Source organism: Melampsora larici-populina (genome assembly GCF_000204055.1).
Source record: "Melampsora larici-populina 98AG31 unplaced genomic scaffold MELLAscaffold_7, whole genome shotgun sequence".
NCBI classification, from domain to species: Eukaryota; Fungi; Basidiomycota; class Pucciniomycetes; order Pucciniales; family Melampsoraceae; genus Melampsora; species Melampsora laricis-populina.
This window is the reverse complement of record NW_006768771.1, coordinates 123011-193816: the sequence shown is the minus strand read 5'-3', so window position 1 is coordinate 193816 and position 70806 is coordinate 123011. Positions and strand designations below refer to the sequence as shown.

Here is a 70806-nt window from a genome sequence, read left to right as displayed (position 1 = left end):
GAGGTGAAGGGCATCATAGGCAAAGGTTATGGGCATTCGAGGCACAAGAAGTACAAGAGTTGATTCATAAAGCATATGCATTTCAACGCCACGATTATCGAACAAGGATACCTATCATGATTACAGTAGAAGTCGAGTTTGTCAGGGGAGTACATGCAGGATGTTAAGAGAGCCAGCGACATACCATCGAAGCGAGATCGGAACCAGGTCATAGTGTCTTCCTTTTTGACTTTGTGTTTGTATCCAACACGGGCTGTGGCATGCTTGCGTCGAGCCACTCGGAAGCCAGGTCGACCCATGACAACGTAGAAGTCCATACCAAAGATACTATTGAAGCAATACAACCTTGAGCTAAGAACGCGATCAGATCCAATCAAAATCAACCCACCCAATTCCAGGGTCGTATTTGATACCCAAATCAATGTGTTCAGTGATACCGAAGCCAAAGTTTCCGGTCTCAGAGAAGTTTCGCTTCCGTAGTTCATACTCCTTCACTTTGAGTCCACGTTCCAAGATTTCCTCAGCTTTAGGGCCTCGGATAGTGACATGGCAGGCGATCTTTTCATTTCTTCGAATACCAAATGAACGAACAGTGTAACGAGCTTTGGAAGTCACAGGGGTTTGACCGGTAAGTTGTTCCAAAACCTAGTAGAAAACGCGGATGACTTGATTAGTCTTTAGCTAAATAGACTAATGACGCAAAGGGATGTACTTTTGATGCTCGGGTCAATCGATCTCCAGATTCACCGACCGAGATATCTGTGTGATTTATGAATATGAGTGATAAGATAATTTTGTTGTGAGTTTGGTACTTTGGTACTGACTGATGACGAGCTTTTCGATTTTGAGCTCTCGCATGGGGTTGGTCTTCGTGTCGGCCTGAAAGTGTTGAGCATTGTTAGGAGGGCACGTAGGTGAGATAGGACGTTTTGCAGGGAGAGGGGACATGAACTGACCATTGTGTTTGCTGGCGAAGGCCCGGATAGTCGTGTTACAGTCGATAAAGGGGAAATTGCAATAGCAGGTGCTCAGTGAGCGCCCATACCGATACTTTTCATGAGTCTCATCAGGTTATGGTTAGGGTTAGATCACACGTACCTGATCAATGGGCTTCGGTATCGCGCCGCGTACCCGAGTCGATACCGGGGACTTGGATACCCGGACCCTTCCTTGCTTCAATTCTGATGTCGTTGATTCGAGGCCAAATCGTCATCAAAAAAAAGCAGCTCAAAATCTCTCGCGAAGAACATCACAGGAAAGACAAACCTCTTATCTTAAGCATGTTGAATTGCACCGTCATGGTCGCTTTCCTTCGGCCTTTCTTTAGAATTTCTCCTTGAAGACCGTTGGTGTACCCGAGGCAAATTGAGTTGCATTTTCATCATCAGGCCATGAGCGTGAAAGTACAATTCAGAATATCGACCCTCTACAGCGAACTGGGCAGTGAAAAGTACATTCAAGCACCATAACTCAACCAGGGATATATGTCGGATATGTATACCTTGTTGAGTCGAAGCGAAAAATACCGAGGTGCATCATTGCTGTGAGGCAGGTGTGTCCACCGTAGTCCCAAGCTCACAGAGTTGGAGCCATTTCCCAAATGGTTTAACAATATCCCCTCAAAACGTAGTAAGGTTGTATGGTAATATTTCTTGACTTGAAGTGAAGGAAGATGAAACGACAGACTCAAGCGTTGGCACTTGTTGAAATCATTCATCAAAACACAAAACAGGTCAAGAGTTACGTCTCGCAGCTTACCCATGTACAACATAATAAACTTCAGATTACTCAATCTCCACTTGCGCGTCGATAAAAACCCCTTAGCAAAAAGCAGCATTGGAGTAAAAAAGTGACAAGTGGACAAACAAAGCAAACAACACATCAGAACTTCAGTGACCTAATTCAGCAACCAGTTGAATTTCATTAATGACCATATCCACCGCTATCTATCATACCTTAATAATTTGTTAATATATATATATATATATATATATGTCACATTTCTTTTGTCTTCAGAAAACATGTTATTCAATAATAAAAATCTACTTAACAAGTTAAAGAAACTAATCATGATTGATTCCAGCAAACACTTTCACTTCTGTATTCTAAACAAAATGAAAATCAATCAAATCAAATCTCCTTCACCTTCTATTCTTCCTTCATTCACTAGATATATATATGTGAGAAGTCTGAGACCAACAAAAAAACGACTCATAAAAAAGAGTGATAAGAAAAACTATAATACATCAATGACAAACAAAAAATCAATATTCTTCAAAAAAGAAGCATGCCAAAAAAAGTCAAATTGAAACTTGGATAGTGAAGTCCTCTTCATCAATCACCTCCCAAAATCAATTTCCAAACCCTCTGTTCATCTTCCTCATCTTCCACTACTGTCTTACGACGTCCTCCGTCATGTACAACATTCACCTTAGATGGCTTTCTAGAACGATATGGACCTGGGATTGCTGGAAATAAACCTGATGCAGTCGATGCCCTGTTAGAAGTCACATCCTTCCGGAATTTGTTCATAATCATCATCACATCATCATCACTTCTTCCTTCCGAAACCCCAATCGCTCCGTTATCGCTACCACTGCTACTGCTACTAGCCATACTGCTCCGACAATGCCCCTGATCGCTAGGGCATCCAGTGATGTCCAAGAAAGACTGATCCAGCGCTTTTGACTTGGTGGGGGCGGCACAACTACGACGGTTCATCTTTTCGCCATGGGATAAGGAATTAGTTTCAGAAGGTTGTTCCCAGATTGAAGACTCAGGGCGATCATAAAGATCAAATATAGAGGCTGCGTAATCACTTCTCGTGTCATCGTGATTCTGGGCAGTTACCATCAAGTTGCTTGGATCCGCAACGCCTACTCCATCAAGATCTTGGGGTAATATTGGGAAGGAGGCATGCAAGCGAGCAGGATTTGATGGATTACAAGGCACTGCGTTCGGTGGGAGCGTGTCCTGCGCAGGCGAATCATCGACGAAAGCTGACTGCTTGCTGGGTTTGGAGATTGATCGTGTGAATATCTCAGAATCCTGTGTCTGAGGAAACAGAGAAGAATTGTCGCCGGCTGAACAAGATCTGTCGAATGGCGCCTCATGATCCAAAATGGCACGTCCTTTGCCTTTGGCCGCGGCCGAATGGTAAACCCACCTCTCCTCCCCATCCAGAGTCGTCTCCAGAATAGATCCAGCTCTCTCCTTCGTCACGCCTAAATCGGCACCTTGTTGTAATGGCAAACCCAAATCACTGAGTAGACGCTGTACGGAGTCTGTTGACGGTCGTTTTTCGCTAACGGAACCACCTAAGACCTGCGGAGGTTTCAGTGTTCCCTCCGCTTGAGAAGAGTCAGCAGTCATATGCTCGGAGCTGTCATTGGTCCACCTGGCCCTCAGTTTCCCACCCTTAGTGTTATCTCTGATGGATCCGGGTACTTTCATGATCTTTAAGGGCGCAACAGCTTCAATTGCTTCAGATCGGACATCCACCCAATCTGAGCCAAAGGGATCCTTGGCAATATCTTGAGACTCCTGTTTGACTTCAGCTGTCGCGCCTTCCCATATCGGATGCCGGGAACCCAGGTCAATACCCTGCAAAGATGGAACGCGAGGAAGAGCCGGTAAAGAAGGTGTCGCAGGTTTAGACTGAGCGCGAGAAGTCAAAAGCCGGCGGAGTGATTGCTTCAATGTGCCGTCTGAGTGACCGAGAGAATTGCTTTGGGTTTTGCTAAACCTTTCAACTCCGTGGACTTCATCTATATCTCTTGAACTAGGCCGTTGGGGAGAGCTGATGTTGGGCGATAGAGTAGTGGGAATGGCTGGACTGGCCGTCGCTGAAGCGTTATGATCATATTCTGAGGTGATAGAAGGCCACCCGGTGCTAACCTGAGCCTGCACGGTTGAATGGCCCGATGGGTCCTCAAGCGGTGTGCTGACCCCATCACTCGGCTTCTTCTTCCTTAACCTAAGCTTAAAACTGGCTCTAGTAGATCCGCGTTTTCGATCGTCCGTCTCCGGAGAATTTGCTTGCGCATTCGCCCGAAGGACCAAAGCGGCTTGGTCAAGTTCCAAGCTGGCCAAATTAGCCGATGCGGAAACCAACTGAGGTGCCCCGATCTGTGCCCTGCTGATGGACTTTTTCTTCTTGATATCTTTCTTCAACTTGGGTCCAGATTCCTTTTTGACCGTGCCGTCACTCCCCGGAAGCTCGCGTGGCAAAGTAGCAGCACATCTCAAGGCGGCATTTGCAGCGACGGCTTGAGCCTCGACATCGCGAAACAAAAGCGTGGTGGGTACCGGCCTGTTTGCACGCCCCGGTTGAGCCCTTTTAGGCCACACTACCGTCGGCACGGCATCTTCTGCTTCTGACTTCATCGGCGGGTCAGCGTCAACGTCATCGACCGAAGGGTATGTAGGATCGGTAACAAGCGGTTGGGCTTCTTCTTTGACATCTGGAAGAGGGCAGACTTGATGGATTCCGAGGTGCTTATCCACGTCTGTGAGTGCATAAAATCGACGTCAGAGAAGTAGAGATCACAAGGGGCACAATGAGGACATACCATTGGAAGAAAAACTGTCATAGACTAGCAGATTCTGATGGCGAGGATTGGGATCCGACTCCTGCGACAGGACCGGCGTGATTGGAAAGGAATGTGATTCGGGAGTGAGTGCTGGAGACACGCTGGATGATACCAACGGTGGCACGCCGTTAGAGCGATGGCGCATACTGGAAGAGGAAGACACTGATGAGACCCTGATGAAGGGGTCTGATGAAGGTGAAGAGCTTTCGGCTGATTGGCTCGCTGATCTCATTCGATGGCATGATCCGATCCCGCGCGAGAGTTTAGTGGTCGAAACTTGCTTTCGGAATGAACTAGAACGAGTAGGTCGCGCGATATTGGTGGAGTGGGATGCAATACGAGGACTACCGCGAGAGGCGGTCGATTGTGACTTGCTTCGACCAAGAGAATTCTTAGGCGGCAACGAAGGCTCGTTAGCACAAGGAATCCGAGAGGATACATTGGTAGAGGAGGCTGGAGCGGATGCTACCAGAGTTTCTTGTATCGCAATTAGGTCGGAATATCGGATGTTCGAGTCGGTAAACAGCTGATCACGATTGATACTTTCACAGGAGAGAACAGCGTCGGGGAAAATGCCCGCGTCAAGAGAGGTCTTGAGGTCTTTTGCCTGTGCTCCTTCACCAAAGGTAGTGAAATCGAAACACATCAAAGTATTACGTTCATGTTCGTCATATGAGCCATGAAAACACGAAGATATAGCAGTTGATGACCTAGTCGATGTGAGGGATGATTGACTGGATTGACGCTCGCGAGATGAGGCACAAGAGTATACTGGATCAGAATCAATGGACGATGTCGGATCCGGTCTGAAGTCGTCGGAACATCGTAAAGACGAGTCTGTCGTCATGAGACTTGGTGAGGCCGAAGCCGAAGTGGGCGTCGTTGAAAGTGCTTTTAAAAGTTCATCGTGTACCCTTGATTCGGCTGAATTGCTGCCATGAGCGTTCTGCTCGAGATAAATTGATGGTGAGTGGGTGAGGTTTCGAGGAGATTCGTTGGATTGACCTGACGCTGAGCCAGAACAGATGTATTCGCTAGTGGATGAAGAAGTAGGGCGCATGTTGGGAGCAGATATAGGGGATGCCAAATGATCACCCAAAATGCGGTCCAGTGCCATAGAGATACGCTGAAGCCGAACGGGACTAAGAACGAGCTCCTCTTCGTCGTCGTCTTCTGAGGTATGATTTGTAGATTGCTCTTCAGGCTGCTGAGTGACAGAGGTAGAGGTAGGTTCAATAGAGGGGTAGTCAGAAAATCCGGGTTCCTCTGAGATGATTGGCTCCTTCGGGAGTCGAGTCACGCCTCTAATGAACTTCTCTTTCGAGGCAGAAGATGTCTTGAATTCTTTTTGTAAATAAGCAATATCACGTTCTGAAGATGAGCCGAAGAAAGGGCGGCTGCCCGAGCTAGTTTTTATTGGGGAGGCGCTGGGCGGGAGGTGATCAGTTGACTTTGACACTGCGGTATGTGAGTCTGAAGGTTCTTCTTCGTATGTTGTAGTATGTTTTGTCAATTCTTGCAAAATCAAGTTCTCTTCCGAGCGAGTGAGTTGACCCCTCTCACGTTGATATCTACGCGGAGCACAAGGGTAATAGAAAGAAAGATTTAGAACTTCATCCACTAGACTATGGAATCAAGGAAACGAGAACAAGGCTATATTTAATGTGAAAGTGAGATGATTTAGACAAACTCAAGGTGTTGTTGAACGGTTCCAATCGGTAAAAACCCGCCAGCGTTGTTACGAAGTAATGTGAACCGACGCGAGAGATCGGGCTACAATTGGGATGATTAGGAATGCAGTCCAAAAACAAATACCAGAGGAAGTTTGTCAGCAAGGGCGTATCCAGAATTACCGAAAGGAGACAAAGGGGGTGATATGGGAGAAATATTTTAAAATGGCTCAACGGAGGCAGGGAGAAAGTATAAGAAAAGGGGATTGAGAGTGAATGTGGAGACGATGACAAAGTATTGAGGGGAGCGCAATCGATAGTAGAGTAGATAAACAGCACGCAGTGTGGATGGTGCAGTCAGTGGCTATCGTTGCTTGTTGAGTACGAAGGCGAGGGTGAGGCGCTGTCTGGTGTAGGATTGATGATGAGCAATGGATAGAAGTGGTAAATCATCAACCCGATTGACTGCGCCAGACTGAAGGTTGAGAATATGTACACGCTGAATTCAAAATTAAGAGTATATCACTCTAGATTGATATGATACGATCAAATAAAAATAAGTTTAACCGTGACCGTACTCGAGAGTTGCCCAAACAATCAAAAGACTAGGGAAGTGGGATAGGAATATGTCAAAGCTTTCGATCAAGACTAAAATGAACTGTACCAATCATAATATGAATCACAAGATCAAATGAAACGAAACACTAGATCACAGAGATCATGGATCAGCTGAAGGTGAGAAAAGCAGTAAACCGACTTGATAGAAGTTGAGAATGCTATAGACCAAGTGAGAGATTCAGAAAGATAGATACCCAGCGAGAAAGACAGAGTCGAAGCAAGTCGGAGCGATGGGTGGGGTGTAAAACAAATTCAAACCGAAAGAAGGTAAAGTAAAGCAACTGACCATGATTCGAAAGTTATCATTGAAAGATAATTCCAAGACTGGTAAAGGAGATTTGACTTCATGCTCGATGGATTGTTGACTACCTTTTGACTTGTGCTTTGATGATAATAAATACTTCATTCTGATCAAATTGGCTTGAAATCGATGTAAAATTAATTAAAAAGATATGTAAAGGATAACGATGAGGAATGCTCAAGTTAAAAAGATATCATCACAAAACTAAAAGATCGAATTTGATGAAGACTATAAGGGATCCTGAGTTCATGAACGATGATAATGATAAAGAATTAATGTCGGTATGTATGTGTCAATCCCTCGCGTCCTGGTTCAGGTTGGTGTTCTTTCAGATGGTATTTTTGTGATTAATTTGCTGACAGCTGAATGAAATTGAATCGAGTTTGATGGGTATTGAAATTTGAAAGGCTGTACTTTTTCAAAGTGTAATTTAAGAATCTTAAAAATTCAATCCATAATTCAATTCCTTCAATTCACCAAGGCTAGCGAATTCAAACCAACCAAAAAAACAATGACAGGCTGAGATTGAGAAATTCCAGACGACAACTTGTACGTAAGCATGCATCCCACACTTTTTTCAAATTTCAATCAATATCAAATCACTTTTCACTTTTCACAATCAGCTTTTTGAGAACTTTTGATTTCACTTTTTGTACCTACAGGTTACAGCTGTTTCAACAAAGATTGTTTTTTTTTGAAAATCTCGCCAATGTGCAAAAGCCGGGTTTTGTCCTGTTTTGTCCCTCACTCAATTTTGTCTCTCCGCTAATTGGAAGAATACAGAAAAGAATAAACCTGTAAATCAAGTTTTGTCTCTGGTTTTACCCGCTGCGGAGACAACTTTCTCCAAAAAAAGTTGTCAACCTTTCTTGAAACGGCTGTATATTAGGGCGGTTCAAGAAGAGAACCGCGAGCAACGTGGTTGCCGAGTCGCGATCAGTCTTTTTAAGGTTGCTCAATCCTTAAAAAGCTTGATCGCAAAGCGGCGAATGCTGTAAACTTACGTTTTACAGCTTTGTAAATTCAGGAACACAGTCCCAACCGGTCTTTTTTTGGCTTTGTTTTCTTTTTTGTTTTCTTGTGTTTTTGTACAGAATTTTTGTTAATGAAAGAGGAAGCCATCAAGAAAAAAAATACGAGAAAACGAGGTCCTTTCTTGACCAAAAATTGTCAGAATCCAGGAACAAAAAAAAGAAAGAATGTAAGTAATTCTTTTTTTCGGCTCAATTGTCCCTGTCTTTTGGAAATTCAGGGACAGAATTTAAAAATTTTAAAGGCCGATTACGAGATCGCCAAACCGTGAACCACCTCTAAAGGTGGTTCACGACCTTAAAATTTTACTTAAAATTTACAGACCCCGAACAAGATGTAAAATATAAAAAAGGGCTGTAAAAGCCCTTCTTGAACCGCCCTCTAGTGCTTTTACTTTCACAATTTTAAGTCTGTCTGGGTTTTGATCATGGTTAAAACCAATCTTAAGCTATACAACAGATAAGTCTAAGGGCACATGGGATGACTTAGGGGCAAGATCGGACGAGTAGCCGAGTTGAGTCTTTCCAGGTCAGTCTTTCCTCCACTTCTCCTCTGATTCCGTGAAACGGCAGGAACTAGCACGAACTACATACTTTCTACGTACAATTCAAAAGCATTTGATGAATTAAATTGGTGACAATCCCGAAGGTTCCGTATATTGAAATCTCACAAAGCAACATAAGCTGCAATAAGGTCAAGGTCAACTGATCATAAATATTACACATTGATGAAATGACGGAAATATATGTCACCGCCAGCGGCTCCATTTTATTTTCTGTGAAGAAATGTATCCAAATACATAGGCGGTAGGAGTCTATTGATTGAAATGAATGGGAGATACCTTTCCAAGGTAGGTTGATGAAGGTCAATGTGGAGGCCTGCGGGTCACGTAGTGCTAAAGCATACCTTGCCTTGCAATTATACGTCCAAAGGTCACAATACCACTTGCAAGAGACGCCCATGTCCATGATACTTAGTGGCAAAGGTTACAAGGTTGTTTCTAAGTGAAAAACTTAATACTATTGTGATCCTTTGTAACCACAGCCTTAGAAATAAATTATTAACAAAGGTAGGTTAAGCTACATGTGGTGGTGTGGGGCAAGCCCCATAGAGTTCTGGAGATGGAAAAGGGACTAAGTCTTTCTTCCAGCTCTCTGTCTTCAAGGGGCAAGAACAAAAGATAACAAAAGGTGGGCTTCTCTTGTCAAACACTTGCGGGGGAGAAGAGCCATGAGCCTATGGAAGACCCACCACTTGATACTCCACAATATTATCAGTGGAAGAAAAAGGGTTCTCAATTCTTGTAAATAGCACCCATCACCATTTTGCAAGCTAGAGCCCATCAAAACCTTAGCTGCATTGGCCCCAATTTCCTGCATGTGTATATTTGGCATACAACACCGGCTTTTGCAATGCAACAAGGGCTCTGGGTTTGCAACATCTGTCAATTGCACCACTCTGTACCAAATCCAGCACCCGCTGTCATTTGCTATCTGTACCCTTCAGGCTTTTTTCTCAGTTCTCTATGCAAGGAATCACTCATCTGGCTGATCCTGGCTGATCCTCCCTTCTCTTTTTTTCACACACTGTGGAACTTGAAGCTCAACAACATATTTACAGAGCTCAAAGAGAGATAATCTAATAGTATAACCAACCAATAAAAGTTTCCCAAGAATTCCTCTTTGAAGCACTCAACATAGAAGATCTTGCCAAGTCTTTAGGGATAGAAGAAAAAAAGATAAAACAGGAAACAAAGAAGTATTTTCCCATGGGAAGACTGATTACACTTAATGTAGTTTCAGAGCCAGAGCATAGAAAAAGCACAGATATAATGCCAAAATGATACATTTTGGCTCATTAACTGAGTTAAATACAATTGGTTTTCCCAATCTCTTGTTTCCTATGTAAAGCACCAAAGAAATCATATCAATACTTGCTATATCTACTTCTTCTTGATTTCACGCTCTCAGAGTAGGGTGGGTTGAGGTGCCTATGCTCAATACCTCCACCATTTTCCAGTGGACTACTCTTGCATAGTCTTGGGTTTGGGTGGTTTGGGGGGTCCCTCAGGCTTTGGGGCATTGAGTCTACTGACACTAGGAGCTCAGGCATACTGGCCTCTAACAAGTTCTAGTTAGTAGATGACATCCTGAAGGGGTGATGACCAACGTAGGAAGAGGACAGGTGTGTCAGACCCCGGGATGGAGGGTGGGTTTTTTGAAGAAAGTTACATGAACTTGTGAGGAAGACTGTAGGAAGGTGAATGGTGCAAATAGAAGAACTTGTTGAATTCTTCTGTACAAATTTCAAAGTTCTTCATTTGGGCTACCTAAACCTTAGGGCTCAGGTACCTAGACTCTTTTCACGCTTCCACTCTGGGTCGTAGACCAGTCTCAACCTATGTCCCTTGGTGAACCCATAACAAGTATTATTCCATTCAATCTAATAATCTTAACACAATTAAAGTGTTGTTCCAGTAGAGTCAAAATACAGCAAAACAAGCTCAATACTCTCTCAGAATGTTATTACAGAATGGCAGTGTCATATAAATCACATAAAACAAATTTCTTGTCTGATAGAAGGGCTGGTTTGACTGACTTAGCACTGTTAAAATAAGTTTATACTGATCAGAATAATTAAAGATCCACAAGAGAGTAAGAATAAAGGGAATTTTTCTTTGCTAAAATGCACACAAGTATATATACAAATCAATGAAAGTGGCAAATAGCTCCTAAAAACCCTCTTCACTATCTCAAAAATAATAAAATAAAATAAAATGATAATCTGAGTACAATTTAAGTAAGCAATCCATATATTAACCCTCTTCAATTTTGTCTTCAACTGATTTCTAACACACTACTAATAATCATTGCTCTTCTTATGATGATGATTCATATAGATTGGCTGACATAAACACTTTCTCAATAATAACAGGAATTTCTTGATTAATAATTGATTCAAAATGGACAATGCTTTTTATCTTTGAACAAGTGTTGTGTGATTGATCTTCAAGGATTTATTCATTCATCCTTTTATTCAACTTTAATGATGGATTCAATTGTTATTAACAATATGTGATCTTGTTGATGTGTGATCTTGTTGGCCAAATGTAAAAATCAAAGATATAAACCACTCATAAACCATAACTCATACCAATACAGTTACTACATAACCCATAATTTTACTCTTCAAATCCTCTTTACCCTTTCCACTCGCTCTTTTGTTTGAATCACCTCCAATCACTATGCATATTTAACTGAACTTTTCTTTTTGAATTGTTTTTCTTTGATTTTTCTTTCCACTGAATTAATTAAAACTAAAAACAAACACTTGAGCTATGACTTTGACTTTTGATTGGTACTACCACCATCCTCTGATTGTCACAATGCTTGAGCCAGACCTGACTAGACTAGCCCCTGAACGTTGGAGAGTTCAATGGTCATCTACCATTCTACAAGATCCTGAACAAACACTGAGCAAAATCAACCCACCTTTCTGTTACCAGGAAACATGGGATAACAGGCTGGATTGGGAATGACATGTGTATTACCTGATCAAATTTATTAAAACATGGCCATGACAGGTATAAAGAGAGCCATAGTTTGGCACCAAAGGTGTTTCATCCCACATTCTCTCCCAATTCCATTATTCTTTTACTATGTCACATCACATAGTTCCCAATTTATAAAGCTTTGATTTAACTCCATCCAGTGCTTTTTTTATCATGCAAACCCAAGAACAGCAGCCTACACAGCCTGAAGATATGGAAGCTGAATACAAGATTTGAAACACCCAAGATGCTGCTGCACCCGTCACCAATGTGGTTGTAGTAATCCTTGTTGCCAATAGCCTGAAGCAACAAGTCAGCCAGTTTTGAAGCCATCATAAATGGCCTTTGAAGCCAACTCAATGATTTCAAAGATCTTGGCAACCAATCTGTGAGTAAAAAGAATCCCACCCCCAACACAACTCCAGGCACGTCATCCACTCAAAACCGCATGAAGCCAACACCTTTGTCATCTCAGCATTCTTACTTAACAACTTGGCTGTCTGAGGAGGAAAATGTCTTCAAGAGAATGATGAAGATTTTTTGGATGGTGGTTTACCACCTCTAGATGGTCTGTCTTAGACTTGGACAGCAAACCTGTTGACAGGAGACGCTTGAAAGATGTGAAATGAGTTCCTGTTTGCGTGAAAGTTGAGTGATGCAAAAATAAAAATGAACATAGGTATCTACAAATGGCCAGAGGAAAATATATACGCAGGAAGAAAATTTGTTGATGTGTATGCCTGCAAAACCTTGAGGGTCAGAAGATATATACTCAACTCGCGTACGCAAACAGAAATTAAAAGTGCTCACCTGCCATTTATCTGTTTTGACGCTAGGTGACAAGTTCTTACATCCCATCATTTATCATCGCCTGAATCATTCTACAATGACTGTCTGCATTTTTCTGACTGAACTCATTATCGTAGTTCAAACCGTATGGCCAAAAATGTCCTCCACCGCATGTGATCTGAGAGTCTGGTTTATCTATTTTTCGAAGAAGGCTTGTGGCAGTGTACCACGTTTTTTGTTTACAATTCCTATTGAATCCAGGCGATAGACCGACACCTAAAGTATGCGAAATCTCGTGTAAGGCAGTCCTTTCGTTTTGAAAAGCTGCGTTGGAGCCGAACCTGATTGTCCCTGTGCCTTGACTACCATCTGCTGTACGGACGCTTGGAACATACATGACCTTCAAACTTTTTTCAGCCATCACGAACTTGTTGTATCGCTTCACTGCTGCGTTCATTGAATTTTCGATTGCTACATAGGCAGTGGACTCGTCGGGTGTTGGGTTAGGTTTTTTTTCAAGTGTGAACTTTATGGCGGCAGAGACGAAGCAGCCATGGAAGGCTGTGATAGTCAGGAAATATATGTTCATGTTTGTAGAGTGCTTGATAGAATAACCGGAGCCCTCGACAACGCAGCTTCGAGTTGTAGAGATATCGCGAGTGTGATGATAGAAGTGTGTTCTCTGATCTTTGCCTTGCAGCGCCAGATTGCGGAAAAAGATGACCCTGTTTATGACGAGCAAAAATGATTGTTATCGGGATGAAATCTTAGACTCAACTTCGACCATTACCTCCAAGACCTGATTTGCTTTACGCAATGTCCGCGTGTCGTAACTTCGAAGATTGCTTTGATGCAGGTGCTCCGACCAGGCGAGATTACTCGTCGCGTTGACCATAGCCGGGTTCATTGACGATGAGCTGATGGTGTTTACCAGCGTGTCATCCATCGTCCAGCAGCCGGCTTGAAAATGGTGTAATATGTATGTCCAGGGATTGAACTCATTTTTCATCTCGTTTCATCTGCCTATATCGCGGAGAGGATCATTTGATGTCCGCGAGGCGAAATTGATCGCCTCGGCCAGGAAATTTGACATTCCTTGCCTCAGATCAAAGTCTAGCAATCTTACGGCTCATTGGCACCGTTGAGTGAGCTCAGTCAGTTCTCAGCAGGCCAAGCCATCGTTCCAGCGCACGCTTCACCCCTTATTGAGACGTTCCTCGGCGTCCATCCCGCTATCCCACCCACCAACTATGCCTCGCTTGAATTGAATGCTTTCCATTCCGACGACATGATAAAGTCACCAAAGTTATTTTTGAGGATACGTACGAGTCCATTTTACAAGGAAAACATCCAAACCAAATCAATCTTATCAAATCTGAGAGTTTTACCCTGCATCATTGTAGCCTTGTGGTGTAGTCAAATCATCTAACACTGATCCCTGCTACTCTCCTGTTTGCCGATAATCATCTACCAATCATGTACAACCTCATTTGGGTTCAAGAACAGCGATTTGAAGACTTATGTATGCTTTTTTGAGGTAATACATCAACACATGTGTGTGGACGATATATCAGTATGCTATGACTCAAATTACCTGAACTCAGGTATGTTGAAGCTTGTGTATAAAATGCAAAAGACACAAACACAACTTCAAACTCAGCATGAATTCAGAAACAGACCCTACCTTTCAATGCTTTCAAAGAGAGGAATTTGCGCTCCACACAACTGTGAAAAATTTATGAGCTACTCAGTTTGACGCTCATGTATGTGTGAACTCAACACACCACAGTAGAGCATGCCACGCGCGTAGATGTTGTACAATCCTCATGTAGCAATCTAAATATCATAAGTCGTTCATAGTCTCTCTTGCCTCTTCACAAAATCATCTCTTGTTCTATCAGAAAATATGAAGGGATATCCACCACTTGGAGAAAATAAAACAACCTTGAGTGAGCACTAATATATATAGAACAATCCACTGCATTTACTTCACTCCTGTTTGACAGCTGAGCCATCAACACCCATCACTATGCCTGCATGTGTTTTAAATCTGCAGAAAAAAACATCATCCACAGCCTGATCCTTTTGAGGCTTCTTTCACCCAAATTTTTCCTCTTTTGTTGATCCGCAAATTTTGTGATCCATGTCCGAATCAAAAATATTGACTTTGCACCTTCTTTTCATCCTGAAGGCAGTGGAACTTTATGTACCTAGGATTCAACAGGTCTTTCACATTGAAAGCACTAATCAAACTTGATCACCTCCACAAATTTCAGTCATGTCCTCATTCCAGCGCCACCACCTTCATCTGGCCTAAGTAAGGTTATAGGATATGGATTTGGACTCGATGTTTAACTCGTGCAAGTAGATTGAGATACCGAACACAGATTTCAAGACACAGACGAACACACATACAAAATACAGAGATAAGTGAGACTTTACAAAAAAACAGAAGAAATGAGCTCAGAAGAAAACATTTCGCAAGTTTACTACCGAGTCCTTCTCAAGATAATGATGTATGAAATGGGTGAAACGACAAGAACAAGATAATTCAAAAAGTGAAAAACATGGAAACTGACAGTCAATAGAGCTGCAAAGGTTTAGGATCAAGGACTACATGTACAACCTTCACAGGTTTAAGTCTAGGATCATGGACAATAAAACCTGAGAAACTATGTTTTGACCATTGAATTTGATTAGCTGTCATTGATGACTAAATAAAAAGGAACTCGAAACAAAATTAGACATCCAGTTCTTCAACGCAAACTGATTGTCAAAGAGCATTCAATTTCCAAAAGTGAAAAAACATACAAAACTTTTCATCCTCAAAGGAAGTTCCATCCATTATTGTAACGGAGCCTGAGGTTATTCCAGCTCCAGGCGGAATAGCCATTGTAACTCAATGGATTCCACGTGTTAACAGGGTATGTTAAACAAATGTTGGGTGACAAATTACAGCCTTGAACATAGTATCGAATATTTGCGAACTCGTAGAAAAATTGATTGTCTGAATAAAACAAAGGTTGCTGATTATAGGTTGGACAGTTGTATTGGGAATTCCAAGCGTATAGGTTTTGGTTCCAATTCACATTTTGGCTTGAAGTTATGAAGGATGGATAGGCTTTCAAGTTAATTACAAAAAAAGTCAGTATAACGATGACTCATGATGCATGAAGGATGTCAATGGCATCAAGGATTTGATTTTGAACTTACGACCGGCCATGGCAACGTTGAAGACCATTGCAAAAGCAAGGATGAGCGCAAAGGTGATAAAACGTGGAAACAACATGTTTGGAATTGGTTTAGTTTGATTTGACTTTAGATGGTCACGATGATGAGATGGGGTTTTAAAATTTAGATGATTGGAATCAAGCACGATCTGAGCAATGGATGACCTGCGGATGATTCATACCAGGCCAGAGTCCGCCGAATTTATACCTTTTCCACAGGCAGAGGAGATACTGATGTACGCCCAGTTCGTGAGTCAAGTTGTAACTTCTGAATGGACTTTGCTCTCTTGCTCACTTGAACATCGCCGAGTGGCGGTGTAGAGGCAAAGATACACTGACAGGCGGTGCGTGTGCCCGCTCATGATTGAAATAGAACAGCATCATCGAGAGAGGAGTGAGTTTTTCTATCATGAGTGATCACTGATCAGTCTTGACTCTTGACTCTTGAATCTTGATCGCACCGCTTTGCTTTGACGTGTAGCCCCGCCTAAGCTTAACTAAGCATTCTATTCTCCAATTTCAATTGTGAGTATTTTCAGTCTGCATTTTCATTGACATCAGGTATTTCTATGACGTCATCACCTCCTTTCCACCCTCAACCTCCCTCAACACAAAATGCAAAGGCGAAGAAACACAATGTTCAAAGTCATCATGAGCTTGTGACCAATTTGATCCTCTCGGTGCCTCAGCTTTGTCATCTGATTTAACTAACGGTGGGATCCTTCCACGGATCGTATTTGATACATCAGTGCTTCATCATCTTGCCCTCGACAAACATCCATCATGATTTTGCTGAACAGCCACCGTCACATACAAACAGCTCAAAACATGATCAAATAGAAATCAGCATTATGAAAAGTTCGAGGTTATCAGGCCACTCGATCTTCTTCGAAATCATATTTAAATCACCTGATCAATATATCTGACTCAAAGATCTTTAAGCACACGTTTGAAACTGAGCCAAATATTGCGGACTCCTCCGCCTTCTTGATGGTCAGGTGTATTTGGATTCATATACAACATGGATTCATTTCGACTTGCCGCAAGTGAGGATTTTAACATGTCACGGCATCTTGCTCATCTGTATAAAGCGCATCGACCCCAGTGTAGGGTTAGTGTCCAAGACCTTTGTTAAATGTGAGGGGTGAGGGCGTTGAACGATATATATATATATATCTGTTCAAGAAATGATCAAATAACGTGGTTCTATGTGGTTCAAGGGCTTCATCAAACAAAGTTTCAACAAAGGTCAAAACGAGACAATGATGATGGAACACCAGGGATATCATCTCACATTCAAATGTCTGATATAATCAGAATAAAGCTTGCAAAACTGAATCACAACCCTACTGCAAAGAGCGGTACACGCCCAAAGATACTCAACTCACAAACTCAACGATTTGGTTTCATGTGCTTGCAACGCCTCATGAAAGAAAGTATGAAGAAGGTAAATAAGATACCGATGTATAATTGCCAATTTTATCTCACATAAGTGTGCAGTATGTATATAAGTAATGATCGAGGAAAGGAGCTTTTGAGATTAGAATCATTCAACCTTTATACGACTGTTTTAAGCGTATCATTCAAAGTTTAAACCCTAGTAAATGTGAGGAAGGAACGAGCGCCCAAAGGGTCTTCACTCAAAAAAGGAACCAAGGATTTGGTCCTATACTTTATTCAAGAAAACAAAAAAGTATCAAGAGACAATGTTCTCTAAACAACGATCTCATTCGCTTCGGCACTTTCAAGTATCCAAAAAACGATCAATAGCTAAAGTGTTACTTATTCAAAAAAACTCTGTAATCAAATCAAAACTATCTTATTATACAAAATTTTCTATTAACGAACATCAAGTGCACTAATACTATTATTGTTACCAACAATATTTGAAAAAGTTTTTCTCATTTGATCCCATTCATTTTCTTTAGGTAATGCTAAATCTCCAATATCCTTTTGTTTCAAAAAATCGATTTCAATATTAGTATCTTTTCAAACCAATATAGAAAAAAACCCGGTTTTGTTTATGTGTTTACTTACATATACGTAAACTTTTCCATCACTACTACCAATGGCTACTTTCTTTCCTTCTCTTTTATCCCAAGATAATTTATTCAAACCTTTAGGTTGAGTAGGATTAACAGTAGTAGAAACTGTAGGAACCTAATGAATTTCAATAAATGAAAAAACAATCATTCAATCAAATTTGATCTCTTTCAAAACCCATCATCATCATCATTAATTTTGACTTACTTCAATATCTGTATTTAGATTCCATAGATTGAATTTTCCAGATCCATCCACTGTACCAAAAACAGCAGGATGAGTAGGATGCCATCGAACATCAAAAATATAATCATCCGCTTCTTCAAATGAATGAATAGGTGAAATCGTATTAGATGGATTATTTGATCCTACACCACCAACCCCACCACTACTACCACCCACACCAGATGTGGATGGGGTTTTTGACATATTCCCACCACCGCTTGTGGCTCCAGTAGAATGTCTTGGTCCTGATCTGTTTACTGATGATGTGCTTTCGGTTTCTGTTTTTGTATTATTATTACCTTTTGGCCGCCAAAGTTTCACAGTCCAATCCTGATTTTTACAAAAAAAAATCATTAGTAGAGAAGTTCAATATATATAAATATATTTGAAAAAAGATATTAAAGCTTACCACACCACAAGTTAAAAACAAATCACTAAAATCAACAGGTCCACTCATAGGATGAAAATCGATTCCCAAAATCGGTCCAGAATGACCTTTATAAACTAAATTTTGATTTAAACCTGATTTCAAACCAGCTCTATCGTATCGATTAGCTTCATAAAGGTTACCTTCTTCCGTACCAAACCAAATCGTATTTAATTCTGTTGAAGGTAATCCAAAACAAGTCGGACTCATTTCATCTGTACGATGATGGGTTGGATTGATCACTTCTATCAAATCTTGGGGTTGGGCTAACATATCTAAGACCCATGAGCAGATCGTTCCATCTGTTGAGATTGATAATAAGTTATGCGAGTTTTGGGTTCCTACTATTGATATTGAGTATACTGGATGTGTATGACCAGATGAGGACAGTGGGGTCTTTAGAACGGGTAGTTGCTTCCGTTGTCGGATATCCCACATTAAGATTTGACCAGAGTATGTACCACCTATCACCAGGTTAGGATGAAACGGCGAGAAAGTTACTGAGAGTACATCGGACTAAAATTGCTTGTTGTCAGTTTCCGTGAAAAGTAGCCTCATTCAAATGCAAGAGCTCTTCCAGTCATAAGTGAAGACATACTTGTGAATGAAATGTATATTCTGGTCGATCAAGCAGATGTAAATTCCATATACAGACAATTCCATCAGGTTCATTAATTCCACTAGGATTCTTGTTATAAGAAGCTAAACTAAGTTCATGATTCTGAAAGAGTCCAATAATTTAGAAAATATCCATGTCGAACATATAAATCAAGTTTAGATGATGAAATTACATACTTTAGAAGACCAATCCAAATCAGTAACACTACGATTCTTAAGTAATCTTTCATCATGGAAAACGCAAGTCTGTTTAACCCTTTTCCCTTCCCGATCATCACTAAATATATCTCAAACAAGTGAGTCTTCAATAATTCACACATTGATAAAGTATACTCGAAAGTAAAATCACTCACGCTCCATCTTCATCACCAAAATTAATTGAATAATCTTTTAAATAATCATATCCATCTGATAAAGCACGTTGAATGATTTTAGATGAAGATTCTAAGAAATCGTTAAATTCGGTTGCAGAATATAATGAAGCTAATGTATTTGGATCCAAACCTAACCGAAAAAAATTCAAAACAAAACCAAAGTTAATCAAAGCAAAGATATAACTCTTCGTTAAGAATAATCGATCATTTTCATATAAATTAAGAAAGAAAGGGAAAAAAACCTCTCAACCTATCCTCTTCCAACTCTTTTTCTAATCTACGTTGTTCTTCTTTGATCTCTTTTTCTAATTGAATTCTTTCAGCTTCGATTTCTTTTATTAATCTAATTCTCATTTCATCTTCATTTACATTGTTGATTGTAGTGATTCCATCTTGTCCTTCAATCATCTGAGAGTGAGTGGATGTCGAGATACTGACTGATTCGGTTTGAACTGATTTTTGGTACTGCATTCGGGGCTGAATAAAAAGAAAAGAATCCAATAAATATTAAACCTACGATGCCAGATAGATGGGATGACTGACTTTGGGTTTGAATTCATATAGATCTTGTGATGTATCAGTGAAAGTGGGAAGAGCTGAAAGAGGAGAGCTATTGAATGACATCGATCAAATTTAACACCTCTGATTTAACCATTTCTTGAAGATATCTTGAATAATTATAACTTACGATCCAGTGATGATAGTAGACTCTACGCGATCAAGTGAAGAAGTAGCGTGACTAGGAGAAGCTTCAACCTCTGTACTGGTTATTTGACCACCCGAATGACTATCCTGACTTGATCTTCTACCAATACTAAACCGACCACTTAAACCAAGTCCTCTAGTAGAAGATCCTAAAGGAGCTTGTATTCCAGGAGAAACTAAACCAGAAGAAGCAGATGGAGGACCAGAAGGACTGAGTAAATCGGAAACCAACATATCAATTTCGGCTCGTGTAGGTCGAACATGTTGACTTGAAGTAGTAGATGGTGATGTCTATCAAGTTGTTTAGAGTTTAACTTTAGCACCTTTTTTTAAGAAAGCCTTATAAGACCAAGTTGCACACCGCTGAGCCTGTACCTCGTTCTTCGTCTAATCTATTCTTTCTCTCCTCACGAGCCCGACGAAGTTCGGCTATTATTCAAAAAAATGAAATTATGGGGTAAAGCAAGCAAATCAGTAAAGGTTATGACTGGATGTATGCGTGTTTCATCCTGATTGAACTTACCTAGTTTTGCTCGTTTTTCTTCAATATCTTGTCTTCGTCTATCCATTTTTAGTCAATTTTGAGGTCCTCGTACGTGATGATGGTTTGTTGGTGAAATGACTATAAGTAGCGACAGACCAGTTGCGGGCACCCTTCGAGTGAACTGAAGTGGTATGTGTTGATCGAAATTAAGGTGAACCGAGTTATGTCCAAAACTCAACCTTTAAGTCAAAAATCACACAACTTCGTTAAGTTCAAAGCTAAAAGTTGCGACCATCCACAGGTGACAGCGGACGCTTTGCTCAGCGGCATCAGCCTATATTAGGGCGGTTCAAGTTTGACTTTTAAGGCACATTTTTAGGTTTTAAGACATGCTCGATGTCCTTAAAACAAAACTTATATTTTAAGACGGTGGCTCGGTGATTTATAAATTATAAGTTGACTTACAGCCGTTCTCAATAAGGTTGCTTTTTTTGAATTTTTTTTAGGCGGTTGATGGGAGTTAGGGTTGGATTTTACAGTATTATCAGGCAATAACCCATCGGACCCGATCTCAGTCTCAACTCTCAATCGCATTGACCTCGACCTATCTCAACCTCGACCTCGATCTCATTATCGACTTCATCATCCACCTATAGCCTCTCTCATCTCTCGTACCAACTGGTTCTCCAGATCTCTTTGGACTCTCCACAAATTTGTCAGTACTTCTGGTCAGTCCCAATCTCAATCCTCAATTATTCTTCTTTCGTTTGTTGATTTTATTCTTTCTTCTTCCACAGTGGTTCCCTTCTCGCGATGCCGTTTGTCCTTTACTCGCCCGATGTCAAATTCATTGTCATCCGCAAGGCTCTTCGCGGTAATACACTTGAAACAATCAATGACGACCTTGGAATGACAGTATCGCCCGATTCATTGACTCGATGGCTCGATCTATTCCATGATACTCAGCAAGTCATCTCGGATCCAGACTTCTATGATCCTCGTGGCAGGCCAACTGTTTTGTCAAATGAGCACCGTAAATTCATTGAAGATGCCATCGATGCAGAGCCAACTCTTTATCTTGACGAGATTGCACAACAACTTGCAATTGAACGAGGTATTCAAATCACGGTTCCTACTCTAGCTCGTGAGGTTCGTGATCGTCTGGGTCTAACCTTGAAGGTGCCAAAGACTGTCCACCCAAATCGAGATGAATTAGAGGTAGCACGGTATGTATATGAAGTTGGATCAATTGATCCGGCATGCCTTGTCTTCTTAGGTGAGCTCCCTTTCTTGATGTGTGATCCTAGAGTTGTGAATAAATGCACCTCAAGATAACAGGATAAGTTCACATTCCATCATCAAGTGTCGATTAACCTCTGACTGGTGCAGAGCTCTGATCACCTTGTGAACCAGTGAGGTTTACAACTGGTGTGTAACCTCACTGGTTTTGGTGGAATTGAACGAACCTTAGTCTTGGATGTATCTATTCATGACTCAACAATCACACATCAAGAAAGCATACCAATCATCATGTTGTTGTTATTCAACTTTGTGCTGAATTGTTTATTGGTAGATGAGAGTTCAATCCAAGCTCGTAGGCTTTACCGACTGAAAGCTCGAGCACCACGAGGTGAACAAACCAAGCGCCTACCTCGGACTCTACAATCAAGACGATTTTCTTTGTTACCTGCCATCTCTTTGACTGGGTGTCTTGGAATGATTGTTCAGGAGGGTTCAATTCTGCGGGACGATTTAGAGTATTTTTTGTCACATCATCTGGTAAGTACCACAATTCATACATTCTGTCTTTGAATCAAACTGATTTACCATGTCTTCTACATCAGCTTCCAATGATGAACCCTTACCCGGCCGAAAACAGCGTGCTTGTCCTGGACAACGCACCCATCCATCATGGTGGAATGGTTCAGGACCTTTGCGAGCAATTTGGTGTTCGGATACTCTACCTTGCGCCATACGCCCCTGATTGCAATCCAATAGAGAAATCATTTGATATCATCAAATCTCGACTTCGAAGAAGTGGTGACCTACAAGAAAATATGTCGCTAGAAGAGGAAGTGGAGGTGATTTATCGTCATGCTGAAGAAGCACTGACTCCCGAGCTCATCCGTAGCCTTTATGCCGGATCAATATATCTTTGACGTGTAAGTTGACTATGCCATACTAGAATTAATTTCTGGATCTATTGTATCTTTCACAAGCTGATTGTGAATTAAACGATTTGGGTCTGCTTCATAAGTGTAACTTTGCGTACCTCTGACATTTCAGTGAGTGTTTTCAGATATAAACCCCAATAGGTATTTTAACAAATTGTCAAACAAGTATCATTCAACCCAATTCAATGGAATATAGCTGCAGATTAGCTTTAGCTGGGTTCAAGTCCGACAACATTGATAATGAGGGATTGGTTTGCAAAAAGCAGGTTTTTTGTACTTCTTATTCATGTTTCCATGTTCAGACTTTTTTAATTGAATCACAATTTATAAATAAAAAATGCAAATGATCATACATTTCGATGTCTCGCTTTGTCATACCTCAAAATGATGGTTCTGTTTTGAGAGGGGTTACTATCAATTTGACTTCATGTACGAAATAAAACTTTGATATTATCATGAAAGAAACTCGTCAAAAGAGCGGATTTGGATCAACCACACTGGTTTGATTGTGCAAAGTCAAACAAAAACCTTGTTTTTTGAATGTTTTATTGTACAGATTACAAATAGAGCTAGCAAGGCAGGACATTTTTTGTGTCAAAGACACATGATACAGAGAGAGAAAAATAACAATAACGAGTAAATGACGCATATCAAAATGAGAACAAAAGAAAAAACAACAACAAGCTCTCAGAGCAGTTTGTGATGAAGAACAAAATAAAAACCAAGTGATCAAAGCAGATCAGGAGAAAGAACAAAGGAGAAAAGTTACAATTGAATCAGATCGTAACAAAGAACAAAAGAAACAACATACAAAAAGAATTGATCAAAGCTGTTGCGCATCAATAGCAGCAAGTTTTGCCATCAAGAATCCCTGATACCTAACTGCACAAGCCATTAAATGGCTTGCATCGCCTGGAGGGATTCCAATTCGGTTCAATTCGGCAAGGTTCATATCGGTGGTTGGCTTGAGATCACTCCACCGAGTGTAATGAGCCTGACTCAAGCTCGCCCTCAAGCTAGTATCACTTGGAAGGAATTCCGCGTATTCTAAGAAGTCTTCCATGTTTCCAGAATACTTCTTTTGATAAATACAATCATCAAGTACTTGAGTTGGGGCCGCCAAGGGGAATGTTGGTGGTGCCAAAGGTGTTGGAGCCAAAGCCATGAACCCTGCTGGTGGGGGATCATTTGGAAACTCCACATAGCCCGGAGGAACTTTTCCGTTGAGAAAAGTCTTGAATGCAGGTTCTTTGGGAGGAGTGTATATATCAACGTCCGTGCGCCCATCGTTACGTGCTGCAATCTGAAAATTTAGACTTCCATCAGCAAACCTGAAACATGATTGATCTCAAAAAGATCAGACTTACAATTTGATCAACCCAGATTTTGATCTTGCGAGGAGTCATGATTGACCATTTCTTGTTATCAATGGGATCTCTGTATCGACATTGTTCAGTACCGTTCTTAGTGAGTTGAGCTTTTAAAGCCGCAGTGAAAACCGAAGGTGAGTTTTCGGTGGTAATTGACAAAGCGGCTGCTGAACCACTTGGCTGATTATTCACAACAGCTCGTTGAGTATTCCAAGAACCTAAGTAATTCCCTCTCTTTTCTTTTCTTTGTGCGGCAGCAATCTGAACATCGGGATTTGCCATTTGAGCCAAAAGTCCAGCAGAGCTAGGTTGAGTGGAATGATCGGCTAGTCCTTTGAAACTGTTCCATTCAATGCTGTTTTGAAGGTTGTATTTCTGATCGCGGAAGTGACATTTTGGTGTGAGACTGACACCAAGCCAAGTAACTGACTGAGGTGCAGAGACGTTGATTAAGTAGGTACCAAGACCGGCTTGTAGATGGTTGAGAGATCCCACCATCAAGTCGATCACAGCTTGAGGTGTTATATGATTTAAATCGATTGTGATGCAATTCTCAGGTCCGGTATCGTTCTTGTCGGTTTTGTCACAGTTCCATACGAATTTTTCAGTGGCTTTTCTAGATGAAGATCTGCTAGTTGAAGGACGATTTGTGTCCTTTGGCCCATGAAAATAAGCCTCGTGAAAGAGTCGGAGGGTGACCATTTTCACTGGTAACTCGGTGGGACGCTGATCAGGTATGACTCGAGGATTCATTTGAACTTGGTGCGGCTTTGGAGGTGGTGAAGGGACAGTGAGACGTCCCAATCCAACTTGAAGGAGGCCACATGTAGGGTGGTAGGTGGGTCTAGCTCCACACTGTTGAGGGTCGGCCAGAGCACTGCTGAAGTTTCCGGTCCTGTGAATAGGCGCCTCGCGATGGTCCAGCATGGGGTCACGATGAGCTGTTGATAGGACAGAGTGAATCAGTAAAACTTGGTTTGAAAGATCAATACAAATCCAAAGAGATCCACTCACCAATTTCAGAGTTCTCAACACCCTGTGCTGCAGCAAACCTTTCACGTCGGATTTCACGCACCTGGTAGATTGAGTTAGTCAAAGCTTGATGCAAAAGGATGGAAAAAATTGTCAGCATTTGATCGAAGAACACAGATATGGAATAAAAGGTTAACATACCTCTAGCTTGATCTGCCGCTACCAAGTTTGTGGCTGTTGGATTGCAACGATGATCCATATTGCGGTGGGCCGGATCAATATGAACCTGTTGGCGAAGATTTGCGTGTTGATTTGTCAAGCGTGTTGAGTTTAAGATCTCGATCTCATCGTTGGTTGGAGCTGTTGCCAAGCTGTTGATTTGGGAAGGAAATGGTGGAGCCATTTGGAAGAACAATGATAGACAGATGAAGGAAAGGTTGGATGAATGCTGATGAATGATCGAGAGGAAAGGGATGGCTGCAGTGAGATGACGTATGAGATGGAACGATACAGTTGGATCTGGCGGTGTCTGATACAAAAGCCAGTAAAATCCAACCCTAACACCCCTCAACCGCCTAAAAAAAAATTAAAAAAAAGCAACCTTATTGAGAACGGCTGTATAATGTATACAGTCAAACCCGCGCACATGCATACCCGCGCACATGCATAACCAGCCAAAATGCATAAGTTTTGGTTTCCACCCAGCTGGTGCGGGCCAATTTTGTCATTAATTGCATAATTATGTCAAAAACCATAATGCATACTTCTTTTCAAGTCCCCAAAGTCATAATGCATGCCTACAAAGCGCCCCAGGATGTGTTTTTTTTCCATTGAACTCTGATCAAATCCTTTGCAAGTAGGATTTTGGCAACATCAGGCAGCAATGAGCCCTCTATGGGGTCAAACCGACCCCTAGTGGTGTTTTTTTCGGTGTCAAAAAAATATCTTGTCCTTGTACCCGCGCAAAATACAAACGTACTATTGCATAAACTTATACAATTTCAACAAAAACCCGTCATAATGCATATTTCAATGCATTTAGGCCAATATGCATACAAATATGCATTATGGGGGTTTATGCCTATTTGCATAACCCGCAATAATGCATAGCAAAAATTAAAAAAAAGCAACCTTATTGAGAACGGCTGTATAATGTATAAGTCTTTTGGCCCATACACATAAAAATCGGTTGAGAGCAGGTGAGACAAGGTTTAAAGACGTTCACCTGCCCTCTCTTTCTCCCATACCCTCCTCTCCCTCTCCCATACCCTCCTCTCCCTCTCTTTTGTACCCTTTCTCCTTCCACTTCGTACCCTTTCTCCTTCCACTTCGAATCAATCCTCCCATTTTCAATCGACTTTTCGAATCATCCTTTCTCCTTCCACTTCTCATCCTGGCTCTCATTCTCAATCATTCGGATCATCCTTTCTCCTTCCACTTCTCATCCTGGCTCTCATTCTCAATCAACTTCTCGAATCATCCTGGCTCTTCCACTTCGAATCAATCCTCTCATTTTCAATCAACTTTTCGAATCATCCTGGCTCTTCCACTTCTCATCCTGGCTCTTCCACTTCGAATCAATCCTCTCATTCTCAATCAACTTTTATTCAATCCGAATCTCAAACTGTTTCATCATTCCTCATTTCAATCAATCCAAATCTCGATCAACTTCGAACAATCAAATCAAATCAATTTCAATCAAACCGAATCTCGATCTGATTACTTTCATCTTTAGTTATTTCAATCCAACCGAATCTCGATCTACTTTCATCTTTAGTTATTTCAATCAATCTACTTTCATCTTTAGTTATTTCAATCCAACCGAATCTCGATCTACTTTCATCTTTAGTTATTTCAATCAATCTACTTTCGATCTACTTTCATCTTTAGTTATTTCAATCAATCTACTTTCATCTTTAGTTATTTCAATCCAACCGAATCTCGATCTACTTTGAACAATCAAATCAAATCAAATTCAAATCTCATTCAATCCGAATCTTGATCTGATTACTTTCAAACTTTAGTTATTTCATTCAATCCGAATCTCGATCAACTTCGAACAATGGCCACATCAGGTGAACGTGATAATTCGGTAAGTTTTCCCTGCCCATCTTCCCAAATCTCAGATATGTATGGCTGACATTGAAACATCACAGGTTTCCCGTACACCTCGCCGAACTAAAGCTCAGCTTGAGGCGGATCTTGCTGCCAGTGGACGCACAGGCAAGGGCAAGGCTACACCTGCCGAAGTTCGAAGATCACTTGTGGCCGCCAAAGCACGAAATCAATCAGTCCAACCAATCAATTCGGCATCAAATACTCAGACCCCTCTTGTAGCAAAAACTCCTGGCGCTAAACCCCCTCCCAAATCTAAACCAATTCCAGTAGTCCCTCCATCCGCATCATACCAAGGCCCAGTTCTCCAAAAAGCCGACTACGAAGAAATCCTGGCCCATTTGGATCGTCCAAATTTCCGGAATGCAATTTTTGGTGGTGGCGGCAAAACAAAGGTCACCGGACAGTCGATGCTTCCAAAAACAATATTAAATGAATTAGCAAGTACCATCAATAACAGTTACAATCTTCGAAACGACACTACAAAAATGAGACTTACTGGTCGTACACTCAAACTGCGAGTGGACCGATGGAAAGGAAGATATATGGATGCTAAGCGTAAAAGTTCAGTTACCGGTTTTGGAACTACCAAGGAGGACAATAAGCGTGGTATTTGGACTGTGCCCAACAAGCTTGAGTTTATGTGTCCCTGTTACGCCCAGATGGACAACATCTTCAAAGACAAAGGAAATGTCAATGCATTTGGCCTTATGGATAGTGGCCTTATTGAAGATGATGATGGTGAAGTTGAAGAGGCGATAGATGAAGATGGTGAATGGGATCAAGATGACAACAACGAAAACTTAGATGAAGAATTTGCAGGTGGACAGGAAATGGTTATCTCAGAATCTGAAAACGATGAAGAATATTGTGGAGTTGAAGTTGTGATTTCGGATTCTGAAGATAATCAACTCTTGAAGCATCAAACAAACACTGTTAGCTCTGATGATGGCCTCCCACCCCCTCTTACAAACTTTGATGACGTTGAAGGGAGAGAGCCACCACCTCTTTCACATAAGAGGAACAGTACATTAGTAAGATTATTTCTACTCTTTCTACTCTTTTTGATTTGTTTCTAATTTTTTTTTCTACTTTGTTTTTTCATCTTTCCATTACCTTCATCAAGACTCGAAGAGAGAAAGGTCTCACAGTGGCTGAACTTGCACTAGACGACTCTGGTGGTGATGAGACTGAAACTAAACGATCTAGAACTTTTGAGCCAATGAAGAATCCTCGATTACCTTTGAAATCGACTGATATCAACGCACCTGCACAAAAAATTCCACGTAAATTCTGCACTCCTGCTATCCGTCATAATCAGCCTAGCAAGAAATCCAAACCAGCCGACTCGTCCGAGATTGAATTTCCCGCCATGCCACAAGCTTCCACCTCCACTGCTTTGGGTAACCGCACTATAAAATCTACTACTAAAACTTTGGCCAGTCGTGGAATGAATCCCCTACCATCGATCGATCCAGCAAATGTTCGAAGTCGGGATTTCAAGAATCCTATAGCGTCAGCCCTTCAGAGTGGAAGCCAACAGAAGCTGGAAATCCTCAAGGAAAATTCAGACTGGCGACATGATTTCGAGGACAAGAAGTACCAGGAAGCCAAACTTGAGTTAACAAGCCAATTGGACTGGAGTAGAGAAAAGTATTACCTCGAGCGCAAAGAAGCCAAAGAGATAGCTGCTGCACAGACCATTGCCATTGAACGACGCGAGAGAAATCAACTAGCGAAAGATCTTGCTTTAGCGGGCAAGACACCAGCAGAGGTTCTAGATTACTTGAAGATCATCTTTCCTGATGAGCCCAATTGCATGATACCTCCCAAAGAGCCCAATAGCCAAGGTTTGCCTTCTTTTTCATAATGTCCAGGTGGTGTAGTTTTCTGATTTCGATACTTTTTTATCTCAGTTTGAACAGGTGTTTAATTCAATTATGTCTTAATCAATGTCTTTATGTTTTTATTCATGTCATCAAATCAAGACTCCACTAACGTTTTAGCTCTCATTCAATGGTCATTGATCAGTCAATTTTATTTTATTAATTCACTTACCAGTTTTCAATTTTTTCATGATGTTAATTTTTGCACCAATTCAATTCAATTCAATTCAATCAAAACTTCAAACATAAAATTGAAATTATCAAATTCAATCAAATGAATCAATGAATCAAATGCTGTTTTGTTTCCTCAAAGTTCCAATTTATTATTTACAAATGTTTTATGTAGTGTTTCTTTTATTGAATCATGTAGCGTTTATCTTTAGATTTCATCCAATCTACTGAACTACTCGTCAGTCTCAAACCCAGTCCTATCGAAATCGAATCCTTCAAGTCTCAAGCCCAGTCCTATCGAAATCGAATCCTTCAAGTCTCAAACCCAGTCCTATCAAAATCGAATCCTTCAACACATCCAATCTACTGAACTACTCGTCAGTCTCAAACCCAGTCCTATCGAAATCAACCAATCCTTGGCAATTCTAGAAATCACATTGCTTTCAACAATTGCTTTCAATCGATCAAGTCAAACCCATGAATTTGTAAAAATTCACTATCCTCTTCTAGTTGCACCTCATATTTGGTCGGATTTATCAAGTCAAAACATCAAAATCGACCAATCACCTGCAAAACAAATGTGTGTTGTGTTAAAACATCTAAACCAGCTAGCTAATCTGAAATCACCACCTAGTAAATTTAATCAATCAGTGTCGTCATTTGAGGATATCGTAGAATGATGCACAAGTTGTTACTTCATAGACTTCCACTTTTTTCTCCTTCACTCAGTGCAAACACTTTTTTCTCCTTCACTCAGTGCAAAAAGTTTCAAAAGCCAAAAAAAATCTTCTGCTTAATCACAAAACCAGCCTTGAAAACATAAAAAAAACTTTATACTTCATTAAAAAACAACAAATGTACATTTTCTTTCTTCCTTTGTGTTTGTAGAGTTAAAAAAACTTTTGATTGTGAATGAATTTTTTTATTTGCATGAACTTTTGAGAGTGAGAGACATTAAAGAAAATGTGAGTTTCAATGAGACCAATGAAAGAGTAAGTGAATAAACAAATTGTGTTTAATTGAGAATTCTCACACGCATCATCAACATCATAACAGAAGTGAAAATAAAACAAATTAGACAATGGGAAGGACCCCACTTTGCCAGCTGTAAGCAACAGCATGATCACGCACAACCTCCCTCATTGCTCTTCCACGCTCTACCACATCAGCATTCAAGTTAATGTCATCCAAATTTGTGACGGCCGGCAGGTCAATTTCATTATCGATGATGTCTTGTATACAATCCCACACATTTCCCAAGCTTGCTAGCATGTTGCTAAGTATCACACAGCATTGAATTCAATTAAGAATGTGTTCCATATCTTCCGGATTGTTCAAGGCCAGGCGTAAACACTGCAGCGAGGCCCAGCGAAGCTTACAAACTCCGATGGAGTGCTCGTTACATACTCGTACTTTTGCCACACACCAGTTAAAGTCATGATTTCTGTCAATCTCTGCAGCTTGGCCTTTGTAAGATGGCACAACTGTCTCGGTTGGTGTATAAGCAGAGTCGGCGATGAGGTACTCGCCTGCCACGTATGAAGAGGAATGAGTGAGTGCGAAATACCTGGATAGGAGTTCAAAAACTACGTACCTTCATCAAAGTATCGCTCTGGATTGATGGCAATGTCGGATTTGTTATAAACCGTACTATCACAACACGATCCTGGCCACCCAGCATAGATGTAAGTGATTCTTCGATCACAATCACAAATGATTTGAACGTTGATGGAATATCTATGCTTGCGATCGAAGAAAACTTCTCCATCAATTCCAGGTCTTTGAAATAAAGGGATAGTTGTCCCATCAACAAAGCCAACACATCCCGGGAAGCCTTCACCATCAAGTACGTGAGAGATGGCCTTACGCCTTTCGCTATTTGGCCACCAAAGGTATGATTTACCTCGATCTAAAATGGCTTTGATGACCCGGCGCGTACAATTAATGACAGTTCCACGGCCGACTTTGTAGTTTCGAGAAAATCTACCAACAGAAGCTCCATTCCCGTTGCTGCCTAAACGCTCCAAGGTAATGGCTAATTGATGTTCGACAGATGGTGGCGGATTTCGACTAGTTGAAAAGAAAACCGGGTGGGTTTCTATCAACGCAAGAAGGGCGTCAAAGCCCTCAGGAGATGTTCTCATGGCTTGTTGAAAATCCGTACGTCGATCCCGTAACATATCCTTCAAATTAAAGGGACTTGCTAGAGGAGCCCGAGATCTTGGGACTAGATATCTCAAGTTTGAAACTAATCCGAGGCATTCAGCCCATTTGTCTTCTTCATCAAAGAGATGATCATGTAGTTCGGCCTATTCCAGGTATTGAAAGGTTTGAATCCGCGTGTGCAAAGATACACAAGTCGGTGAGGTCACGGAGTATCTTTGCTCTTTCTGACATTCGAGGCATCGCTGATTCGGGACGTTTTAGGTAGGTTAGGTGTGATTTGGCTCGTTCTAGGCACTTTTCCAAGATGAGGGTGTGGTGGTGAGATGCGGAGCCTCGTCAGCTCAGAAAGAAAGTTGGGTCTGAGTCTGATCCCTTTACCAGTGGAGACTCCATGGTTGATCATTGGTAAAAAAAAAAGAAATGTCCGTTGGACCCTTTTGTGCCTTTGTCTCAAAGGCTTCAAAACTTATATTTGCAACCTTTTAAGGAATTCGAGCAGGCTTTTTAGGCATGCTCGCGCCTCAAAAAGCCTGCTTGCTTGCTTTTATTCAACTGCTCGGAATTTCGAACTTGAACTGCCCTATTGGCTTCTCCCCTGTGATATGTATGTGGAACAGAAGAAAATACTCACCACTTTCTCATACATTGCAGACGATATTCGAAAGTGAGAGAACTTTTCTAGTCAAAAATCAAACAGAAGGGAGTAAGAGCAAATTGGAACAATACCACTAAACTACTTGACTCACCCAAAGTTTTCCTCTTCCTTGCTGAAGCCTGATTTCATTCAGAAGACAAAATGATTTGTATGTCTATAAGCCACTCTTTGCGCGTTCGCCGCGCCCTCGCAGCGCGGCAAACGCGCTAAGAGGGGCTTAGTTAAGCTTAATCAGCCGTGAACCCGGAGGGACAAGTCTTGATCAACATTCGAACTTCTTTCCAATCTCGGCTTTTTAAGAAAAAAAAACAGGAAAAAACATATACTTCGATGCTCCACCTCTTTCCTTAGATTGGGGGACGTGTGGTTAGCAAAGATTCTGTCACTGTTTAAAGCAAGCAAGACCCTTCTCGCATATAAAGCCTCCCTTCCTTATATTGGGCAACAAGTGGAAAGGATACTATGAGGCACACACAGCGGTTAGTAAAAGGAAGATGAAATGCTGGTCAGAAGGCAGTTTCAAGCTAATGGGTTTTTGCTGGAAAAACAGACTCAAATGGAAACATCCTCAAAAGGAAAACACACTACAGTTGTCTCTGACATAACCCATACCCAAAAAATGTGGCCCAAAAGTATGGGTTTTGCTAGAGTATAGGTTACCTCAATCTCTTTCAAAAGCCATATTTATATATTTACTGATAAAATAAGGGTTATGACAAAGATTGTATGAACCAAAAACAAACTTGTTAGGAAACCTCAAAAAACATATCAGAAAGAGTCTGCTGCTGTGCAGCTTCAACACATAGCAATCAGCAGTGTCTAAGAGAGGCTTGGATGGCCCTTTCATACCCCTGCACTTCTTGTGCATTGTCACTTTCAAAGTAATATAGCATGATATCTGAGGCTTTGAGGAATTCTTCATTGGTAGGTTGTGGTGGTGGAGGTATATTTCCTACTGTAGATTCTTTTTCATTTGCTTCTTGTTGCATTCTTGAAACCTTCCCCAATATTGGCCACACTGTATTTGGACAAGTTTTCAGGAAGCATAATGTAATTGAGTTTGTGATATGCGGTGTGTGAAAGTTAAATAAGGTTGAATAAGGTTACCATCAATAGAGTTTGCCTGTAAATCTTCCTGTTTAGAGTTTTTCAAGCCTCCATTGGACATTTTTTTTTCAAAGACCCCTGAATTATGGGTTATGAGCTCTGGTTTCCCTCAAAAAGCTTATGGGTTAGAGCATCTGCGATCGTTGGGTTAACGGGCCGGATTAGTTAAATATTTAACTAATTCTTTCCAAATATCCACAGCCATGAATCTTTAGGCAAGGATTAGCCAAATAATCTTTAAAAAATCTTCAAGCTGGGTCAAATTTGACACCAGCTAACCCCAGTGTTAGTTAACTCAATTCACCCCTCACCTCACCACTTCATCACCACTTGACTCACCCCACCCTCTGGATATACACTCTCAACTTCAACATCTCCAACTCCAATACCTTGAACTCTAACCACACCTCACTCGATCCCCTCAGCTACGTTTAACATTACTCCGGTTTCACATTGATCAGGTACAGATTTGACTCTTGCCTCAAATCTTCATCACTCATCAACTACCTTGCCCATCTACCACAGCACTCCCATTATTTTACCACTGCAGTCAATCATTGTTTTCCATTACAGTTTTTCTCATCACTTTTCACTTGTGTCTTACTATTCTTATAAAGGTTGACTCTATCATAGTGAATTGTAGATATTGCTGCTTGAGCTTACAAAGGGCACAAAATCAATTTTCAGATGTATGGTGATAATCCGAGTTGAGAATTGAATCAATTGAAACACAACCTGAACATTATTTTGATTTTGAGGACAATGCATCTATTTGATTACATAGCCAATGAGTTCAGAAGTGAGAAAAAAACCTTGAGTTGATTGATAATGATATAAATCAAATATCAAATCGGAATGATACAAAAGGGCCTATACTAAAATGTCTGTTTGAGATTTGAAGACAACTTAGCTCTATCCTAGAGCTAACAACTGTGTACCCAATCTTTAATTTGGGGTTTAGCTTTTGTTAACTCCAAATTGAAGACAACAATTGTGGGATTTGGGTTTACTAAGCTTGGCCCTGGCTAAAGATCTGTGAATTGGGCCTTGCTAAAGCCAAATTTAACGCCAACGATTGGAGATGCTCTTATGGGGTACTACAAAGTTATGGGTTATGTACCCACTTTCTCTGCAATTTTCCTGCAGATGGCCAAATTGGTATGGGTTTTGATGGAGTATGGCTTACAGCACAGATGGGTTATGTCTAGGGCTATGACCCGGCCCTGGCCCTGCCCAAGGGTTTTTTTGATCAACTTGTTGCCAAGCCCGGGGCCTAAGCCCTAACCTAGTGATAAGGGCAAAAGCCCCGTTTCGGGCCGTCCGGGGCCGGGGCCGCCGCCAAAACATAACACCAGGGAAGGGCAAAGGGCTTGTTGGTTGACCCTTTACCCTTGTCCATACCCTAGCACCCTGATCCGCAGGATATCCAATACCCAATCCCTTGACATAACAAACCACCCCAATGTCTCGACACAGTCTTTGCCGCAAAATCACTGACCCAAACCACAACACAATGTTGATAACTTCCAGCGCCGCGACTTCAATTGCTCCTTCTGATTCCATTTCTGCTGTGGCTAGTGCAGTTGAGTCAGAAAATACTGCCACCAACCGCACCTCTTGGGTGTGGCAGTATTTTTCAACAGTCATGTTCCCCGACAAATTGGTCAGGAACATCTGCCGCGCCAACAAAGGCCTTGCTGACCAGGTAAATCAAGACACACCGGTTGTAGTGTGTGAAGAAGAGATTGCGGTTGACAAGACTTCCAGCACCAAATTGATGATATGTCACCTGTCACGAGCACACCACATCAAAGCTCCGATCAACACATCTCAACAAACTCTTACATCCTTTCCAGAAACCGGGAAGGCTTCAAATGTAAGTGTTTCATTCTTTCTTGTTCTTCTCATTGTCACTCGCTGATTATCTTTGTTTTTTACTTTTCAAGTTGGGAAGTCTCAACAGGAGAACTCTCACTAACGCTGTTATACGACTTATCGTCAACCAAGAACTCCCGGTATCACTAGTCAACGCCCCAGTCTTCCGCAAACTCTTGTCCTGGATCAATCCTGCTGTCACTCCTCTTCTTTCCAAACAAACCGCCATCACCAATAATATACTTGCTCAATACCATCTTGCTGGAAATTGTCTCACTTCCCTTTTCTCTTTGATCGAGTATATAAGCATCACAAGTGATGCTTGGACTTCACCAAGCAGTGTACCAATGCTCGGGATTACCGCACACTGGATGACCTTTTGTCTACAAGACCTTGATCCCATTTCAATGAGTCAAGCCGCAAGGTTGATCAAATTTCTCAGTACAAAATTGAAAACTTTAGACTTTAACTTCTTAAATACTACTGCAGCTACTCCGGATTTGGTCAAAGCCATTTCAACTATTCAAAATTCAACATCGTTGGCAATCTCCTTTGACCAAGACCCAGACCTAGGATATGGAATTCATGATGAAGACTCAATGACAGAATTCTACTCAGTGATACCTAAGCTCGAGAACTTATCCTTTAATTAGGATTTATTTATACCTCGTGTGTGGAGACCTACAGCTTTATCAAGTTTACGGTACTTTTCTATACCTGTAACATCTGTTGCGGGAAAATACTGTCTCATTCCTCAAACTGCAAAAAAAACTTTAAAAATCATTGAAATTATAGAGGGGTTTGAAACTGATGTGGGTTTCAAGAAATTTTTAGAACCTGTCAAAGACACCTTGGAAGGTCTCTTTATGGTTTCATTTACTGACCAAGTTCGAAAAGATGTTACTGATTTAAATTTTCTAAACTTAAGAGTAATTAGAAGCAAAAAGTGTGGTAGAGATAATGTATTATCAGAAACTGATTGGCTATATGTTCCAATGTTGAAGAATGTCAGAACACTTGTAGTAGGCTCAGATTTGAGTGAAGAATATTGGAAACGGGCTTTAAAATCTGCTAGTGTGGATGCATTCAAGAACATACCTAAGTTCAAACATATCATTTTCACTCATGATAGGCCTAGTCATCAACCTCGAGGTATTGACCCAGAATTGATTAGAGCCTTCGAATATCCTGGAGTTCAATGTCATGTCACTGATGAATTAACACCAGATGAAATCATGGTTTGTATACATTTCATTCTGATCAAGCAAATGGTTTTTATTGTAAAAGTTGTCATAGATTCCATACTAATTGCTTCACTGGATGATCAGGATTTGGATTATAGGCTCAACGGACCAATGAATTAAACCATCACATCCACTTATCAAAACTCCTTGGAACCAAACTTCTCAATCACATTGGTAACAGTTCCTAAATTAACCAAGAATAAATGCAATGGTGATGTTTCATTATCTTCGTTTGAATGACTTCAAGTCAGTGTTGCATTGAACTTGAAGTCAAGTGATTGTCAAATTCCATGGAGCTATCAGGAGTTATCTTTTGGGTTGTAATTTGATCAATACAACTGATGCAACTGTGACCCAGATCATGTGATATTCCCAGACACTAGTGAGTGAAATGATTGAGCAAGCTTTTGTGATCCTCATCAGGCAATGGAAGTGACACACAAAATCTGGGTATATAGTCTTGTGGAAGTCTGCTGCTTTTGTGAAGGAAAACATGAATTATCTGAGTCCATCCTTGCTTTATATCACAGTTCATTTTCTCAGATCTGAAAACCCATTTACAGTCTACTTCACTCCTCATCAAACCTCTTGAAATCTCACATTTGAGTTTCTCATCTTTACGTTAGCAAATGAAACACTCAGAGTGACTTCTTCACACAATAAATTATCCAAATGCCCTTGCCACCCACTATTTTTCACCCACAAAGGTCAATTATTTGTGATTCCTTGGAAAATGTCACAGAACCATCATAAAGATGAAACTCAATCTTCCCAAAATATTTGATTCCCCTGGAGCTGAAGACATTTATTGAGAGTGTAAGAGAACAGTTTGTTTTCCAGTCTGCAACAGTGACTATGGCTGACGTGCATGTAGCGATTAAGGATTGGTAGGCCCACCTAATCTTAAGTACATAGTTTCTGACCAGTGGTTTTTTCTAATGTCCATGAAGTGTCACAGCCCGATCCCAGCCGATCAGTTCTACAACGACAAATTGTGAGACGAAACCCTGTTGCGTGGAGTTGATTGAGCAGAGTGACTGATCGATTAGCTTCTGGAAATCTTGAATCATGGTCAGTCAGCTTCAACTCCTAATTAACTCGACTTATAATTCCTAATGTCGATGTCTCCCTCATATAAACTTCGTAGGCCACGACTACTACCGGCGGTACGAAGGATTCTGAATTACCACCTTCGAAGTTACCAGCAGATCAACAACATGCGATCGAGAAGTTTGGCAGTATCAGTGGTAATCAAGTTGGTACTTCAAGCAGTGAGATCAGTTACTTGAAACAACTCGTTTCTGAACTATCTTCAAAAGTAAGTCTTTATACTTTCTCATTCTGATCATTTGTCCAATCCTGACCCCTATATTTTTCATCACTTCGCATTTCTCATCTTCATAGATCGATGCTTTGGAAAAGCAAGCCACAGGTGGAGCTGAGCAAGTTGTTCAATCTATTAAGCAGACTATGACCTCGTAAGTTGCGGGAGAATTTTATCTCTTGACAGGTTTGACGACGGAAATCTGTTCTGACAATTTGGCTTGTTCTTACCGACTACCAGGACCCCCGCAGAGCAACTTCGCCTAGTCCTCATGGGTCCTCCTGGCGCAGGTACTTTTGCATCCATTCAATTGTCATTCCTACAATCTCGAACTGAACTCTGCTATACTCTCATTCCATATCGTAGGTAAAGGTACACAGGCTCCAAAGATCAAAGAAAAATACTGCGTTTGTCATCTCTCAACTGGAGATATGCTTCGGGAACAAGTTTCAAAAGGTACGGAATTAGGTCAAGCTGCAAAGAAGATCATGGATTCTGGAGGTTTAGTAAGCGATGAGATTATGGTCAATATGATTAAAGATCAGCTAGAAAACAACCGAGAGTGTAGTAACGGGTTAGTAGTTTAGCCTTTCTCGTTTCAAACAAATCTTGGCAATTTTACTACGCTTTTCTTGCCCTAGTACTCTTTTTTTAAATTAAGCTGATTCCTTGAAACTTGATTTTATTTTAGTTTTATATTAGATGGATTCCCACGAACAGTTCCTCAGGCTGAAAAGCTTGATGAAATGTTAGCAGCCAAGAAGCAAGATTTAGATCTTGCTGCTGAATTAGTCATTGATGACAACCTTTTGGTGAGCCGTATCACTGGTCGATTGATTCATCCTCAAAGTGGTCGATCCTACCATTTAGAATTCAAGTGAGTCTTTTCATGCCCGATCGATTGCTACGTTGAGAAGCGGTTCAGTAGCGTTATACTGATCTATGATGTACACTGTGATACCACGCGCTCCAGTCCTCCAAAAGTCCCCATGAAAGATGACCAAACAGGCGAGCCTCTAATTCAACGATCTGACGATAATGCTGAAACGCTCAGAAAACGATTAGGTGGTTACCATAAGCAAACAGACGCAGTTGCTGGTTATTACAAAAAGAAAGGCATTTGGGTAGGAGTAGATGCAGCTCAAAGTCCATCAACAGTATGGAGTAGTCTTTTAGACGCCTTTAAAAATTGCCATAAGCCGAATGATACTAAAAAATAAAGTTGCTCAACATAAAGGTTTTTTGTATGTAGGAAACTTTCATTTCTTGTGAATTTGTTCCCATGATTTGAAGTTTCTTTCATGATAATGTAAAAAGGCCTCATTATTACAAGTCAATCCAATCAAAAAAGCCTACACGTGTATCTGAATGTTATTCAAATCTTTACTCTGAGGACTTTCTTGTAGCTGATCCTTTGATATCCCTCATTGGAGCTAACTATATATATCCTTATCAATATATTTCCAAGCAGATAGCCTTCCTGAAAAATGATCTGTGAGCTAACAACAAGAACCATATCTTCAAGCTTGGTCAAGTGGGTCTGGTGCTGAGCTCATACAATCTTGATGGGCATAACAAGTTCTGCAAATTTGCCTGTTCAAAGGCCTGGGTCATTTACAACATCTCATCCATCATAAACCCAGTGCAATCATTTTTCAGATTTGTTTCTACTTCTTTATATGATGGCAAGAGCAAATCTCTTCATCCCATGTCTGAAAAAAGCTGTGTAAGATTTGCAAGAATTTGAACCCTTTGAAAGACTGTGTTTCTGGTCACTCAGTTAAATTTATATTGAGATTCAATGGAGAAGATAACAAGTCATAGAAATGTAAAGTGTTAGTAAATTGGATTTTGCAAGGATATCAAGATTAGTGTAGATCAATGTTTGTTTCCTCTTGGATGGTTTTAGAGAACTTACGTGAAGAGATGATCTTTTCGACTTGAAGTTCTCATGAGATAATCAGTTAAACAAAATTGATAATGATTGAACTTGGATTATCCATCTTATTCTGATAAAGATTCAATGAAATTGATTTTGATAAATGAAGTTCACAAGGCTTTTGCCTCCCAGTTGTTCCAAGAAAGGTTTATTGATTTTCTCAAAAATCCTCTCCCATGCAAAACCCATACTGTTGGGGAAGAGATTCCTCCCATAAAGATCCTGTGTCCTTATGACCATTCATTCTCACATCTTTTGGAATACATTGGCTAAATCCTCTATGGTTGTTGTTTGGCTTCCATGGCTAGCCGCAGAACAACCTTTCCTCATAAGCCAGCAGGATTTGAATGCACATATCAGGTCCGGTTAAGTTAATTCTAGAGCAAACTGGCAAAACCAGGTACAGTTCTTTTATCTGCTGCACTGATGAGATTTTCACAAATCTCCAATGAACCATTCTTGGAATGACTGGGGATTTGTTTATTTGTCTTTCATTTGGAGTAAGATTTTTAGTGTTTGTAGATGTGTTGTGTTTTGAGGAAACTTGACTGTGCCTTTTTAATGTAGCCACAACATAGAGAGAGATCCCACAGCGAGACACTTTGAGCCCAGCGTAAAAAATGTGCCAGCTGTGTGAGGTGTTGGCCACATGTTGAGCCACTCTTCCCACCACACATTCTTGGTTGTGAATGAGCACCATCCTGAACACACTGTGAGTTAAAAGGAGCCAAGTATCCCACCAGAGGTTGCTTATCTCCAATTTGGAGGTGACCTGTTTTTGATTTCTAAATTCTACACTTTCTTGATTGGTGTAAAGTATCTAAAAATATGGTCCCGGCTGTGAAGTTTATTTTTACACTGAAAAATGCTATGTAAACAAATTCAGTGTACAAATTTGGGCCCAGGCATGATCTTCAATTTTACACAGGATAGTGTCCTTTACACTGAGCAAACTTGGTGCAAACAGTCCCAGCGTAAAATTCACATTGGCCTTGTGTAAGATTCACCCACCCCATATGTAATTGTAGATTGTACATGAGCAGTCAATTTTTTCTTGATTTATTGGATCTAGGAAGAGTACGGAGAGATTTATTGCAGAAACCTTTGGAGAGTACTATTTACATGTATATAAATCAGTTCAAACATGATTATTGCCATATGTTTCCTCACAATTTGCCTCAAGGGCAAAGAAGTTCAGAAAATCCAACTTCCATATACAATCAGCAATCACGTACAGAAATACTGCACATAGAGAAAGGATATGGGGGACAAAAGTGTGGAGAAATATATTGAGGAAAGGAATACCAGATTTGATTTCTATGTATGTTGATAAAGCTGGGATATATTCTAGATTTAAGTCTCAAGTATAGGACAAAAATAGTTTATTTATCCATGATTTTTTTTCACACCTCAATAACTCAGTCAATTTACATGATGAAGGTCAATAGACTATATATTCTTGGTGGGGAAAAACAGGAGTGGTTTTGTACAGATCTATGATGAAATATGACATCATCTCAATTTTAATGGTATCTCAATACATAACTTCTTGATAAATGGGTGACATCCATTTGAAATCCAATTCAAATCCAATTCAAAAACGTCTCAAGTTGCCAGGATGTACTGGCTTGCCAATGACTCTGAATTGGGGGCTGTGATTGGAGGTATTTTTTCTGACCATAAGGCTTCATGTTATTGTAACTTGTCTCTGAAGATCCAGAAAAACGGTAGTCATTCTACACTTGAGCTGAGAATGGTGAGTTTTATAATCTCTTGGTCCAGTAACATCACTGAGAGATGAGTGGTAGAGGTAAGAAAGCCTGGTAATCATACCAAACGGAATCCGGAAATTACTCTTGAGTTTGAGCATTGCTTTAAACAGAGTGTGGCTATCTCCTGAGCAATGATACCCTGGGATATTTTCCATGTTTCCACAATTGAAGATATTACACATATTACTCTTTCTCCATTGGTCTAGATGTGCTTTCAGGAATGTCCATGCATTGGAAATAGTAACATCCTTCTCCTTCACAGAAACCAGAGATTCAGACTGATCCATCAATTTTATAGCTCCAAAGAATGCTGGAATAAGCCTGCTGTAGGTAGCTCTTACACATTGAGATATTGATTTCACTCTTTCTTCATTATTCAGACCTTGTTTGGTGATCTCTTCTTGAAGATGTTGAAGTAGCCCTTCAAGCCATTCTACCACTGGTTCATGATGTTCCAAAAGTTCAAGCTCAAGTGTACCTACATGATGTACCATGTACACCAGATGAACATAATCTATCACTGATTTGGGATAAGAATCCTTGAGTCGGTTAAATTGGAGGCTGTGCTCTTTTAGCATATGTTTATGAACCTCAATTCTGTCTATTGGTTTGAAGCTTTGCAAAATTGCCTCCGGATCTATTGGGAAGTCAATGAATCCATGATGTAAGATTGAATATTGTATATGCTTAACAAAACAATTTTTAGTGGCAAGTAATCTCTTCTGGGGATAAGTTGATTCTCTGTACCACCTCTTCCAAAAGACCCACATGTACCCAATTGTGAAACGGTTTGCCTTCAAGGTGCCCAAATAATTGTAAAGCACATGAGGTTGAAGATCATCAATATGTTCACGCCTTTTTGTTGCCCTCAAATTACTCCAGTCCATCAGGACCCATTGATTGAAGAGCCTTTGAATGAATCTCCACCCATCTTCTAATATATAATCCTTGAATCCTTGTACATCATGCTGTTGGTCCTCATGCAGTAGCTTTATGCATGTCAGAAAGCAATTTGCTACTACACCAGCCCTGGAAACTGCAGCTTCTAAGAATGGGTATGTTTCTTCCCCAAAAACATTTTGATTTTGTTTCATTATTAAAAGTACATTTTTCTCCAGTTTGAAGGTCCAGATACTTATATCATTCTGTATTTTTTGGGGAAGTAGATTGTGGGTTGTTGAAATCTCTTTGATTGTGTCCACCAAAATAAAGTCTGAAGGAATGATTGGTGATTGTGATGATTCCCCAATCCCCTTTTGTGATGAACAGAACTTGGTTTTTTTATGAGATTTGAAGATCCCAAGTCTTTCATCATCAAATCCTTCCACATCTTGATCATCTTGTAAGCCTTGTACATATGTATGTGGCTCTTTCTGTTTCTGGGTGGCAATCACCCTCAGTCTTTTGGAATTCCTCAAGGATTCATCTTTCTGCACTGGATGAGGCTCCTGCTGATCTCTGATAGAATATTCTTGGTGAGAATCTATCACATTGTGGGAGGGGTTACCAAATTCTTGAAAAATATGTCTCTTCATACTGGTAGAAGATCCAGACTGAGGAACTTCAAGGCTTATATTATCTAGGGGATGGTCAATGATTGTTTCCGTGGATTCTCTTGGGGGGGATGTTTGTATGTTGTTGTTGCAAGTGACTCCAGTAGCATAGATGGTGTTATGAACATCAGTATCTGGAATGTCTATACCTACAGTAATGCAAGATCTTTCAGCAGGCGTAAAACTCTCACTAACTGATGTTCTTTCTAAGAGTGAGACATACCAGCATTCTTTTCGGAAAGAGTACTTTCATTTCCAAGAGTTAACCAGGGTTTTGGGGATTTCACTTGTTGGCTTGTTCCAAGGCCATGTGAATTTATCTTGATCAAATCCGTCCTTGAGAGATGGACTGATCTCTTGTCAGAATTTCCAGGAATCAGAGTCAACCATGAGGTTTTTGAACTCCCTGTGCAAGGTCTTGAAATGGAACCATGATCAAAATAGTTTGATGGTTGGTTTGGCATATCAAATGGATCATGCATGTCTTCTTCCTTTACCTGCTTAAGCATCCACAAGTCTTGATCCGATATTCCTTCAGAATCATGAATTGTTTGAAAATGACTGTCTCTTGTGCTCTCCTGTTTTGCAGGCAGAAGACTGAGTGATAACTCCAAATCTGGAACTTCTGCTGATTGGATTTGATGAAATTCATGGATTGATGTTTGATCCATTTGGAAGGACAGTAAGGAAAGACAAAGCAAATGGAGAGCTCCAAGAAATTTGAAGTTTGATGTCATAGTAACTCAAGTGTTGTGGTTGTAAAATTCCCATCAGATTGTATGGAAGGTTTCTTATCTGACTCCTTCTTTGTGGAGAAATCTGGCTCATATTCTTTGCAGAAACAATTGGCTTATAAATATTGACTGAAGTGTTTCATTTTGAATTAGGGCCAGCTGTGAATTTCTTTCAAAATATGTATGCTTGAGTAAAACACTGTTGTACAGACTGTACTACTCAGTGTACCTATTGTACTGCTAAGATCACAGAAGAAGATGTAACATGCTTTGTGGGTGCCAAGCACTGTGAATGAGAGAGTTATATAAAACTGACACCCACAACTCATTTCTCACTATTAAGAGATACTTGGATTACACACAAACATAACCAAGTCCCATGTAGCACTTTCAAGGTGTAGCAGCCCGGTCAAACAAGGGACTTACACACTAATGAACATTGTTGGCTTGAGATCTGTCAGTGCCTCCCCTAAAAGTCTCTCAACCAACCTGCTCACCCGTCATGTCAATCTACATGACTGGACACTTTAATAAAACATATGTGCAATGGTCAAGGGTGCCACCATACTGAATCAGTACAGGTATAGTCGGGTATAGTATAGTTTTGACTGTACAATACTATACTCAGCTCTGAATCAATTACAGATAATCAAGACACATTCACATAAAGCTAAGAACTAAAACCCACACATGGGAATAAAAGAACAGCACAAACTCAAATATTGAAATACAAAATAAACACAAAGACAAATAAGGAGACAATCATAGACCAATAACAATAAAGATGTGTTCACAATGCATCATATTTGAAAAAGATCACACTTCACCGTGTAACTTTGTTTGCCACAAGTAAGAAGCTCCACCCAGTATAGTATCAATTCATCAACTACATCTGGAAAACAGGCATACTTTTGGTCCAAAAAGCCTGGTTGTCTTTTCATGAAAAAGTAGAGAAGTTTAGCGCAGAGTTTTTGGACAGCTTTGTAAAATCCACAGTACCAGTCTTCAATACTTCCCAGTATGATCAGTATATTATGAACACAATTGATAAAAACCAGTTCAATTCACTTTTTGATACATAAGTAGAGCTGTGACATGTCCATAAGGGACTGTGGCTGGCCTTTGCCAACCCTGGGTAGACCCAAGGGGATCCATAAAGTGTTCAGGGCCAACCAAGGCATACCCCAAGCTGATCATAGGTGACACAAAGGGGCAATAAGGGAATAATTTTGCCTTTTGTTGCAAGTTTATGTGTATGAGGTGCTACATAGAAGCTATATGAGCTGGCACATAAAATGAAAAGAGCTATAGGAGGAAATTTAGAAAGAAGGATTCTGTTGATCCGGCAAAAAAAGAGCAGGATCACTTTGAACCATGTGCGTCAGGGCAGATCTCGCGGCCTTCCAGAAAGGTCCAGGCCTTTTAGGCCTGGCGGTACCGGGTCCGGGCCACAGCCTCAAACACGAGTAATGTTCTTATCATATGCTCAAAAGAAACTGGACAAAATTTGCAAGCATCTGAACTCTTTGAGAGACTGGATTGCTGGTCACACCCTATGCAGTGAGTCTTGATCCAGCTCTGATCAAGAAATTGCCTCAAGTGGACATGCTTTTGAAAAACAAGAGACTCTTTGATCGACATTGCAACAATTGCCATATTTGACCTGCTGCGGCCTGCGCCTGTACCGTTTGGTGAATCATGTCAAATTTTTACAGACGCCCCGAAATTGAAAATGCTGGAAAGACACCGAGGTTAAGCCCCGAGCGAACAAGACTGCCACTGCTTTCCTTCGTCAAATAAAACCACAATTTTATCATCGAGTCAACTTTCTTTGGATTAACTTAAATCAAAAAAGATGTCAAATTATCCTGCACCTGCTGCTCTCGAGCGTCAATATTACTCCGATGAAGAGGATGACTTTTACGAGCAAGGAGTTGAGTGATCGATACCCTCCTTTCGTGTCACTAGCAATCACTTATCTCAAAATTTATCGATTTTCTAATAGGTCGGAGATGGTCAAATACCCTTAGGCATGCGTCAAGAAGGATATGGTGAAGGTTATAATGGTAAGCTTTATTGAAATTATATTTTCCAATAGAATCGATCGAATCATGAAAAGATAACTAAATCGAAAATGACACGTTGCAATTAGATTTATTCATTCAACAACAACAACAACAGTTCTTACTTGCTCAAGCTGCTGCAATGGCACAACAACAAGCACAAGAAGCTGCTATGGCTCTTGCTTCCGTCCCCGAACCTGTCCGAAAGGTAAGCACGCCACGCATACAAGCTTTTCGAAAAACACATTAATCGAGAAACTTAAATTCTGTTCGATTAGTATGTTATATATCTTCATAACACACTTCTTTCGGCCAATCCGAACGAGATCTTGGCTGCCTATGAAGGAGGTTGGAATCGATTGACCGAAAAGTTTTATCAAAAGGCGGAGTGGCCAGAAGCCGAGATTATTGCACCTTTAGTCAACAATGGTAAGTGTTCATTACATAGACCGTTCAAACTTTGAAAAACTAACAAGACGTCCGTTTTTTATTTTTCTTTTCAGATGATGTGTTTTTATTGTTCTACAAAGAACTTTACTACCGTCATGTTTACTCTCGTTTACAACCTGATATAGATGATCGATTCCATTCATACGAGAACTACTGTTCGATCTTCAATTATATCTTAAACTCTGAGGGACCCGTTCCATTAGATTTACCGGTGCAATGGCTTTGGGATATTATTGATGAATTCATTTATCAATTTGCTTCTTTCACTACTTGGAAAGGTAGAATGGGCAAGAAATCCGATGAAGAGATTCAATTGATTGCTGAGAACCCTCAGGTTTGTGTTCATATTAGTCCTTTCGTCATTCACGCTGCTCACTGTGACTTTTCTTTCTTTAAATCAGGTTTGGTCTTGTTACAGTGTCCTTAACGTGTTATATTCACTTATCACTAAATCTAAGATCCAAGAGCAATTAGTGGCCACCAAGAACGGCCAAGATCCAGAGTAAGTCACGTTGCACTTTCTATCTCTTACTGATACTGATTATGTTGTTTACAGTGAGGTTGGCGGTGAATGGGGATCCCGTCCCTTGTACCGAATGTTAGGGTATTTCTCAATCATCGGTCTTCTACGTGTACATGTTCTACTTGGAGATTATACCCTTGCGTTGAAGATGATGGACGATATCGAGATGAACAAGAAAGCGCTTTACACTCGCGTGAACGCAGCGCATGTTACGGTCTATTACTATGTCGCCTTCAGTTACATCATGTTACGACGTTACCCGGACGCCATTCGAGCCCTGACACATATCTTATACTTCCTTCAACGTCTTAAAGGTTATCACACCCGAGGTTACCAATTTGATGCCGTGAGTAGTGGTGGTTTTCATTGTTGATTCCTTTCACCGAGATCTCATTAAGTTTTACATTTCTACAGATTAATAAACAAGGTGATCGAATGTATGCCTTACTAGCAATGTGTCAAGCCTTGAACCCAAGTAAGATAGATGAAAGTATTGCAGCAACAATGCGTGAAAAGTATTCAGAACAATATGGAAAGATGATTAAAGGTGGTCCAGATTCATTAAAATCATTTGAAGAATTATTTGCGTATGCATCACCTAAATTTTTATCCTTATCATCACCACCATATGATCGACCTGAACTTTTACCGCAATATGTGGCTAGTAGTAGTCCAAGTGAAAGTCCTTCCACACATCATCTTAATCTGTTTTTAGCTGATATTAAAACTCAACTCCCGGCTCCTAGTTTACGCAGCTTTTTGAAGTTGTATACTACTCTTGGTGTTTCTAAACTTGCTGGATTTTTGGGTGTAGATGAAGAAGAGGTTTTGGAAAGCCTGATGTTACTCAAAGGATCGATGCGCAGTCTTAGACGTTCGGATGGTGATGGTGGTTTATTGGAGGGAAAGGAGGTCGCTTTAGGTGATTTAGATTTTGGTATTGATGATGTAAGTGTTCAACTTTTATCTTTGTTCAGCTGTATATTCGATTTCATCACTCATCTCACGTATGTATGTGATCATAGGACATTGTGGAAATTGCAGAAACCAAACCTGGAAGAAGATTTAATGAATACTTTATCAGACACGGAGATAAAGCCAGAGTGATGTTAGAACAACTTCAATCTAGACCATTACCGATCATGGGTAAAGCATCAACAACTGCAACAACTACTGTGGTCAACACAGAAACGGAAACTTCTAATCAAGAAAAGAAACCAGTTTGGGTGGCTAATGTGAATCGATCTGCTGTAAAAGCTTGAAAAAAAGTAACGAAAAGTATTCAAATTTCATCTTTGATAAAAAAATAGAATTTCTAAGCGCTTGTAGCTTAAAAGATATGCAAAAAAAGGTTGTATGTTTTTTGTGGAATTATGGTTTTTGGTGAAGTGATATCAAAACTTGTTTGGTAAATCATAAAATGAGTCATTGAAAGAATCTAAATGAAGTTTTCCCTTCGACTTCTCGTGTTGAGGGCTGAAAATGAGTCATGCCAATAAAATTCCAAAACTTTCATTCAATCTGGCAGTCTGAGTCACACAGCAACAAGTTGAAACCAAAAAATGCATTGCAACATTGGATAGTGTGTTGAGAGATAATCCTTAATTTGAATTATTCATAAAGAAGTGGTATTAAACTTACCAGGAAATAGAACAAGTTTTCTTATTGCTAATTGTGATTAACTAGCAGAGTGAGTTATGTATAAAGTTCAAACCAATATCTACTGAACCTTGAGGCAATAGGACTGCAAATATGATTTAAGATCCCTTTGAATCCTTTTGTATTCAAATACAACCAGTTCATTGTATGTTGGACATGGAGAAAAAATGAAAAAGTTCAAATTTGGGTTTTGAACTGGATCTAAACCTGTTTTTTTGGTTTTAGTGGTACCTTTGAGGTTTAATCTTCTTCAAGGTATGAAAAAACTTTGTTATTACGTCTCAATGTTCAACATACAGTTGTTATCACCTAGTCTCAACCATGCATGCCCTGCAAAAGTTGAAATTTGGTGACCCCAAACCACATGCCCCAAGGGGCAGTAGGTGCTAAAAGTGTATTTTTGGCATAATTGAAGGTGGTTTGTGCCATAGATGGCTTTTCAAGTTGATATAGCCAGCCGGTTTTTATGGTTGTACTTTTTTTGGCAATTTGTGTTGTGGTCACACAACAGACATGACTGTGGCACAGCCATCTCTCATGCTGGAGCCAAGAAAACTCCCTACTTGTTGAATCCGAGTTCCGCATCATTTGTGGAACCCAGTTTGTAGTTTTGTATACTTATGTTCCCCATAATACAAAAGTGTGTGCCAACAACAAAGCTGACATAAATTGTGCACATTGTGTCATTTTTGACAGACAAAGATCAAAAGATGAGGTACACAGATTTCTACCTAATTACACTCACTCACCTAAAGGTCTCCATTCCCCTCTTCAAAACACAAGATTCCAGATAACACTACATCAAAAAGAAGATAATGAATTATAATACAAACACCCAAACACCCGAGAGTCCCCCCTTACCACCACACATATATTTCCTAGATGATAATCTTATATCAGATGAAGATTCACTCAACCTTCCGGCCTCTTTAAACCATACAACTTTTTTCATTTTGATTGTTGTAAATCTCTTCCTATCACCCAAGAAGCACTTACAAAAGCAGAATCCACTGTATTGACTCTACAAGAACCTTGGTTCTACACTCACACCCCTTCATTCCCTTCACACACATCCTGGCATACAATCTCAGCATATGATTACAACCCAACCACTTGGGAATAAAGACCCAGTGTTGTAATCTATGTATCCAAACTCCTCAAGACATTTCAAATCACAATCTTATCAAGTTACTCAGATATCATACTAGCAGTTGAAATCAAATACCCAAATACACAACAAAAAAAAACCTCATGGTCCAATCTTCCAAACTCACTTTGTGGACTGGCAACATTAGAAAGATAGCATTTTTTTACCAGAACTGTCACCTCACAACACTTCTCACTACCAATTCCTACCACCACCACAGCAGCTGGAACCCCCCTGTCCTACTCAAAGATGGACTTGCAAACAAAAAATCTAAGCAATTTCCTTTGATCTCAAGGCTTCATGCTTGTCTCACCAAAAGCTGATCCCGCTAGGGACTCACAAAGTACCAAATGAACCACCATAGACCTGATTTGAACTAGTTGGAAAAACATGAACTGTAAGATACTGAAAGATGATGTGACATCAGACCACCTTCCAGTAGCTGTTTTCATAATCCTCAATATTATCCCACCCATATCTTCCCATGTATTTTGCAAGCTAACTGAAATTGATGTTTTGCTTCTTCACAGCAAAATTTGATCAAAAATGGCCCTCATCCCACCAGTACACTCAACAAAGGAAGATATCAACAAAGCAATTTTGAAAATCTCAAACATTATTCTTTAGTAAGCTCAAGAACAAGGAAAAGTTGTCAAGATCAACCTTGGTACACATAAATTTTGGTGGGATAAAATGAAGTCAGTAGTACTAGTAGTACATATCATCATCAACGTATATCAATCAACGGGATTGACTTTTTAAAACATGCAGTCTCTGTGTGGAAATATACATTCTGGTGTTGGGAGGAAGATATATTCAAGTAACACAGTTTTTCATTTCAATTTTTAATTCAACCGTAGTGGTGTTCTCCGCATGATGAAAGGTGTTGGATTGGAGATGGCAAGTCAATATGAAGAGGATCATTTTACAAATTTAGTCTTTTGGTTCTTTATTGGAGTGGACTGGATTTACAGCTTAAAAGTCAATTTAAAGAAATCAAAAATGCACTGATTTTTGTGAATTGGTTGGAGGTGTAACTTAATTGGTTAATTTATATCAATTGATGAGAAAAGGTTGGACAGAAAGATTGACAATTCAAGCAAATGAGAATGAGATGAAGTATATTGATAATTCAAATGGGTTGGGTACCGCTGCTTTATTTTCAAGTGATTTGATTTTGAAGCCTATTGATAGGAAACGGATCTTGAATGAAGTTCAAAATGGATCTATGAACTCGTAATTCTTTTCTTCTACCAAGATAAAAATCTCAATGAAAAATAAACTTGTCCTACTGACTGCTCTTGTGCAACTTGAGGAACAAGTTTGATTGTTGATTAAAGTTTATATTTAACAATTTGATTGAGTTTTTTTGGATATGATAGACCCTTTGATATGAATCGTCATACCAGGTGCATAATCTTGATATATCCAAATTTTGGGAATACTATTACCAGAAGGTGAGACTCAGAGTAACCTGGTATGTATCTGAGAGGGGTCTCCTCATCATGTCATTAGGGCTATGCTAGCTTACGGCTGATTCTGTGTCATTTAGGGTACTCAAAGCAAGTATGTACATGTACATACTTTTTGCTACATACTTTTTTTGGCGGGGAAAACAAGACCAAAAGTATATTTTTGTTTTTTTCCCCGCCAAAAAAAAGTGTGTAGCATAAAGTATGTACGCCTACATACTTGCTTTGAGTACCACATTGTCACCCTTTGTAAATTCAAAAAAAATTATGTTGAATGGATCTTAAGAGACTGATACAGCTGCTGTTGAGGGTTGAGGTAACACAATCTATGTACATACCATCCTTTCATCATTAATCTTGGGTGTCAATCAAAGATATCTTCTGGTTTATGTTGCCCTAGCTGTCAGTCTGTTGGTGTATTTCTTTTGTTGAAATGTAAAAACAATATTTGCTAAACTCCTGTAAATAAGCCCCACGCTACGCGTCTTTGCCACCTTGCTGCGCATCGGAGTGTGCAACAAGCAGTGTGGGTGTTAGAGCATCCACAACAGTCCACCTGCTTTGAGGGCCCTGGAACAGACCCCCGATCCCGATTTTGTGGATGTAGGGGGTCAAAAAAACAGGTGTCCACAGCGGTGCACTTGAAGTCAGGGGCCAGAACTCAATTGAGTGATATGGTATGCTTGTACCATATCATCTTGTTTCGAGTGTGGTTTGAGACGTGACTATATCTGTCACGTGGAAGCAGTGGCACGTGATATTGGGAGCCCCTATAGACCTTGCAGATGTGGGGGGTCCGGAATTGGATGGAAATCTGGAGGCCCCCGACGTCTCACCCCCGATTGTGTGAGCTCCGTTGGAATGCTTTTTTGCGTTTTGACCCCCTACATCGCTGGGGGCCCGCAAAGTAGGTGGACCATTGTGGATGCTCTTAGTTGTACAAACAACAAGGATTCCAATTGATGATTCTACATATGGTCCCCATCAACTAATTATCCGGGACAATTGATATGTACGTTGTATATAGAAAGATATAGAATAATGCTGTGGCTGCTATAGTACAAACATTGCCAATTCCACATTTTTCGTATGTGATTTCATGTAGGTTTTCAAAAGTCTAGCAGCAAGCTCAAAAGGAATTGAGGTTCACTTTTGATTTTTGCATTTCCTCAAGATCTTTGACTCCTTGAACCATCAACTTTCTCTTATCTCTTCTACAATCAATCAATTCTCATGTTTTTCTTCAAGGTCATCATCCTTGCTGTGCTAGCAGGTCAGTGATGTTCATACTCACTGATCCTTTGATCTATTTGTACTAAATCCTTGTCAATTCTAACAGTTGTAATCTCCGCCAAGTCTCTCCAAGATGGTCAAACGTGAGTAAAGTCTTGACTTCTTGTTCCAATTTTCTCAAAATAACCTTTGACTCAATGGTATCCTAAGAGCATCCACAGCTGTGCCGTAAATCGGTATTGTACGGAGGGTCGCACGGATCGTTTGTGGAAGTGTTTGAGGCATGATTTTTAACTGATGCACAGCCGTGGTTCCGTACAGTACGGCTTGAAGCATATTTGGCAAGGTGAGTTATGGGTTATTGATCATCAAGGGGGATGATTTTCAGGGAGTGTCGGCGAGGAAGTGAGAGTTTTATGGGAAGAGCGAGGTACAGATGAATTTAGGGAAGAACAAATTTCTTCTATTTTGGCTCGCACGGAGGAAATTCCCTGAGCTACGTGACAATTTAGGGCATCAGCTGTGGATGTTTTTGCCCTAAATTTCCGTACGACACGGTTTACGCCACACGGCTGTGGATGCTCTAACAGCCAATGGTACGTAGAGTGACTCGTGAAGTCAGACAATCTGTAGGGTTGAATCCGATCTTGGAAAAGAGATCAAAACCACGGTAAGTAATGACTATGAGCAATAGTTTTAGATTATTGTCACTCTATTCTTTAATTATGCAAACTCTCTAGCTGATATAAATGATGCTTCTGGTGGTTGTTTGTCAAAAACAAATCCTACTACATAACACAAGTTATACTGGCGATGATACAACCTGTAAGCCATGCAACAATGATTTACCAGAGCCAGGATGTTGTTGGTACATAGATTTGAATTCAATCAACTTGTGTGACAAGGTGGGCTTCCGGGTGAATTTAAATTCTGATCTTGTAGCGTGTATACAAAAGCACTCTTTACTCCAGAAGGCTTTTTTACGCATTTTCCTGAGCAATTTACAAGATCACCACCATTGTTTCTTGCCCGCCATGGCCATCATCGCGCCCCAGTTGTTTTGTTGCATACTCAATTACTTGACAGGATTCTCATACTTGTGTCAAATAGGGGTGTACCAGTTTATGTCATCCAGCTGTAGTTTTTGCCCCATTGTAACCCCTTGAATATTCAAACAAAGTATGTGGGATGTATCCTAGGAAGAAGTTTTTTGAAAAAATCAGTCTTCCTGGGGCTTTGCCAGGTTCATTTTGAGGCTCTGTGAAGGATTACCAAAAACAAAAAAAAAACAAGCAGGACCCAAATTTCTTGAATGAATAACACTACACCAAATGATTTTTTTAAGGGGTATCAAAAAGTAGTGGGTGCATAGAAAACTATGGGTAGGGTACTTGTCTATACCCATATCAACACCGGGTCAGCAACACATCTTGACTGATGCGGGACAGTGCGTTGTGGTTGTTTTGTCAAGCAACACAGCAAATGTTGCAGTTTCTCATAGCTCCCTGGTCCGCACCGCCACAGAGCCCAGGGAAACCATCTTTTGATGACCTGCATTGTTAACGCCTATAGTAACACCCAGGACCTCTAAAGTTGCGGCTGTTGTGGGCCAAATTTCCCATTTCAGCATATTCAAGCAAGGGTGACCGATTGAGCAACAACATCCCTTGTCAATCACCCAAGATAGCTCCATCCACCCTGCTTTCAGCACTGGCTAAACAATGTGGACTCTCACCTTCCTGATGGGGTCTATGAGAAGGCAACAACAAGCAGCGTTAGTCCAAGCGGTTGAGTGGCAATACTTATATTTGGACTGTTGTGGGTCAAATTTCCGTCCTCCTATTCTCAACTGTTTCACCCAATTATCACTTCCAACAACACTTCACTTACCTATTTTTTAATTTCTTATCTGCCACAACCAACCTGTATTTTCCTTATCATCATATTCCTCAATTTTCAATATATCCTCAGTTACCTCCAAACAACCTGTGTGATGCCGCAGGCAAGTCACCTCTCCCAGTATGATCCAAACTGGCTCAGACTCTTGTCAACGCCTCTAAATTGACAGCAAAACATCAGTACAATCAGTTCACATTGCATTGAAAAACAAGCATAATCAGACCTCTCACATTGTAGCCAACACTTCTGACAATGAGCCTGTGGTAGGAAGTAAAAAACAAAAGTGTACCGACAAAGTTGAGGAGGTTGTAATTGGAGAGTTGTCTGAAGAATGTACTTCAGTTGCAAGGACACAGAAAAAACAGAAGAAGGCTTTCAAGAAGAAAACCACCAAAGAAGGTTCTTTGAAGGCAAATAGGGCATGTACTTGATTCCTCTCCATCCTGGTTATAAATACATCAAACCTGCCTATCTATCCCATTTCTGATTCCCAGTCTGTCTCCAAGAATGTGAACCAGGGCATCTTGTGAGCCAATTCAGGTGACAAGGACCACACTATAGCTGCAAAGACGCAGAAGCCCAATGACACCCAAACCAATATGAATCAGCTTAGGGCTTATTATGGCCTTCCTTTCCATGAAGGCCTGGCTGTGAGTCATTACTGTCTTCTCCTTTTCTTTTCTCTGTTACTTCTGGATTTATATCTTTTATAATACCTCTTTTGCACACAATTAATCAAAGCCACTGCTCTCTGAGTCCTACCCCTGCCAATTCTGTCATGGGGACAAACACAACCCTGTCAGGGTTATAAAGTTACACAAATATGACAGGCAACCTCAAATCCCACCAAGACAGATACACTCAAGATGGCTGGTCAGACAAGGGATGTGATGGTTGACTCAAAGCTAAAGCCCAAAAACCTAGTCTAGGTATTCCACCTTCTGTTGCCAAAATTTGCAAAGCCAAGGCAGCAGCAAAGAAGGGAACTGGACCCTTGAGTTTGTTTGTTGTTTCCACACCTAATGTTGGCTTCAATAATGCAAAACTCAATCAAATGGCCACTATTTGGCACATTCAATACACTCAACCCTGGAGTTGCTTGGAGAATCCTATCCTTTGGGGAATGGTGCAGTACCTTTGAAAGGACACCAGTCTTCATGGACATTGGTGGGCTGCTGATGAGGCAAATGGTATCAATGTTTATTTGAAGGAACAAGTCTTTTCTGATCAATTTCAACCAACAATATGATGAACATCTCACAATGCAACAATTAACATAGGGTATCAAATTGAAACTCAACTTGATCCACAACGCCTGGACAACAAAAGGCAACTGACATGCCTTCATTGGAGCCACTGTGACATAGGTTGACAAAAATGGGACCTATCAAGTGCAACACCTCACCATGAAGGTAGTGGCTTGGCATCACCATGGGCCATGGTTTGCGGAACCAATGGTCAACCTCTTGGTTGAATGTGGGATATTTCAGAAGATAAGCTTCTTTTCTTTGATTTTTGATCTACATTGAATTGATGTGCTGATATTATCTTTTGGAATCACTTTTGAGACAAGACTTGCTGAGTGATCTACACATCCAATATAAAATCTTCTGCAGACATTTAGACTGGATGTTAATGTTAATTGTTACTAGTCCTAGTGGCGATCTTCAGCCAATTCATCACTCCATTTGATTTGTTCATCTTGAGCTGCTTCAATGTGTTCTGCCTTTGCATTGTCCTAACACTTGTGTTTGGCTTGTTTAGTTCCAATCAGGCAAGGCAATGTACAAGAAAGAGGGGTGCTGGGAGCGGTGAAATCTAAGGCAGCATTGCTAGAGGTTACAGCTGTCATAGCCATTGCAAAAGGGCCAGGAGGAGCTTGTGGAATGATCCACTTGGGTGCAAGAGGAAGAATCCTCCAATCTGGGAGGGATTGGAAGTGAGCTAAGCTTGTAGGAGTCATTTAGTTGTAGATCTTGATTGAAAGATTGTATGAACAGTTCTGCTGGGAGAGTTTTGTTTGATCTGAAAAGACATGCCTGAAGATTTGAGCATGGGTATTCAAACAGGACTGTCTACAAGATTTAATACATCAATCAACTTCATCACTTGATTTAGACCAATTTAATGTCTTGATCTTCAAATGATTCAATGGGATTAAGTCAATCAGTGAACTGTTGACAAAAAAAACTTTGCCACACTGATCTGTGCCAAACTCAGGTTGCTGGCTAACATGGATCCAAGCTTTGGTAAGCTTCTCTTCTTTGGCAGAAGAAGACCAGTTGGTGCCATTTTTTCTTTTAATAAAGCTTGATAATTTCCTTGGTTTCATTGATCTGAAATCACCAGTTTGGTTTCTTGGGTTAATTCATCCATTCAGATTTGATGACTTGATTAAAAGATTTTTAAAATATGATTTGATACTTGTTTTGTCACATTTCAACAATTCTTCCTTCATTAAATTAGATCAAAGGATAAAACCATCGCATTTTTTTTCAAAAAGGATTAAACTGTTTTATATGATAAAATTCAAAATCCAAAGTTCACCAAAGATTATTTCCAAATCTTCTTTAAAAAAGACAAATACACCATTTTCTTAATACAGTCAAGCCTGTTGTATGGCATACCTGTATATTGGCTTAACCTGCCAAATTGCATACATTTTGGCCTGTACAAGCATGGTCAGGGCCAAATTATGCCTTCTCTGTCTAATGCCTTATGGCATACTTTTTTTTGGACATTAGTATGATATTAAGGCATAAAATACCCCAAAAAGTGTGCATAGTGTGTAAATACATATGTTATGGGTACTTTATTTGATCCATCTTTTGTGCCCTTGATCCCATTCCCATTCAAGTATCATGAAATGGAGCAATTAGGTGTACTCAAAAGCTGTGCTGTCAGAAAAACCCTGTCTTATGACATGAAAATATGTGATTATAGAGATAATTTGAAAGGCATACAATTACATATGCCATATGGCAGTACTCTGCCATATGACATAACCTGCTATAAGGCATGCCAAATTGGTCGGACCAAGGGGTATGTCTTAAGACAGGTTTGACTGTATCTTAGAAAAAAAATCATAATTTCTTCAATTAGAAACCCCACCAAAAAGAACCCACCAAAGAAAACCCATATATGTATCTATAATTTACAAAAAGAAGAAAGAAATTTTGAAAAAGTTATGATTTAATAAAATATCATTACATTTTTTGTTGACATTTTTTTCAAAAAAAAAAATCTAAACCACAACCATTTAATTTTATAAAAAAATAAACAACAGTATGTACGTTTTTGATCTTCAAGAATCCCACATCACAAAGCATCAAAACTATCATTCAATCAAAAACAAAAACCCAAAAAAAGAATCATTCATTCATTAATTTCATTTTTTCTTTCCCAAAATGATTCAATCAAATCAAAAAATAAAAAATAAAAAAGAAACACTAACTTGATCTTATGAGCTTTCTTCCTTCTTTCCCTTTCATCATCTCTCTACAATTAACCAAACCAAAAAAAGTCATTAAACCAAACTTTTTCTCTTCAAAAACCAAAAAAAGCCTTCCAAACCTTTTCATGAAAATGTAAAACTCCCACAATCAAACCCAACAAAAAGATCAAGACCATCAAACTGATCATCACCCAAGGAATCCAATCACCCGGCAAAAGATAAACTTCCTTTAACCATTCGATTCCAAATGGATTGACCACTAATTCCGAATTGGGTAAGACTCCTTCAATCTTAATCATTCCTTTCTCTCCCTCTTTGTTCAATGTTGAGGTTCTTGTACTTCCTACAAACAAACTTTCGACATAATTATTCGTTCTTCCTAATCCGAAAAAACTGTATGGTGTAGTAGGTGATGGGTATGAATGAAATGGGATTTGTCCAACTTTGTTCGATAAAATCAAAGCAAAAAAACCAAAACCAAAAAAAAGGTTCATCAAATCAGAAACTCCATTTATGAAATCACTTAAAGAAATTTGATGAACAAGAATGAAATGAAATGAAATGAAATGAAATGAAATGAAATGAAAGAAAAAAGAAATCCAAACCTGCTGTAGCCCTTCTTGTTCCAAACGTATCTTGAATCGTGAACTTATACGATGCTCCTGGAAAATTCACTCCATAAGGCTACAAAATTTCATGAACCAAGAAAAACCAATCAGGATTTTCAAATCTCAAAAAAACATGTGAATCTAAAAAAACATACACGATACCTAGGTTGTCCATCACGTGAAGGACACCAAGTTTCACAAGCACCATTCAAAACTAACCAATCCACAAAAAAAATCATAAGTCAAATCGATTCATCCAAACCCAAACCCGCTCAAAAAAAACAAACAAACGTACGCATCGCTTTTAAGAAAAAAGCATCATTAAAGAAATTATTTTTAATAAAGGTCACCGATCTACTTGTAGGAACCAAACTTTTTCCAGCTCTTTGAACCACCAGATCTAATGTTCCATCCTCATCGATATCCATAAAGAACACACTCTTAGCATCTTGAATGGAAGTCAATGGGTTCATATGATCCACCATCGCTTCAAACGTTCTTCTCGAACTCGACACTTCCGCCGATGTACAAGTTGTCAAACTACAAGGGATACTACGTAACAATTGAGGTGTAGCCGATCGACTTGAATCTGGACCATGTTGAGTGATCATGATCAATAAATCGGGAAACCCATCTAAATCAAAATCTCCAGTTTGAATCGATACAGGACTAGTACCTAAAAAATCATCTGATGAAATCTTAGTCACTAATGTAAACTCTGGAAAAAGTTGATCAATCGGCAATGAACTGAAAGCCTAAAAAACCATCAAATCCAATTTTTCTTAAACTTTCAACATCAAAAAGATTATCAATTCCAATTTCACTCACCGATTCGCTTGATTCAAAGGAAAATTCAAACTTGGGATCGGCTGTGCACAAGTTTTGAGGATCTCGACAATTGGAATCAGTTGAAGTAGGATGAGATTTACATAATGGGATTTGTTGATTATAAGCCACATGAATTGAACAATGATCATCATCAGGACAAGTAGCAAAGATCATATCAATTGTCCCATCTCGATCTTTAAAAAAAATAATCAAAATAACACATCAGCTTGAAGATGAATGATCAAGCTTATTAAAAAAAAGCAGGGTTTTTTTGCGGATCAAGAAGGCTTACCTACATCAGCAAAAGTGATATGTTTGGTACCTTTAGGTAAGAGACCTTCTCGTGATAATGAGAATCCTTGAGAATGATGATTGATCCAGATTTGATACGTTTGTTGACCTAAACTATCTTCACAAGTTAAAAAGATATCTAGAAAAAAAGAAAAGAAAAAAAACAAAATCAATGAAGAGAATTGAAAGAGATGAATAAAGAATGAGATGACTCACCTGCTAAACAATCGCCATCTAGATCTATGAATGAATTACTGTGTGGATTAGGTAAATTACAGTTAAGTTCTCCATTGAAAGGAAGGTCTACACTAGAATTGGAATACGATTTAGTTTAACAGCAGCATTAAATGAAAAGTTGAAATTAGACAGACATATCAAAGGGTGTAGTAGTATTTTGAGCATTGGCTTGATTACGCCATAGTTTAAAGACCGAAGGTAAACTAGATGGTAAACCGAGTAAATCTACCTTCATCGTGCCCTGTGAATCGATGGCTAGAGGATGAGGTAGTAATGATGATGGTAAAGGAATAGCAGCAGCTAGAATACAAATACAAATGTCAATGTATGCGCTAAGGAATATGATATTGATCAAATGAACTAACCAAAGTTTTGACCATCTAAACCATAACAGACTTCCATTTTTAAAACTTGATTGGCTGCACCTGATGGATTATGAGAACCCATGACCAAGACATCAAGACGCTAAATTGAAGTCAGAAAGAAGAATCAGAATAAACAAAATATAAAAGTATAGAAACAGCAAAAGAAAAGACTGACCCCATCATAATTGATATCAGTGAGAATGATATTAGTGATGATAAATTGATCGATTGAATGAGAGATGATAGGATTGTTTTGAACTGGTAAGAATTGATATTGATCTAAAAGAAGACCCCCCAAGAAAAGAAAGAAAAAGTCAGTTTAAGAAATTGAGATCCAAGTTGAATTCCAATGAGTTTTAGTATTACCTCTATTCCAAAGATAAAGATGAATTGATCTTTGATCTTGACTTAGGATAAACAAATCTTGACTACAAAACGAAAAAGTTCAAAAGAATTCATTAGATTGATTTGATTGTTGATTGTTGATTGTTGATTTGATACTTACAATTGATCAGCATTTGAATCACCCAAGGCTATGATATGACCATCTTGAGTTTCTAAACCGAGTTGATCTAGATTGATGAGTCCTTCCGATTTGAATTTTTTATGATTCCATGAGAATGAATTGACCAAGAATGGAATTGATAAGATGAAGAAGTAAAAGAATCTCATCAGATTGATGGTTGGATTGGATTACTGTTAAGTTGAGATTGGATTAACTTTACAAGATCAGTGACATAGTACATTACAGTGAGTGTCTATCCGATGTCCGATGGTCGAGATCCGATAGCAGATGATACCCGAGTTGAATATATAAATCTAGACAAGTTGAATTGGAATTGGATTACTCATCCGATCAAAATGTCAAATCATTCATCACCACTTACTAATCTGAGTGAAGAACACACTCAACTTCACCATCCACCAGATTCACCTATCACTTTCGAAACAGCTCCAACTCCATTAGCTTACTTTGATCCACCTAACACTAATCTCACCAGTCCTACTCAAGATACTCAAGCTCATTCATTCATCATTCCTAGTCCTTCAAAACCAGATCAAACACAAGAACAAGAACAAGAACAGGATGAATCAATTCAAACTGATCAAAAACTTACAAACCAACCAAACCAACCTAATCCTTCGATTCCAAACCCATTAGCATCTATTAAAATCAAACGGAACTCAATCCACAAAAAATCAAAATCAAATCAAACCCACAAATCCAACACCAAAAAATCAAAACCATCTACTACTATTCCTACAACAACAACCGATCCGATCGATCAAACTCAAGCTCAAACTCAAATACAATCACCATCACCATCACAAGAACTGTTGAGTACGAACCCACCGAAATCAGAAAAGAAACGAAAACAGAATCCGATTAAAGAAGTGAATCATAACCCATTACTTGATGTATCATCTACTCCTCAACCTAAACCAATCACTTCAAATCATAAAAAAGTAGCTTCTAGTACTTCGACTCCTGTTCCAACACCTGCACCTGCACCTACTACCACAACAACTACTACTAAAAGACCTAATAAATCAAGTAATGGAAAACAAATCAATGTGTCGAATAAAAAACCTAAGATTATGACTCAGGGTACAGGTACGGGTACGAATCCGACTACTTTAAATAAATCTTCAACGGGTGAATTCGATTTGAATGATCCTAGTTGTTGGGGTGCACTTTTTGGTGGATCTGAAAAGGTTTATTTCTTTTGGTTTTTTCATAATTTTCAGAAAAAAAAGCTTGGTTTTTGTAAGAAATTTATTGACTTTTTTGGGGGGGGGTTGGGTTTGGATTAGAAATCGGTTGAGAAACCTAGTAAACCGATTGGAAATATACCACGTACTACAACGTAAGTTATCTACGATCTCAATTGTTTGAAAACTTTTATTTTTTCAATCATTCAAGTTTGGGTATTGATTATTTTCGTTTTTGATTTGATGATCTTTTGATTTGATTTTCTTTTTTAGGTTTGTAGGTACTTCAGCTGAAAGATTAATCAATCGATCCAAACAAAGAATCGAACAAAAGAAATTATTAAAAGAACAAAACCGTTTTGGATTCGATTTGATGAAACAAGCTAATGAGATGATGAGTTTTGAAGTAAGCTTAATCTTTACACAAAACGTGTATTTTTTTCCAGTCAAATATTAGAATAATGATGAATTCTTATAATATTTGCATTGCATTTTTTTTGGAATGGTCAGATTGATTATAAGATCTTTGTAAGAGATTTAGCACTAAGACCAATCCCATCCAACATTCATCTCGAAAACCCAAAACCAGAACCCCAAGTTTCATCCAGCACCTCACCAGCCGCAACCGATCCCATAAGTTTTACTCCAACTCTTCCAGCTCCTTCATCTGCTATGATCGAAAGTTCAGTAATCTTAAGACCTGGAGGTTATAAACGTTATACACTTCCTCCACCTCCTGCTCCTCCTGTTTCGGTCCCTTCGGTTTCTAATCAAACCCATCATTCAAATAATCCATTAATGTATACCACTAGTTTAGTGGAGATTCCTAGAAGGAGAATCTTACCTAAACCTTCATTGTTTAGTAGTAGTTTTTTTATTTGGCAAAAAACCAATTTAAGTTGATCAAAAATCGATTTTTTTTGGAGGCGAAGGTTTTGGTGATAGATGGTGTAGAGGATTTGGGGTTTTTTCTTTGAGAAGCGATGTGGGTTGTATTGGATCAGTTCTTTTATTTTTTACTTTTTAATGTATAGGTGGTTTGGAAAGATAGAGTTGAGGAAATCAGATTCATTGGTTATAGGGACAACTATTTTGTTGTATATTGGACATTGAGGAAAAAAATGAAGAAGTTCAAAGTTCAGTTATTAATGGGATCTTAACATGGCAAAGACTGGATTTTTGGGGGGTTTTAGTGGTACATTACCTTTGAAGTTTAATCTTCTTTAAGGTTATGAGTATATAGTCCGTGTTCATGAAACTTGATTTGGTGATCGAATTGACGGTTCTGAAGGTTGCGACACGACATGCGTAACGCAGCATATCGGTCCATATGCAAGGCATTGAACCCCATCGTGATATGGGTGCACAACTTTGCAAAATCAGTTGGCGATCATGGATGGCCAGTCCTAGAGGATGTAAATATCATGTAAGGGATCATTGAACACGAGAATGGCAAAACAAGTCATGGATCTGATTTCTTGGAATCAATTATCAAATACGAACTATGTAAAGGCTCTAGGCTAAGTCATATTTGGGGTTACTGTTCAGCTTACACAACAGGTCCCTCTCGCTTTCTCTCAATCCTTCTTCAGGCTCAGTTATATGAATGATGTCAAATTGCTTCATTACGATCCAAAAGAAAATTACAAATCAGAAAGAAACCGAATAGAGAAAAACACAAACGAGGAAAAGAAGGAAAAATAGGAAAAATCAGGCCAGATAGTAGGAAATTATATAAAAACATTTTATTTTAAACTTTTCGAAAAAGATTTCTATTAGGTACATACTCAATTCTTTTGTCGAGTCATCAACAGAAAGAATTTTCAAAATCGAAATCAAGATTTAATAGAGATTTTTCAAGATTCAAACTAGTAAGATCGGTTGTAAAATCATCATTTTCTTCTAAACAAGATTTCACAATCTCAAAACTGATATCTGAATGATAATAAGAGTTTTGATGATTGTTATTAATTAAACTGAACGGATCTTTGAGTTCTTCTACAGGTGTTGGTAGAGAATGAGTATTCTGAGGGCTCGAATAAGATGAATGAAGGTTCGAAGAGGGTGTAGATGGGAGAGAATAAGTCTCATCAATTGTAAAAGACTCTAAACGTCTTTCTTGAGAGAAAGGAAGAGTGATGGTGAAAGATTCATCGGCTTCTTGTCGATCTTCATCTGTCATCAAATTATCCAAGATTTCAGACCAATGAAGTTGTCTTTTAGTATCTTTGAGATTCTTTGAGCTAGGTTTCGAAAGTTTTGATTTTGAAGAAGTGGTCGTGTTGAGAGATGAAGAGGACGAGGTAGTAGCCAGTGTACTAGAAGTAGAAGCTTTCAAAGTCTCTGAGATTTGATGTTCTAGAACCAACTCGTTAAAGATATCAAAGTTGGAAGATTCTACTGAAGTAAGAGGCATGAACTCTATTGATGCCATTTTATCAGTTTCTTGCCGTAACTCTTCTCCTGCTTCTGCCCAATCAGAAGCGGTCATCAAGTTGTCTAAGATTTCAGTCCAATGAAGTGTTGGTGTTGATTTCTTTGAAATTGGTGACTGAGTGGTGAAAACTGGTGAGTTATGAGTGATCGAGGGCAGTTTGGAGGTTGAGATTGTAGATACTTGATGTTCAGCAAGTAACTCGTTGAAGATGCAAAAAATTTCAGATTCGTCTTCAGTGAGCGGGATAAAAGAAAGAGTTTCGTTGAGGGAAGTTGGATTAACTAATGGTTTGTTTTCATTCTTTAACTCTTCTTCTGCTTCTTCCCAATCAGCCGCTGTCATTAGATCATCTAATATTTCAGTCCAATGAAGCGTTGGTTTTGATTTCTTTGAAACTGGTGCAGGTGTGGTGAAAAGTTGTGATTTTGAATGTGATCTTTTTGTTGCTCGAGATGAGTTTGGAACACGCGAGGGAAGATTGGAGGTAGGAAGTGAAGGTGTTGAGGTTGTCAAAACATTGTGTTCAGCGAGTACGTCATTGAAGATGTGGAAGTTTTCGGATTGATCTTCAGTGAGCGGGATGAAAGAAGTTGTTGGGTTGAGTGAAGTCGAATTAGGATCAACTTTTTTGACAAAAACCATCTCCGAATTACAATCTTCATCCGAGATCAAGATTTTTGCAAGTCTTTGTCGACGAACAGGACGCTTCCTTTGAGGTAGCGCAACACAAGGGGAAGATTCGGTTGACTTTTCTTCTGAGACTTCAGACTAATAGATACCAAAGATGTCAGCAAGAAAGAAACAAGTGGAAAACCACGAAATATGAAAGTCGACAAACCTGATGGGTTGAAGTCGAATTCCATGTGATCAGTTTTGGACTTTTACAAAGACTGATGAGGAGCAATTCATAGGCATTCTGTTATGAGAAACAATGAAGAAAATTAGCTGACTGGACATTGATCAGATGAAGAAACAAAAGAAAAGCTTACCTGCTGTGAGTTGTCCGATGATGCACATGAGACTGTCGCATTGCAATGTGCTACAGCTCTCTTCATGACAAACCAAGGATCAATTCCGAATCGTGCAGGCAAGTTAAGGCCAAGTGATAGGTAAGACATGTTGGTTAAAGGAAGTTGAGTAAATATGAGATAGGTTGAAGAGATTGAAGGATGAAGATCGAGAAAAATCAAGATCGCTGAGATTGGATTGGATGGTAGAAGATGGAGACTGAGTGATGTGATGATGCAGTTGTGGAAGAGTTGAAAAGATTCAGATGATGGATATGCAAAGTGCAGAGTGAGAAGTGGTTGGGAAATGTTATCAAAAGATGTGAATGATGGAGGATGAAGAGAAGGAGAAATCGGACAAACCGGCAGATATTTATACCTGTCTTTGGCTTGAGATTGTGTCCCGGTCTGCTGAAAGAATCCCTCAAGGCACAGAAGCAAGTTTGTTCCTGATGGAAGTGCCATCGTCGGCACGGGACTTTGTCCATATTTGCCACGGCCGAACAACTTTGGTGGTTTCTTTAATCACAAAATATCGTCACGAACTGAAAAAGTTCGCAATTTGACTGAAATCACTTGAATCTGAAATCATCCAAGCAATCACATCAACAGTGTTTCACAAAAGATCACGTATCGCACTGATCAAGTGAGCCTTGGATTTCTTTCACATCCACCAGTGCACTTGAGTCGCTGATGAAAATTTCCATCTTGACCGGAAACAATGATCACAAACCGGGCTCAGCACTTTCACACGCGCTAAGCAGAAGACATGCGGTAGTTTTATGCATCCCAGGTGGATATCGAATGCAACTATTTGAAGTCAACACCACCCCACGAAATCACCGGTGCCACAAAACGGGTTGTTGTATAACACCGCGGCACGGCCAAGACCACCTGCAGGCCGCCTTCGGGGTCCGACTTTAGGCGGTCGAATCCAAAATGCGGACAGGCGGTATTTCGACCGGTCCCAGCGGCCGACCGCCATTAGGCCGTGTGTGAGGCGGACCACAGGCCGCCGGTAAACGGCCAAATGGCCATCTTTTGTCTGCCAGATGGCCGCCCTCGCTCTGGGCACTAAATCCAAGCGGGTCACGTGGTCCGTCCTGGTTCACAATGAGCCCAGAAAGCTGATCGGCTTGGCATTGGCAGATGGGCACAGGCGCGCAAAAGCTCGCTTTGAATGGGTTTTCACGCAGAAAGAATCCATGTGGATTATCATAAATATTTCAAAGATATTTTTGATGTTTCACAAATTACAAAAGAAGACACATCACATGAACAAATGAAAAAATGAAAATAGAAAAAAAAACATCGGATAGAATGACCGATTTGAAGATGAACTTTTAACAGTCTTGTTTAGTATCATTCACTTTAAATCCTAATTGATTGACAATATGAAGACAATTTGAATGATCTCGAGTTCTAAACACCTTATCAGATCTTCTATACCTAAACAGAGGTCAAGACCTTGGCTGGATGTCAAAGAATTGGGTGAGTGAGGCAACCGAGCGCAACAAAGCTCGCTTTGGTCGGGCTGAATAAACAGCTTCAGATTAGTGATGTTTTGAGGAAAGACATGAAAGTATCATAGTTGTAGAATATAAATAGGAAAATGGTTACAACTTACTGGCAGGCGCTCAATCCCAGGAAAATGTGAGAGGGTTTAATGGTGATCCTCATCAATTGACTACCAAAAGCAAAAGCAATGATGAACAATCTTTGGAGAATTTAATTTGGATCATTCAAAAAGATTGGTTGAGGTGAGGTCTGAGTCCACAATCAATTGTTCGGTGGTGCAAAGCCAATTTTTGATGTCAATCCATCTCTGTGGCGATCAAACAGAAAGTAGCTGTTCTTTATAAGGTTAGTTACCTCTGGTCCATGATACATGACACAGGATGTTGAGATCGACTTAACTGACTCGATTGAAATCATTGTCTAGAAAATAAAAAAATAAATCACAGATCAATTTTAATGGACGGCAGTGTAGGTGGGGGTGAAGTGGGTGAGTGTTCTTTATTAACTTGACAATCAGACAGATGGAAGAAGTTGGTGTTGAGAAGAGCAGATCGGGAAGTGGTTGATTGTAAGACGTTCTGAGAACTCCAAAGGGGAGGATGGTGATTGGTTTTTTTCCATCAAAGTTGGCCAGTTTCACGTCATTTATCAAGATTCAAAACTGCAACCACAAGTTGGCAGCTTGATCATTGGAAAATTCCCACGCAAGACACAAAATCATTCATCGTGAGATAGAGGTTGGGAGTTCTTTGTTGAGCTCTGTTGAGTGCCTGCGCTGTGCAGGCAATTTGTTGGCCGGCTTTAGGCATTGACTGGACCTTTTGCCAAACAGCCAGGGGAGGAAGAGGGCAGCCTTTTGGCTTGCGCACTGTGGTTGATTATAATCTCAACAATGGAGCATTTGTTTTGTGAGGATAAGACACAGCGGTATTGAAGCACCGCATTTCATGAGATGTGGTGCTTCGTTGCTGCTGATTAATTTACAATCTCAACCACAGTGTAATGAGCAAAAGCTCTCACTGAGTTAAGACTCTATCTTTTTATATCTCATTCTCACTTCCATAAAATTTATAATTTGTCCAACTCATAATCTCACAGCCTTGCAATCAAAAAGTCCATCATATTTGATGATACAATATTTCATTCAAGTAACAACAACCCTGAATTCATACCACATCTTCTTATTGCATCATAACTTGTTTTTACATTCAAGGCATTTTAATCAAACTAAATCATCATCAACTTTAAAGACAGATATGGGCCAAAACTAATTGAACCCATTGAATTGTTAGATGTAAAAGGACATAAAGCTTGCTTTGGAAATCATTGGGTGAAAGACCTGAAAATTGAAGTGTAAATCACACTTTAAATCACCAGGTTGAAGGTGTACTAATGAAGATAGTTTGTTTGATGCAAAACTTTTCACAAGTGAAAATAGAACAACTAAGAACCAATGATAATTGAAAGAGACAAAAGGCACTGGTAGTTAGCAACAGACTTGACCAATAAATTGAACTGGTGGATGACAACCTGATCTATCTAAAGCAGAAAGACTTTCATCTTCATCATCTTCTGTGTCTTCATCTCCTTCTTTGTCGTTGTCTTCTTCTTGATTGTGTTTTGATGTTGATGATAGTTTGATTGAACTTAACCATCTGAATTCTAATGAATGACCATCATTCAGAACTGAAGCTTTGATGAACCGATTTGAAGTGTTTGAAGGGAAATGTTGAAGGGAAATGAATGATAGATTGAGATGAATGAGAAGATTGTTATGATGAAGGTGTTGTTGTTGAAGTAGTTGAGCTCGATTGAATTGTATCAGGTATTTGATATCCTATGACTGATTCGAATGGAGGTCTGAGTGAATCAATGAATTCGAATGGAGGTCTGAGTGAATCGCACCGGTGGACCCTTTACAGGCCACAATTGGGCGGAAACAGGACCTTACACAAAGGCGAGGCAAAACCCGGCCCTTAGGCGGCCGAGCGGCGGCCTGCCGACCAGTCGGAAGGCCGCCAACGTTGCTAGACCTAAGTGCGACCTTATTCTCCCGCGCCGACCTCTTTTCGACTGAAAAGCTGTGCCGTGGTGTACCATCAAGACTCAACGAGCCTCGGGTCGGGTGTTTTTCCAAAAGATGGCGGGCCCTTTGGTGTAATTAAATAAAAAAATAAATTACAATGGGAAAATATATATGTATATACCAATCCTTGTATTTCCTCACATATCTACTCTGTTGACCATCAAGATGGCCATCAATAAGGCCAAAAGAGCTCGCCGTGAGCGCGAAGAAGTCAAGATCAATCTGATAAAGTCTCAGGAGCTTGAAGAAACCACTCCTCCTGTCCCAACCACTCTAACTTTAACCACTCCAGCGATTCCAGCGATTCCGGCCACTAAACCTCCCAAGACTGAGCGTCAGATGGAGGACATCAACCATCGATACCTCGAGCTAGACAACTCACACCAAGCAGCAAATGCATATCACGAGCTTCATCCTGGTTCAATCAAAGAGATTATCAATCGATCACATCAGCTTGAAGAATTGAGAGAGTTCAACTTCTTGAGGAAGAAGCTCGAACTAGAGAGTTCAAAAACCGCCTCAATACCGGCCTCAATTGAGACAGCCATGTGCTCTATGCGCCGACAACAAAACTCAGATCCGGACTGGGAAGGGGCTGGAGTACACCATGCTCGCAAAATTCGACAGCTTGCTGCATTTGTGATCCTCCATCAACGTCTGCCTGAAGAAAACCACGGGAAATTGACTGTGCACAGCTGTATGCTTGACAACATGGGCTTCTTGAAAGCGATCACCGATTGGATTGCCACTGTGAGAGTAGGAAAGGTAATGTTTTCGCTTCTATGATTGAAGAGTCTGTCAACATCAACTAAACCTTTTGATTTGATGCTAAATCTTAGGTGACACCAGCAAGTCTTGCTCATCAAGTCAACTCGATAATTCTCCCTTCCTTTCCTGAATACCAAAAAACGATTTGTAGAACTACAGCAAACCAATGGATGCATAAGCTTAATTTTAGTGTCAAAGCATACAGCAAATGCTTGTATTACAACGGACATGAACGAGCTGATGTAGTTCTCTACCGACATAAATACTTAAAACAGATTGATGAGCTATGTAAAAATTCAAAGACTTATGCCGGAGACGATCTTGACAAAATTACTGAACCCAACTTGAGTGGCTCAGCTAGAGAGCTTGTTAGAGTTTACCACGACGAGTCAACAATTCATGCAAATGAAGAATCTTCAACACACTGGGCTCAACCCAAGGACTGTGATCTACGCTCGAAAAGTCTTGGAAAGTTGATTCACATCTCTGACTTTATTTGTGAAACAACTGGTAGACTTGTAATACCTCCAGATCATATGACAGATCTTCAAGAGAAAGATGCTGCCGTGATCATCACTCCAGGAAAAAATTCGGATCCCTGGTGGGACTCAAAACAGCTCATGCATCAGATTGAATTTCGGGCGATTCCAATTTTTGAGGCACTCCATCCTGGTGCTCAAGCTCTCTATGTATTCGACTGCTCATCCGCCCACGAATCATTTGGCGAGAATTCTCTTCGAGCTGCAAACATGATCCTCGGTACTGGGGGTGCAAAACCACAACTTCGAGACACTGTGATACCAAGTGACGATCCCAACATTCCAATCGAGCTGTGTGGACTCCCGCAGTCCATGGTTTTTCCTTCCAATTACTCAGATGGAAAGCTTGCTGGGAAGTCAAAAGGTATCAAACAGGTCTTAATCGAGCGTGGTCTATGGACCTACCATGAAGATCAAAGAAAGTCGAAACAACTTTCGCCTCTCAAATTGAAGTGTGAAGACTGCAAACGATCTGGTCTTGCTAAAGATAAAATCACCCGAGCTGAGCGTATCCTCAAAGAAGCAGTTAACTCAATGGAAGGCGAATCGGGTGAGGAGTTCCCTGAGCCACCAGAACTCCTGTCTGATCAACCAAAAGACTGCTGTTGGTTCACCATTATATCCGCCCAATCGGACTTTTCTGAAGAAAAACCAATCATACAGAAGATCATTGAAAACGCTGGCCATCTCTGTATCTTTTTGCCCAAATTCCATTGCGAGCTCAATCCGATCGAGCTTTATTGGTGCTTGATCAAAACAAGTAAGTGGGAGTTTCTTGTTTCAATCAAACATTG

The 70806-nt window shown here is 40.0% G+C and overlaps 13 protein-coding genes across 13 annotated transcripts; 4 read left to right on the top strand and 9 right to left on the bottom strand.

Moving 5' to 3' along the window:
- Window positions 1-94: 94 nt before the first annotated feature.
- Window positions 95-948, bottom strand: MELLADRAFT_103715 (uncharacterized protein; the record flags this gene model as incomplete). The annotated part of the gene is made up of 5 exons (XM_007406667.1): window positions 95-111; window positions 185-327; window positions 389-645; window positions 713-759; window positions 825-948. 5 exons carry the CDS (start codon window positions 946-948, stop codon window positions 95-97), a joined length of 588 nt encoding a protein of 195 aa, XP_007406729.1.
- A 1018-nt stretch (window positions 949-1966) lies between these two features.
- MELLADRAFT_115612 (uncharacterized protein) lies at window positions 1967-7286 on the bottom strand (the record flags this gene model as incomplete). The annotated part of the gene is made up of 4 exons (XM_007406666.1): window positions 1967-4508; window positions 4572-6163; window positions 6283-6365; window positions 7167-7286. 4 exons carry the CDS (start codon window positions 7284-7286, stop codon window positions 2335-2337), a joined length of 3969 nt encoding a protein of 1322 aa, XP_007406728.1.
- A 5324-nt stretch (window positions 7287-12610) lies between these two features.
- MELLADRAFT_34103 (uncharacterized protein) lies at window positions 12611-13141 on the bottom strand (the record flags this gene model as incomplete). Its single annotated transcript, XM_007406665.1, has 1 exon — window positions 12611-13141. One exon carries the CDS (start codon window positions 13139-13141, stop codon window positions 12611-12613), a length of 531 nt encoding a protein of 176 aa, XP_007406727.1.
- Window positions 13142-15377: 2236 nt separating this feature from the next.
- MELLADRAFT_123227 (uncharacterized protein) lies at window positions 15378-15841 on the bottom strand (the record flags this gene model as incomplete). Its single annotated transcript, XM_007406664.1, has 2 exons — window positions 15378-15673; window positions 15766-15841. The coding sequence occupies 2 exons, from the start codon at window positions 15839-15841 to the stop codon at window positions 15378-15380; spliced, it is 372 nt and encodes a 123-aa protein (XP_007406726.1).
- Window positions 15842-17621: 1780 nt separating this feature from the next.
- MELLADRAFT_34152 (uncharacterized protein) lies at window positions 17622-19877 on the bottom strand (the record flags this gene model as incomplete). Its single annotated transcript, XM_007406663.1, has 9 exons — window positions 17622-17732; window positions 17820-17942; window positions 18033-18193; window positions 18266-18380; window positions 18460-18993; window positions 19076-19198; window positions 19273-19382; window positions 19465-19578; window positions 19712-19877. The coding sequence occupies 9 exons, from the start codon at window positions 19875-19877 to the stop codon at window positions 17622-17624; spliced, it is 1557 nt and encodes a 518-aa protein (XP_007406725.1).
- A 3778-nt stretch (window positions 19878-23655) lies between these two features.
- Window positions 23656-25577, bottom strand: MELLADRAFT_95114 (uncharacterized protein; the record flags this gene model as incomplete). Its single annotated transcript, XM_007406662.1, has 4 exons — window positions 23656-24135; window positions 24200-25143; window positions 25217-25300; window positions 25376-25577. The coding sequence occupies 4 exons, from the start codon at window positions 25575-25577 to the stop codon at window positions 23656-23658; spliced, it is 1710 nt and encodes a 569-aa protein (XP_007406724.1).
- An 11817-nt stretch (window positions 25578-37394) lies between these two features.
- Window positions 37395-39171, top strand: MELLADRAFT_47283 (uncharacterized protein; the record flags this gene model as incomplete). The annotated part of the gene is made up of 7 exons (XM_007407001.1): window positions 37395-37464; window positions 37541-37711; window positions 37798-37871; window positions 37958-38007; window positions 38084-38291; window positions 38409-38594; window positions 38691-39171. 7 exons carry the CDS (start codon window positions 37462-37464, stop codon window positions 38935-38937), a joined length of 939 nt encoding a protein of 312 aa, XP_007407063.1.
- A 1043-nt stretch (window positions 39172-40214) lies between these two features.
- Window positions 40215-43718, bottom strand: MELLADRAFT_103708 (uncharacterized protein; the record flags this gene model as incomplete). Its single annotated transcript, XM_007406661.1, has 3 exons — window positions 40215-40366; window positions 41490-43130; window positions 43205-43718. The coding sequence occupies 3 exons, from the start codon at window positions 43716-43718 to the stop codon at window positions 40215-40217; spliced, it is 2307 nt and encodes a 768-aa protein (XP_007406723.1).
- A 1788-nt stretch (window positions 43719-45506) lies between these two features.
- MELLADRAFT_47280 (uncharacterized protein) lies at window positions 45507-48182 on the top strand (the record flags this gene model as incomplete). The annotated part of the gene is made up of 9 exons (XM_007407002.1): window positions 45507-45648; window positions 45721-45781; window positions 45868-45986; window positions 46057-46207; window positions 46282-46562; window positions 46630-46730; window positions 46785-47097; window positions 47166-47699; window positions 47777-48182. The coding sequence occupies 9 exons, from the start codon at window positions 45571-45573 to the stop codon at window positions 48011-48013; spliced, it is 1875 nt and encodes a 624-aa protein (XP_007407064.1).
- A 9297-nt stretch (window positions 48183-57479) lies between these two features.
- Window positions 57480-60616, bottom strand: MELLADRAFT_95111 (uncharacterized protein; the record flags this gene model as incomplete). Its single annotated transcript, XM_007406660.1, has 14 exons — window positions 57480-57495; window positions 57616-57659; window positions 57735-58057; window positions 58221-58299; window positions 58379-58437; window positions 58519-58978; window positions 59052-59245; window positions 59344-59481; window positions 59559-59650; window positions 59714-59879; window positions 59945-60044; window positions 60120-60223; window positions 60311-60372; window positions 60450-60616. The coding sequence occupies 14 exons, from the start codon at window positions 60614-60616 to the stop codon at window positions 57480-57482; spliced, it is 2004 nt and encodes a 667-aa protein (XP_007406722.1).
- Window positions 60617-61981: 1365 nt separating this feature from the next.
- MELLADRAFT_74280 (uncharacterized protein) lies at window positions 61982-62815 on the top strand (the record flags this gene model as incomplete). The annotated part of the gene is made up of 2 exons (XM_007407003.1): window positions 61982-62063; window positions 62168-62815. 2 exons carry the CDS (start codon window positions 62031-62033, stop codon window positions 62558-62560), a joined length of 426 nt encoding a protein of 141 aa, XP_007407065.1.
- Window positions 62816-63464: 649 nt separating this feature from the next.
- On the bottom strand, window positions 63465-65212 carry MELLADRAFT_60746 (uncharacterized protein; the record flags this gene model as incomplete). Its single annotated transcript, XM_007406659.1, has 4 exons — window positions 63465-63975; window positions 64114-64862; window positions 64933-65010; window positions 65084-65212. The coding sequence occupies 4 exons, from the start codon at window positions 65210-65212 to the stop codon at window positions 63465-63467; spliced, it is 1467 nt and encodes a 488-aa protein (XP_007406721.1).
- Window positions 65213-68870: 3658 nt separating this feature from the next.
- Window positions 68871-69491, top strand: MELLADRAFT_95109 (uncharacterized protein; the record flags this gene model as incomplete). The annotated part of the gene is made up of 1 exon (XM_007407004.1): window positions 68871-69491. One exon carries the CDS (start codon window positions 68871-68873, stop codon window positions 69489-69491), a length of 621 nt encoding a protein of 206 aa, XP_007407066.1.
- Between the last annotated feature and the right edge of the window lie 1315 nt (window positions 69492-70806).